Genomic DNA, 60,948 nt, shown 5'->3' on the forward strand with positions numbered 1-60,948 from the left:
AAAAGAGCTGTCTTGAGAGGATAAATTGGACCGGCTGTCGGGCAAGAGTTCTTATCCTTCCGAAGGGCCCTCCTCGTTCATGCCTGTCACCCTCGTGGGATACGGCGCCACATCTTTAAGAAGGCAGCACCTGCCGAGGCGGACGGCACACGTTAGCATCGGCGTCACATGGGCAGCTTGCGAGGAGCGCAGAGGTCCTGGCTTTCCCCCAGAAACTCGGATTCGATGGGTACAGGGTGGGACCACAAGTCTGCAGTTTGAACATCCGCAGGTGGACAGTGCAGAGGGGCCGCTGGTTCCTGCTCAGTGAAATGTGACCCTCATGGTGCTTCTCAAACTTCCGTGAGACTAAGTCACCCAGAGGACTTGTTTGAAGATTCCTGGTTCCATCCCATATGGATTCTGATTTACCAGTAAGACCACCAGATGGTTCTCAACAGGGTAGTTTGGTTTGTAGAACACCCCAGGGCACTTAAAAGTGGACCAGTTTGGGGCCCTACTCCCAGAGATTATAATTCATTTTGGTCACAGTGAGTCAGATTGGTTCCTTGATTGAATTCACCAGGAATTATTGATCCAAACATCAGCAGCTATGTATTTGAATCAATAGCTCTGGTTACAAAAGTTCTGTCAAAATCACAACAATTAGGAAGGCCCAGGAAAGCAGAAGTGGATGCTTTTCGCAGGAGCATAAAATGCAATGGTTCTGGCCAGCGATATGATGAATTCCTAGTTCGCAGAAATAAGATCACCGTGGTACTCACGCTCACGCCTACAACAGGTGCCGTGACTTGGCGCTGAAAGCTATTTCCATTTTAGCACAAAATGTGGAAGATGTCTTCCGGATCCCCATAACCAGGGATTTTCCAACTACTCTGGTCAAAGAGTCTATGTGCGGCAATTTGGTACCCTAAGAGGATGGAAACGGAATCTTCTGGGATAAAATGACTGCAGAGAAAACTCTTCGATGAATACTTAAATCTCCAGGTAGAGGACACATTTACAGGCAAGAGGAGCTTCTGACCTACTTCATTTTTCAGGATCATGACACATTTAACAGGCAGCACCGCAGGGAGGTCTCACTATAAACGCTGTCACTGGCTCGGCATCCTTTGGGACAAGCTTCAGAGCCTCTTAGTTCTAGGGGGCAGGGCGGGTTGAGTGGGTACAAATAGGACAGGAGTCCAAGAGACAGGTAATTCCAAGTTGGAAAGAGCAGCTGAATTTCTATTTTTAGTTTTAGGCAAGTCATCAGCATTAATTTTCATACCAAACAGACTGGATGAAAACTGAGCCCTAATCGAATTTCTAAATGTTTCCTTCTAAATGTTAAATGTAATCAATATCGAGAAAGCACCTTTCCAGCAGGGAGAGAAGCGAAGAGTGAGCTCACCTCTGTGACAAGGGAATTTTGTCTAACAGTAACTCCCCTCAGCTGAAGAGATTAATAAAGGCTTCCGTGAATACCGTGATTAGAGGCTTTGCCCTCAGAATTAAGGCTGAGGAGTATCTACCACATACACGGGGCGGGTAGGGACAGTGTTAAAACAGTGAACGTTCACCATCTCCTTAGTAACTGCTGGGTCATTCTAATTCCTTCCTGTACACACTTAACAAATATCCTTAGACATGCAGATGAAAAAGCCAAGTGTGAATTCATGGAGAACCTTAGTAATATTCGAGAAGTTGAAGAAATTTTCAGAAATGCTTCTGAGTACAAAATAGATGACGGAAACATAAAATCCAGTGAATTCAACTACTCTCCCCTTTTAATGTTTTACAGAATTATCATAGTAATCACAGTAGGAGACAAGATGGCTTTCCTGTTCATATACAAGACTGTGCAAGCTCATTAACGAGGCTTCTAGGTTTTATCCATTTCAGGAGGAGGCAGTACAGGCTTTTAATACAGTTGAGCACAAGAATGCGGTAGACAAGACAGAATAGCAACTCAGCAGAGGTAGATTCTTAAGGCGTGTGGCCCGTGTCCACACTGCCTGCCGTTAACCAGGTAGAGATGACTTCCTCTCTCATGAACTTAACCTTCGCTGAGGGCAGGCCTGAGGGACCCAGCAGCTCCACGGTGACTCGACAGCTCAACCACACCAACCTTGACACTGAGGCGAACTATCTTCCTTTGTCCAAGTGTTCTCAAGAGTAATAAAGCTATTCCTGGTCTTCCTACCTCTGGGGTAATCTACATTTCAAAATATATTAAGTAATTATATATATATATATATAATTATATATATATATTTAGGCAAGGCAAAAATTGGTTGACCTCACAGACTGCAAGAACCTCGTCAGCTTACAATCCCTTATTTTTTACGCCTACAGCACCTGGCCTTCCTAGGTGGTCTCCTATCCAAATACTAACCAGGCCTGACCCTGCTTAGCTTCCGAGATCAGACGGGATCGGGCTTGTTCAGGGTGGCATGGCTGTAGACTATTAAGTAATAATTAATCTGGCAAAGTTCTCAAGCATTTTGGCATTCAAAATACCTCAACTATCTCATCACTGTTAATTGACTTCCTAAAGATTCTTTGAGCCTCAAGAAGACTCCCCTCCCCGCCAAATTATGGCAACTGCATACAGAATAAATTCACTGGACTTAAAAGAACTTTAAAAAGCAAAAAAGAACTTTAAAAAGCAAATATAGATTTGTCCTTGAAGAAAGACAGCAGGAATGAGAAGCAGGGAGAGACAGTCTAGGACACACACACACACAGAAGACGCTAACTCCACATTTGTGTCGCTTCCAAGCGACCCACTGAGAGCCTGGTCCTGCTTTCCCTTTTTATACTCAATCGCATCAGAGAAAAGAACTTTTTAAACGTCACTCATCTAAGACACCTACTTGGCCTTTTCTTGGCCCAAACTGTAATTCCCAGGGCAGGCAATAAACGGTGCCGATCGACATGCACACTCGGCTACAGATTCTGACAGTGAGAACCCGGCCCGGTGCCGTTTGGGCCGGGTTCTGTCCTGTTGCTGACGCTTCAGGAACATGCACATGGGAAGTCCACGTTCAACAAGCGCTTCCGGGACATGAGAGGAAAAAGAGGACCCATGCGTCACATCCATTTTGGATCCCTCACAAAGCCTACTTCTTTTACTACAGTGTTTTAATGATATCTGTGTAAAGAAAAGGTTTTCATGAGGTTTTTTTTTTTAAAAAGAAAAAGCAGAAGAAAGCAGTAGCTGTGACTGAGATTTGACCTAAAGTGGAGAAAATGAAATGTTTACCAGGTTTTAAAAAATGATTTGACAAGGAAGGATCATCTTCAGCCTGTATTTCCATTACTGAACTTTCTCCAGAAGCAGATTGTTAACATAGAATATGAACTGTAAGGTTCATTTCATTCTACAGGATTTGAGTGAACTGAGCCACCATCTCCCCATTTAACATTTGTTATCTTGATAAGTTCCAGGTAATAACCTACTGAATGTTTCCTACAGGTGGTTTTGTACTTTTGTACTAACCTTTCATGTGAACTAGGTACTGGAAGCGAAGCAAGAAATTATTCAAAGAACAACTACTACTCTTTCCTGAAAGAAAATCAAATGACTCCCCACCTCACACCCCACTCCCGCCATGCAGAGAGCTGCCAACTCCTACATTGAGAAGTCAACGCTCACAAGCCCCGTCATGAAATCAGACCAGTGACGGTTAACGCTGAAGTCGTCCTTGCTCCTTGACAGAGGGACACTTTGCTGTCCCTTAAACAGCTGGGCCAGCACAGGGGTCAAGACCCGAGCGCCCACCTCTGCCCGTCTCTGGGGTTCCACTCTCACCACTGGCTCAGGCCCCACAGAGCCCCACATCCTGCCTCCAGTGTAGCCCAACACCCCAAACTCTGCACCTTCCCCTCCACAGGAAAGAGCCCCGTACGATGTCTGCATCCTCTGTCATTTCCAGGGTGATAACATGGAACAGATCTAGCAACCATTGTGGAGGGGAAAAACTCTCATTGACTTCCAAGTTAAATCCATAACAATGAATTTCAACTATTCCAAGTCTTCTATTGACTTAATATTTATTGACTCAAATGCTGAATGAAGTAAATGGATGCCCTCAAGGCCTTAGAAATTGTGTTAGATGGTTTGTCTGTCTTATGATGGGATTTGACTTCTAATACCTAAGCAAGTTCGACAGTTACAACCCATGAAGCTCATGACTCTGTACAAGGATTTCTTGACTTAACATGCAAAAGGACATTTGATAGTACTAGTTTAATTAGGACCTCTCCCTAAAAGGCAGAAACCACATCCCACACTCCTGTGCAACTTATTTCGGTATTTTTAAATAAAGGGGTGAGAAGAGGTGGAGGCATGAAGAAAACTCAGTTTCTTTAGGCACAGTGAGACACAGAGATCTTGGAGAGAGGATGGATGACCACCTCTGCACTCATCATCAAAAATATATTACAATTAAAGGGTTGTAAGTAGTTCTGTTTGGCGTTTCTACACGATCTTTCGTATTTCAGGTGAGAAGTACCACATTAAAGAATTAGGGATCTGCTATTCCTCTGTATGTAACGTATGGTGATTAGAGTCCCTCTCCTACTGCAGGCTCAAAGACGTCACAGTTCCCTTAAAAATGCCCAGGGATGCTGTCATCAACAGGGGACCCAAAGTACGGGACCAGGTTTACTACAGAAGCTAAACCTGATTCGGAAATGTACAAAGTGGGACCGGTGAGCGGTGACCTCGTGCAAGACACGTGCCTGAAGCTCCGGGGAGCCTCCTTGGCCAATTTCTCAGGCACCGAAACCCGTCCTGATTATCAGCATACAATCCAACCAAGATACTCAAACACATACTTTTTCTCAGAAGAGGGAAATAAAGGTACAGAAACCTGCCAAAATACCAAAATATATATTTTTTTCCCATTAAGAATAGTATGGTTAAGATAGCCCATCACTAATAAAAACTGTATCATGAGCAGACACTACAAATTAGTTTTTTTAAAAATGACATTCACTGAATTCCTGGTCTGTGCATTTAATGTGAATCATCATCAAAAATATATTACAATTAAAGGGTTGTAAGTAGTTCTGTTTGGCGTTTCTACACGATCTTTCGTATTTCAGGTGAGAAGTACCACATTAAAGAATTAAGGATCTGCTATTCCTCTGTATGTAACGTATGGTGATTAGAGTCCCTCTCCTACTGCAGGCTCAAAGACGTCCATGGTGAGATGTCTGAGGGACCTAACTCGGAGACTTTTCCTCCCCTCATCAAAGGCAGCCCTGTGTATCAAACTCCACACCTAGAAAGTTCAATAAACTGTAGTATACTTTAATAAATATTTTTCTTTTTTTGTTTTTTGTTTTTTTTTTGCTTTTAAGCTCAGCTTAAATCTTGTCAAGGAAACCATTTCACAAGAGGGTACGTCACAATCTATCAGCAATATTCCTTGTTTATTAGAATCTGAAGATGTTCATATTACATCAAATATAAATATATATTATATTTACATTTCCTTCTTAGCTTTTCGATTTAGGTGAGTGTATTTATAATTAATGCCACTGATGTCACCACCATCATAATCCTCAGTGCAACTCGTGTTTTTCCTTCCATTGGATGCCGATAGGATTCGACGGCATCTTAAAAGAGGTGTCTTGTTCTTTTTTAAAATAAAAGAATGGGTATCCACGAATGGAGATCTAGGCATTTTCTACATTTTGCTTTGTTTTGTAATATTTCAAAATACCTGAAAAATGTGGTCCCTTTTTGCAGTACTATTCTCTACTCGGGGCCAAGAGAAGAACAAAATATGCAACTCAGAAAGGAAAAGAGCCCAAAGAAAAGAGAACCTGCTTGTTAGCTCATTAATCTGTTTAGTAAAGATCTGTTTTAAAATGTCTGAACGCTGTACAATATCATACAAAAACAATCGTCAGCCTTCAAAGCAGCTGGTACATTTCTTAGAGGTCTGTTTGCCCAACTAACAGTCTGCCGCCTTGGTGTTCTTGGCCTTGGTCACTTTCGGTCATCGATAGTTTTAATGAATTCCACTGCTGCCGTGAACTGCATCCACCAATAGGACTCCTCTCCAGACAGACAGCTGGCATAAAAGCTACTGATATACTGAACAGTGGACAGCAAACAGGGTGGATTTGCCTGGGGAAGGAGGGAAAAAAAAAAAGGAGTCAATTACTTGGATGTATAGCTTTGCAAAAGTCACTTAAGTTAACATCTTCAAATGTCTTTCTGTGAAAGGGATACCAGTCTTTTTGAAAATAATCCCCAAATCCCTTTTTGGAACTAGTGTGTAAACACTAGCCACTCTGAGTAGCAACAGTATACTGAAAAGGAAAGTCGGGCTCCAGGCCTGGCTGAACTATCCAGAGCTCTCTGTCTTGCAAGTCACTTAACCCCACTGGTCCTTAAGGATGCTGAACTAATCTCAGTGGACTTACTCAACAGCCCAGATTCTAGAATGTTAGATAAGAAAGTAAATGCTATAGGCAAACTGAGTTATATCTGGTCAGTAAGTGCAGGCAGGATCAGCTGAGAGAATAAAAACTAAAAAAGATAACATGCCCTCTGTTGCAAGAGGGAACATAAACCACCTGCTTTTTCACCTTCTTCCTGCGGAAAGAAAGGACACAGGTGTATTAAGTGGTTAGGCAGCCAAGCCAAGGCCTGTAGCTTAAACTGGCTCTAGATGAAGACTAGATACATCACGTGTGAGAGGGAGAGGAGCGGGGGCCAACAGTGGCGTTATGAAGGCTGATCACACACTGACCCTACGGGCTTCTGACTCAGAGTTCAGGTTGCAGAAATACCGCAAACACTAAGAATTAGTGACGCACGTGTCAAATATACTTTAGACATTAACAGGTGGGCTGAGCTGACTGGATCTTATGAGTGATGCAGTTACTTGGTGGCTTTGTGCACCCAAACCACAAGATTCCCCCCAAAATATTCAAAATTAAGTTTAAATGATAAAAATTTTAATTTGAAAGTCAAAAAAGGACAAGAGATGTCAGTGTTTTTAAAAATAATATGGTATAATTATAAACTAAGAGGCTGGAGGAGAGATGACTGGCAAACTTAGTAGTTTATGACAAGTACTATGAAGAACTCAATGGTGAGAGCACAGTTGTTTAATCACTTGATAATTATACCCTTGGCTCCGAGTAAGAACTTTAGACACTGTTTTGTAAGCTAAAAATGTCTCTCTAGGAAACTGGCCCTCTCACCTTTTCTTTGGAAAACCCTAACTTCTGGACCGAACAACATGTGATATCAGACACTTTCTCTCTGGGTAACACAGAGCCAAGGTCGTTAACATCCCGGGAAGCCCTGCGCCACCCTGCTCAGGATGCTAATAAACTCTTTGCTAATAGCACTGAGGCGCCCACCTTTATCAACACAAATACCAAAACGGGGACAAAGTCGTCTGCTCCTGGGACGGAGTCCTCATTGGCCAGGCTCAGAAGGTTCATGATCGTGGAGCACATTCTGAGGATGCACTGCACTTTGTCCCGGGGGGTCTTGTAAGCACTTATTGTCCTGATTTCCGACTGTGCGGATGGCCATGGGGCCTCCCGAAGGTAAACCTGAGTGAGATCATAGACAGGAAGACAGATCTTAACTCTAACGCAACTACAGGCAACGACCACAGCAACCGACCAACCCCGCTCCCGCCCCATCGGCAGAGGGGGAAGGATGCTGCCTTTTCTTTTCTTGGGTAAAACCAGATCGTGGTTCCTTCCTCTTCCACTAAAGATTAAAGCTTAACTTATAAACTTTTAAGTAATAAGATCTGCACTTCAAAATCATCTAGACTCCATTAATAGAGGAAAGGGCATACAATAACATAGAACCTAGAATTCATAAAATGTCAAACAACTACCTTTCTTAAATAGCTAGAATGGAACTTCTCTACATGTAGTAGCTAATTACAAAAGCATAACTAAGCTACTTTTAAAAAATAATTTAAAAATTATGTGCTTTTGCTGCAGTTCTAGAAAGAATAGGTTCAAAAAATCAAAAACAATTAAAAATTTTATGCTAATCAATATTCCATTAGTGGGGATTTTAATCAAACAACCAGAAAGCTCAGATACCTAAAGTTTTCCTATTGTATTGTAAGAGCTACACGCAGGTAAAAATGCTAGTGTCAACCACCAACACGTAACTTCACGTCACATTCAGACCAAGTCCCGGTCCCTTTCCAACCGGGGGAATTTAAATCCTTGGAGGGATCTTTGAGAACTTCAGGGTGAGACTGAATTCCCTCCAATGCAAACAGTGTCACGTATTTTATTATATGGTTTCCCTGAAACGCTGGTAAAGCTGTCAGGTCACAGGACCACCCACGTGCCACGTAAACCTGTGTTACCTCAGGTATCTGAAGAGCTCTGTGATTTGCAGTCACTACTTTAGACAATCTCTGGATGTGTTCATGAAGAACCCTGAAAACCAAAAACACATATGTAAACATATATTTCAGAAAATTAGGTACCCAAATAGTCATAATTGATTTTTTCAAAACATCTAAAAATGTTTTAGACTTATTTCTATATATAGATGACAACTACAGCTGAGATTCTCTCTTAGCTTAAGTATTTTGTCTAGTCAAAAAAAGTCATATTTAGGATCTGCTCAGAAATGCAGAGTGAGCCGAGGGGATGTGGGGGGAGCCGGAAAGTCCTGTCCCCGACTAGGACAGCACTCCAAGGGAGAAAGGAGAGGACTCCTCAGCCCGGAAACTGCCTGGACGCACTAACTCATAAATAGGGTGACAGGAAGTGGAGGGATCAGAAGTCAGACACCAAAGATCACAGATGCTTAGGTGGAGAGGGACGCTGAAAACGCTCAACCTCTCACTTCGCAGTGAAAATCGCTAGGCTCAAACAGGTGAGGGTTTTGCCCATGGCCAGAGACAGCAGCAGGGTAACCCGGCCTTCCTGGCCTCTGGCGTTCTCTCCAGAACACTGTCAGCTCTCCACTCTCTACAACCCACGGGGACGCCACGCAGGAGCGGGTGCGAACGCCCTGCTGCCCAGTCTGCTCGCTGGAGTAAAAGCAGCTGGACGGCCCCATCCTCACCCCACACTGGGAGCCACAAACGGGCGCTCTGGAGAGAAAACGCACCCCACCTGGCGGACTGGGCGCAGAGGCACTGGGGTGGGCTGAAGGCCTCCGACGCTATGAACAAGTGACAGCGGCAGGTCGGACCGACCCTGACCCATTCACCGGAAAGTGAACTCTCTCAGGTACACATGCAATATCTTAAAATTTCCAGGAAAAAAAAATCTTACAAAAACTATTGATATCCCACCCTGAGATCCTATTCCATGGACCCCTGGAGAGTTGCTGGCACAGTAAGTCGCTATTATGGCTGGGGGACACGGTGACCACCTCGACACATTTGGGGCAGAAACAGGGTTGTAAAGCAATGCTCAGGAAAATGCAGAAGAAGAAAAAGAAAAATGCTAAATTATCCCTAGTCTCACCACCAAAAACAATCACTTGCTATTCCAGATGTTTTTCTCTTCACGATTAATTTTGTTTAGGATTACTTTTGAAAAACAGCTTTATAGAGATATTAGTCACATATCACACCATTTCGACATATAACTTTTGATATTCAAACATACAACTTTTCCTAATAAATAAATGGAGACTAGAAATAACATTCAAAAAATCTGTTACGTGCGCGGTGCTGTGACCCAGTGGTGAACAAAAGCATCGTGCTTCTGCTCTCACAGAGGGAACAACCCAGCGGGGGAGAGGAGCATTCTTCAGATGACCACAAAACCACCCCCCGAGGACGCCTGGCAAGGTCTGGAGATATCTGTGGTTCTCGCAACTGGTGCGGTAGTACTGACTCTCATGTGTCAAGGCCAGGGATGCTGTTAAACCTCCTCCCATGCACACAACAGCCTCCCGCATTAAAGGACCATCTGGCCCCAAATGTCAGTAGGGCCAGGTTGAAAATCAAACAAATGTAAGACTGCAACTGTGGCAGGTGCTCAAGAAAAGTGCACAGGCCTGGAAGCCCTCGAGAAGTTTTCCCAAGAAAGTGACACCTGAGTCAAGATCTGAAGGGTCAGCGAGCAGGAAGAAGGAAGGGAAGAAGAGCTGAGGCGGAGTACACGGCAAGGCGTCCAGAGAGGCCGCAGCATCCTGTGTGCCCTCTGGCCTGATTCCCCACAACCCCAAAAGCAGGGTACATCACCCTTTTCGAAGTTGTAATTCTGATGGGTGAAAATGGTAAGAACATGCACCTCCCTTATGATGAGACAGCAAGTCTCACGTACAGCTCGTCTAAAACACAGGGCCAGCGGACGGATCCCTGCACAGTCCAACACAGGCACTCAACACAGAAGCACTCACTGGTCACGCAGTATGTCCCCATCCTGATTAGGGTAGAAAGCAAGCTTGAAAATCCGATTCATCACGCTTCGCTCAATGGCCAGCTGAGCATCCTGAAGCTGCTCTTCACTCGCGTTCTGCCATATGACGTCCTGGGCCATCGCGCCATAAAGGAACTGCAGGAAATCTTCTACCTGAGCAGTTTTATCATCAGCTGCTGTGAGTTTCTGAAAGTCTCCAATGCAAAATAATAATTTTTAAAACACTCTACCTGAATAAGTTTAAAAAGGAAATTACAAAAATTATGTTAACCACTAGCTATGCAGGTACTATGCCCTTAAAGTTTAAAGTGTTTGGGTATGGTTTATTTTAAGAGCCAAATCATTAAAATTAGGAGAAAGGTAAGAGATATGTAAAAGTTTAAGAGCAAGGGGTTTGGTATAAAAAAAGATATATTTTGTTTTTTAAAATGAAAATAACTGTGTGAATCCAAAACGTTACCAATTTCCCTAATTTTTAAATAAACTACAGATATGCAATCCAATAAAAATAAAATGTATTGTTTGACATCCAGGTTTAATGATGAAAAATCCGTAAAATAACTGGGAATTTAAGAAACTGCTCTTAAACATGTAGCTACTCAAACAAACTAGCAGAACAAGAAGTTCCCAATCTCCCCGACGAGAAGTGCTGGAGAGAGATGCTCGATCTAAAGGTCTTCAGGTACCTTGAATGAACTCCCGGATCTTCTTTTCTTTGCTCTCAAGCAGCAGCCTCACGCACACGGTGGTGAAGTATCGGTTGGCCACCTCCTTGTCCCGCAAAACCCTCTGCAGTAGCCTCTCCAGGTGAGCCTGCGTGGTCTGCAGTCCTTGTCGACAACGGGTGAGATAAGCAATATAGGGGGCCCTTTTCCTGAAAGGAAATATGTTTTTCAGGACATCAGATATGCACTTTCCTGGGAGACTGTACATCCTAATTTTTCTTTAGAAAAAGATGCTTCATAGATTTTGGTTTTATAAACTGACATGTCAGGCTGCAAACAAGTGTCCTGAGGACAAATTATGCTGCCCGCTCAAGAAACAGACGCATTCGGCGTGTCTGTGAAGAACACCAGCTCCTGGGCTGACCGCTCGGCTACCTAAGCTACTCAACATTACTAAGACACATCGCTGGTCTATTATTTTACATCAGGGCACAGTCTCCAGGAGGGCAGGACCGCACGCCTAACAGGAAACAGACTGCTACAGAAAGCAAAAGTAACGAAAGGCAGGTTAACACACCACCAGATCGTTACACGTACCCCCAATTATTTGCTTACTGTCTAAACGTAACAATCATTAGAGCACTCATTCCCTAAGCCTCGAAGTCTCTTCACTTCCTAAGCATCTCAATTACTTTTTTCTCCTGAACTGACAGCAAGGGACTGGCAACAGATGAAGGGCGGCAGTTCCTAGGCCAACTGCTCCCCGCTGGCCCAGGGAACTAGTCTTTCCTATTGCCCCCGGAAAAGGGAAGATCATCTCCTAGTTATCCGGGCCACCGCGCTGCTAAAGCAGGTTCTGTGCGAAGCTGACGTAAACAGCACTTCTCCGCTAGGGGAGCCGCTCGTTTCGAAAGACACTTCCAGGCTGAACGGCCAACACGTTCCTCAGAGAGCTACGTCCAAGCACTCTGTACGCCTGGATTCGTCTCTGAAACAAGGACCGAGAAGAAAGCACCTGCAGCTGGAAACAGGGCTAGGCGCGAGCGGGCCGGTCGTGTCACCTGTAGTCCTCGGCAATAGACGCCAGCAGCTTCCTGCAGGTCCGGTTATCGAAGCGGCACACGCAACGCATCGTTTCCTGAAGTTGAGCCATTAAGTTCTTATCTTGTAAATTAATTGCTTCGGCTATTTGAACTTTTAAGAAGCACACAATTTCATTGTCTAAACAAAAAAATAAGAATTGTTACTGGCGAGGACATCCACGGGCTTACATGAGCTGTACATCATGCCTCAGCCTCTGGGATCAGCAGAACCAGGCTGTACTGCCACGCTCAGCGAGACCACGCTTCAACAAGCCATCGGTCACCAAAACACCCTTCGCTGATCAAATAAATGCATTAAGCTGAACCATATGGAATGCCTATCAAGCTTACAGTTGAAACAGGCGATTTCGTATGGTTCAACCTGTAAATACAGGAAAAAACTCAAGCTACCAGGCAGCAACTCACCTTCCGGGTCTGTGTGGTCTGGTAAGCCGTTCCTTGTTGAATGGGTTAGCACTGGGAAGGCGACAGAGTCCGCGGAGCAAAGGGCAAGCCTCAGTTTCTTTTTTGCATCTCTAAGGAATGAGTGGAAATTCGTTAACTTCTTTTTCCAGATATGGTCACATTTTATGAACATTTACTACATAAATCAATATGCTAGCTCAGGACCCAAATGTTTCAAGGGGTCATAAATAAAGGTAAATTAAAATTTTTTTTCTTATTAAATTTATTGGGGTGACACTGGCTGGTAATTTTTAACTTACTACAACCTCGCTTAAAGGTACAGGCTTTTGGGTTACCCAAGGAGCAAGTTTACAAAAGTATTCTGGGCAAGGAGCACTCTGTAAAGTCCCCAGAATCAGTTGACCTTCTGCCGTGCGCTGAGACCCAGGACAGGTGCCATGAGGAGGGGTGGAAAGACGTACTGTGCCCAAGTCGGGAGGCACCGCAGAAGTCATTGGAACCACCTCGCCCCCTGAACTAGGAACACCTATCACCACGTCTGCTGACAAATGCTGATCCCGCTGCCAGGAAAGCTCACTGCCCGGCCAGAGACCTTTCTTATTGCTCTACTGCTTGAAACTTTTTTGGGTTGAGCCAAAACCTGCTTCTTTTCAACTTCCAACTACTGAAGCGCCTAGCAGCACCCAGGTCAGAGCACCCTACAGTAAGGTGTTGCTCTTCTCCACAGCGCAGCTCTTCATGCTGAGAGATGCCACCAACGTTCTTTACTGTACTGGTGGCCGTGGCCCTTTCCGGTCCCACGGGGCAGGAACCAGAGCTCCTTGACAATGTACAAACTGTCATGCAAAGAAAGAAGCTGAAACGCCTCAGAACACAGGCCAGAGTCAGCTCCTCATGCAGGCTACGCCTGTCCACCTGGGCTGGCTAGCTGGGCCGGCTAGCTGGGCCTTTCCCTATTGGTCTGCTTCCGATAAATGGAGCAACTTACAAATCAAGCCTATCAAATGTAATATTCGCCCGCTTTGCAAAGATGCATAAAATATGTAACGGTAAATAAAAATGTTTATTTTTATGCCCCCCCCCATTTTACTGTAGGAAAAAAATTATAAATTTACAGTCAGAAATTCATCATAATATTTATAATGATATGCTGTTTAGAGTTAGCTTTAAACTAATTGGCGGGGAGTAAATATCAAGCAGCACTGGCCGTGTATTAGTAACCGCTGAATCTGGGTAATGCGCAGGATGACAAACTGAGGGGGCTCGGGTGGGTTACCCGACAACCCCGCAACTGCTCCTACCTCCTCCCCCGACGCTTCTCGTGACGCCTGGGAGCTCTGCGTGGGCAGAGGCGTTGCCGCTTGTTTCATTTTAATTACCCATGCTGTGCCTGTGAGTACATGGGGTTTTCTTTTATCCCTGGATGAAAGCCTTTGCTCTGTGATAGCCACACATGAACAGTCTTCTCAGTAAACAGACACTTCATTAAAATTTATCTCTGTTTTATACATTTATTAAGTGACTCAATGGATCACTTGACTTGAAATGACTGCAATGATGACTAAAAGTCCAAACCCCGAAGTCCTAAATACTATAAAAGAAATACCTGTAAGAGAAAGCGGAATCCTGAGGGTGGGCTGCCTGGCTCGCAGAGTCTGGGAGGTCGTCAGCTGAGATGTTCTGCAGTGTTTCATCTCGAGGAGAATCGTGCGCACTTTCACCGTCACCCATAACCTCTAAACAAAAGCCGACCCCCCAAAAGGATAAGCAGGTTCTTCTGGAATATTCTGGCACTCATAGTTATTCAGAGCCAATCAACAATAAATTAGCATTGGACTTTACAATAAGTTATTTGAAAAAGAAAGAAAACTCCAAATATTTAAATAAGTTATTGAGAGCAATGATAATATATCAAGAGATTACTTTTGCACAGAATGGTTTTACTTCTTATTCCAATCCTAGCTGAAAAGAAAAACGATGAAAGTCTTTATTAATTTAATGAAGATAATACTCTATAAACAGAATCACTGAACCACAGAATTAAAAGGGGCTTCAAAAATCATTTTACATAATACCCTCATTTCGTAAACACGACATCCTGTGCTACCAGAAAAGAGCTTGTGGGAAGCCCCCTTGGCTGCCAGTGGCTGAGGTGGACCATGTGCTCAGGCCTCTTATGACCCGCTGCCCAAGAGCGAGCTGGGGGCAAACGCGCAAATGCAGCCAGGACAGATTTGTGAGTCCCACAGTTGTTTTTATGTTTTAAATTAATCAATTTACATAAGACATACATGTATAAAATCAAAAAGAATAAAAAAGTTCTGATGCATAGTGATTATGTAGGGAAAATATTGTTATTCTTATGAGATCATTTCAAATGCTTCAGGAAAAAAAAGAGAGAAAATGTGGCAAAATGTTAACAGAAGGTATGTCTAGGTAGAGGGAACATGGACCTGAATCGTACTAATCTTTCAACTTTTCTGTTATTTGAAAACTTTTCAAAACGAGAAGTGTGGGAAGTCCACCTCTCCCCAGGCTCCCTACAAGTCCCCCTGAACCAACTCAAGTCATGAGTTTGTCAGAAATTCTTCCAGACTGTGCACACATAAGCATAAATACATGCAGTTTACACAATTTATGCTTTTATATACTTTTGTTTCCTCTTAATTTATCCTGGGAATTGTACCGCATTTCTCTGACAGATATTCAAAAACGGCTACTAAAAGGCTACTTTTATAGATCACCTTTATCACTGTGATACAAAGGTTACTGCTCAAATGTCTACCATGATCATCACCTGTACTTTCATAGTTTGCCATCGCTCCTTCACTGGGGCTGGTGCGTTTAATGGCATTCCTGTATTTGTCCAGAATATCCTCAGCAACCTGGGCTTGTGCACTGAGTCTGGGGCTTGGATCATCTGCAGGAAAAGGAGAGTGAGAGAATTAGTTCCCCTCGGTTTGTACCAACTCTGACGTTAGTACGACACCAGGAGCATAATCCCAAAGGCTGATTAGGAGGTAAGACTTAAAAAGAGCACATATCTCAATGTCAAGAGGCACCATGCAGCTGCCTACTCGGCCCATCGCTAGGTCTGAGCCTTGCCAAAGCAAGGAACTGGGAGGGTTAGCTCCACTTTCCCATCATCGCCACAATTCTGCACGACAGTGTCAAAAATTCAGCGCAGACTAAATGGATGATGAGTTTCTAAAGCGCTTAACACTCAAATCACTGTTATTAGCAATCCATGCTAACAGAATTTCCAACAGTGCACTTTAATATGCAGACTTCACTTATTCAGACATCTCCATGCTGAAGGAAGAAAAAAAGAAAAGTATTCGAACTGAGAATTAAAGCCTTTTAAATAATAATAATAAAAACTTTCCTTCATTCTTCCTTCATGGATCTCTCTGTCTACACATTTGAGAACTTCAGATGTTCATAGTCTGTCTCACTAGATCTCACCATGACAGTGCCGCTGCTGGAACAGGGCAATGATGTCAGGGGCACTCCTAGACACTGTTGGGAGTGCTGGCATTGTACCTGGGGTGCACAGAGAAACAGCTTATCACAATCACAGATGCAGCACTGTTTACTGACAGGACCTCTGTCCTGTCAGCAAAATCAGCACATCGATACGTGTCCCTGGAGTCGAGACAGCAGTCATCAATTAACAGTTACCAAAGCAAGGAACTGCTACAGGTCTATGGGACAAAATTAAGTTCCATAGAGAAATGCAAACTCTTGAGGTGGATCTAGGTCAAGCAGGTAATGACCATAAATAACCACAATCTGGTAGAATCCCATTTTTTAGAAAGTCTAAAAACACATAAAAATCACTAGGTTTTATCTATGTGTGTTAATAGCAGCTAAAACTAATAGCAGCTAACATTTATTGAGCACTTACCACATGCCAGGGAACGTGCTAATAAGCACCTTGTATGAACAATCTCAGTCACCACGACCCTAACAGGGAGGTACCACCGTTGCCCCATTTGTAGAAGAGGAAATCGAGGTGCAGAGAACTTATGTAGTTATTCTCAGAGGCTCTTCTTTTGTTTTCATGAAAAAATATTTAGTATTTGTGTCTCTGTAAAATTGTAGTGGACTGTAGAAAGAATTTCTGAAGTAATTTAATCTTTCTGCTATAACGTCATTTGAATGCACGATCAGAGTCCTAATCTGGTCTTACTCAAAATGGAAACTGATCAAACCTTTATCGTTACAAAATCTTTTTTTTGCAGAGGGAGTACTTCTTGCTATTGGTTTTGAGTGCAGTTGAGGGCTCTGAGAAAGGGACAGTAAAATCTGGTGCAACAAAGTGAAAGCCGTCTGCGGCAATGCCCGATCCCATCTGATCTCTGAAGCTAAGCAGGGTCGGGCCTGGTTAGTACTTGGATGGGAGACCACCTAGGAAGACCAGGTGCTGTAGGTGAAAAAAATAAACAAAAAAACCGCAAAGTGAGAGCTATAATGTTGCTTGTAATTTTTATAATGCCATTCTTAAAAATTTTATCCCAGGGAAATAATAAAAACAAAAGGTGCTAAATATATGAAGCTGTGAGCATTATTTTCATAGTAAAAAACTGGATACAATTTAAATATCCAGAAGCAAGAGAACACTCACACTGCAGTAAAATCATACAACATACTATCTTAGAGCCAATAAAAATTATTTAAAAATCAACTATGTCTAGTAGAAACTGGGAGGTTTTATGAAATAAAATGTGATAAAAGAACAGTCACATGCATACTCTGATTCAATCATGAAAAGCCAGGTACAACTATGGAAAGATTGGGAGAGAACATGAACAAACAATAGGGCGGTGGGATTATAGGCAGACTGTTAAGAAATTTCCGTTCACAGCTTTTTAAAACTGGTTTAATGATAAGTTTCAATGGGTCATTAATTAGGACTGGGTAGACGTGTCTGCACTGGTAGAGAAGTTAAATGGCTTGAATCGAATACAAAGAAAATGAAATACTTTATGAAAAAAACTTATTCTATTCTACCTATCTTCTAGTTTAGGTACTAAGAATCAAAAAACATGCATTGCCCAAAGATAAGTAAAAAATAATTTATAATTTCTCAAAAATTGATCAATTGAGCATTTTCAAAAAGGAAATTTCATCAAGAGTATTTTTTCACTCTGTAAATGTCGGTGGTGTTCTAACACTGGGAACGTGGTAAGGAAACATAATAATCTTGCCACGAGAATGCCTTTCCAACTCCTCCCAATCAGACTCTGGGTTGCTGAAGAACAGGGGTCATGCGTGATATGCCTTAATACCTGTGTCACTTAGCACAGTGCCCGGCATGAGTCAGATGTTCAACAAGTATTGGCTGACTGAACAGGACAGGTTTGACTGATCCCAGCAGGGGACAGTGGTCTGGAAGCACAGCCCCTGCTGCTCAAACCCTTTATCCCAGGAACGTCACACGTCAGATAAGCAGGAATGTACGCCAGGATAAGGAACTATGTCTAAATACAGAGAACTAGACACTAAATAACATGCATTAAAATGGGATTCTACCTGTATTATGCTGACCTCTTTGAGCAGGATGTTCTTTTGAAACTTCCCCCCTTTTTAAATAAAAATCTTCATTTTTAACTTAGTAAGATACTAAATTTAAAACCAAAATAGAATCGAAAAGAGGCGAGGAATTACTTTCCCTCTAGATGCTCTATAGTCACTGGAAACATTACACAGCTACCAAACTCAAGGTTGGGCCATTAACACTGCTTCTCAAACTCCTTCCTGTTAGGTGCTCATTCACAATGTGCCAAAAAGAAGCTGTAAAAATACAAATGCTGAATAAGGTTAAGAACCCAATCCCTATTATATTTTCCTTGGGTCAGATAGCAATGTTAAAATGATTCGAGCTGTAAAAAATTGGTCAAGTTTATAAATTTATGATATTGTTTAAACGAATACCTTATCACAAAAAAGAAAATGATTATGTAAAAACAGAATTTCACTGTGATCCTGAACAATCAAGAACTACAGATGGAAATAAATTTAGAATTCTGTGATCAATATTAGAGAAAACTATCCAATCAATGATTCAAAGGTATGGCATGCAGCACTAAAATCATCACCACACTTTCCTAAAAGGCACTATGAGTCATCATCCCACTAAGATGTCGAGTTGTAGGGTGCGCCTAAAGGCTCAGGAGCAGGGGCCTCATCGTAAACAAGTTATGATCATGAGGATGATGATGGTGGTGGCGGGCTGCGGGCTGAGCACACTGAGGGTCACTGTGGCCAACCGGAAACCACAGGGCTATAAAGAACATACTCCCCACTGTACACACACAGACACACTCTTCTAAAAAGGCAACGCTTATGGCACCCAAGAAAAAGTGTTATGAAATATGTGCTCTGGGAATGAAGGAGCCAGGAAGCCCATGGGTCTACAAACCTGTGAGTGCTGAGAATCTGTCAGGCCCCAGATCATCTTTGTCTTTTTCTTGTTTTTCTTTCTTTCTAAATGGTATAGGAGCTGGAAATTAAATAAAGTCAGTAGTGTGACACATAACATACTGCACTACCCGGAAGACAGCAGGCATTCTGGAGTTAACTGGTGTGCCAACATTTCTAAGTGCAAGGAAGGCGAAAAGTTTAAAAGCTAAGAAATCTCGAGTGTCAACTGATAATCGTTCGTAAAACAGCATTGCAGGTTCTTAAAGCAGCTTTCAGAATCTGCTTGAGGGTCGTCTGCCACAGGAAGAAAGATTTAACAGTACTCTCTTGGGACTACATCAAAGCCACCATTTCTCAGCCTCTGCTCAAAAACGGCACATTCAAAGCTCTGCGCCTCATCCTCTCCTCACCAAGGGGGCTGGAGCGCGCTGGGACAGCAGGGTGCCTCAGCTCCTGGGCGCCACAGCGCCAAGAGGAGGCCTTCGGAAGAAGTCCCTAGTTTTAATCCTATATGATCTCTCCTTTCGGGAAGAGATGCTTTTGTAAACTCATATCTCAGTATCTATTGGTATGGCTCCGGGCTATTCACCAAAAAAAAAAAAAAAAAGGCAAACGATTTTATACAACTGCCTTTCAAAATAAACATTCATCAGTATTCAGTGTATGAACATTCTTGGTGAACATAAACATTAAAAGTTTAAGTTTATTCCAGGAATGTAAAGGATGAATTTCAAATTTTCTATCTAATTACCAATAGCATCCCTTATTTTGCAATAATCATTGGCAATACGTATGTCAAAAGTCCTATAAATGCTTAACATCAGTTGTATATAATACTGAAGCAACCATGACTTGCATGACTTCCATTTATGAAACCACTACCACTTCCTGAAGGAGCAAGAACCGTCATTTCTAAAGCTCTGCCTTAGCATTCACCTGCGTGAAACCATTTTCTATGCCCTCAGAACAGCTAGGAACAAGCCCGGCAAGCCTCAGGAGCTGAGATATTGGCCTCTGAAAGAGATCTGGGGGCTTTGCTTCCTGTTGCCAATACAGTATTTCTAATATTTTATAAAATTACCTTTAGGCATGGCAGAAACAAAACGTTTTCTCCACCAAGGTCTGTTCCTGTCTGATTTCTCATCATCGCTATCTTTGCGTTCTTCAGTCTGTAGAAAAAGTTTGATGCTTTATTTGGAGTTGGGCAGAAGGACAAATTACTATGAAAAGGATTTAAGTTAGTCTGTGAAATACAAAAGCCACTCTGGTTTGTCTTAAAGGTAAAACTGTTAGTGCTGCTTTATGGGCAACTTCTGGAACATGGACACACACCATTTAAACACCAGACTGCACTCTCATTACTGTTAGTAAACTGAACGGTCGGTATGGAGCCCAGTGCAGAGTAGGCATGAGACACATACTTATGGAATGAGCAAGTGCGACCCAAATAAAGTCATGAGGGGTAGGAGATGGTAGCTCTAGTATTAATAAAACCAAGTACATACTGTGTGCCAACACTGAGTGTAAGGATGTATATTACCTCATTTAAACCTCACGGTTGTCTTAGGAGATAAATACTATTATCAAGCCCCTTTAATAGTTGAGAAATATGAGGGTAAAAAAGGTCATCTCATCTTCCCAAAAGTTACGGCCTGTTATGTGGCACAGATGGGACACAAACCTAGACCTGATTAACTTCAAAGTTCATGTTTTGATCACCAATTAGTGGAGTTATCATTATGACCACATGTCAAAGGACAGGGACTGTAATTCTCGTACTAGTCCATCATGTGAACTTGGACAAATCATTTAATTTCTGAATTTCTTCATCCACAAAGCTGGAACTAAAAATATCTTCCCCAAGGGCTTCCGAGCACATGGAGTGCCAGAACTTGAACGGAGAGGTGAGAGTATCTGTGCCAGAGAGGGTTTAGCAGGGGGCAGTGGACTGATCAAATACATACATACAAGAAAGATAATGCAAACGGCTTTCTCGCTGTTGGAGAGGGAGATACAAACATGGACAGGGAGGATGAAATGAACTCTGTTGTTTTTAACTGGAATGGAATACATTGGTGTGAGCTCACGGTTCTCTACATATTAAGAGAAAGGTAATATACGAATACAAATGTAAATGTGTGCAACTGCACTTGTGCACACACATGCGCACACACATACTCATTAGCTCCGTCTACTGAGAGGTCCTGAGAACAGCAACACCCCTACAGCAAAGAATACATCTAGCATCCAGATCTTGGTTTCTAAAAACCATCTTCTACTAAAAGGAACAAGGGCTCCTTGGAGAAATGGCTGATTCCAAGACTAGGGCAAACACAGTACATTATAAGCTTATAACATTTTGTGCCAAAAAGCAAAGATATACTCAAAGAATGACAGCAGTATGTCAAAAGAACCCAGGAACCACCTTGAAGGGGCTCCCACTGGCCAAATCAGGGACAACTGGGCTTTGAAATAAATGACAGTAACAAACCCATTGACTAAAATAGAAAACCAGGCAAAATGAGTAAATAAAAAATTTCATGTAGAATAGGATATTTACTTATTTTCAAAGGACTCCCTCCCCTACAAAATAGTTATTAATTACAAAAGAGAAAAGAGTAACTTTATAGTGGGGAAGCCTGGCAAACAGCACCTTCATCGAATAATCCAAAAGACCACCACAGGCATGGGACAAAATAAAATCGTGTGCCAGCTGATGCAGTGAAAGGAGCATACTGTCACATTAACGATAGTCCTGTCAAAGATGAGAAATCTGAATCTAGTCATGAGAATACATCAAACGAACCCAAAATGAGGAACATCCTAGAATCTGGCCTGTAATTTTCAAGAGTGTGAAGGTCACGAAGTCAAAGAAAAATGGAGGAAATGTTCTAGGCTGAGACTAAAATGACATGACAACTAAATACAAGAAGTGACCGAATGGGATCTTTTCGTTATAAAGATGTTACTGGGACAATTGGGGACGCAGGAACGGGGCGTGAAACTTAGATGGTTGTCCTACGTGTACAAGTACTTGCTTGCAGGAAACTTCAAGTATTCACAGGTGACGGAGCATCAGGTTGGCGGCTTACTCGCATGTGGTTAGGGGAGGTTTTTTGTTTTGTTTTTAATCTACTTCCAACTTCTTTCTAACTCTATGCTTCAAAATAAAAAATTATACTGCGTCGAGGAAAAAAAGAAAAAATAGCTAACCATCTCAGAAGGAAACTGTGAGGTTTAAATGGAATTAGATATAAAATTACTTGGAGAGAGGTAAGAGTGTAATAACAATGTTAAGCTACATTACCACAAAACCAAGTACTACAGAGTTCCTACAGATAGTGGTTCTGGATATGCCGGATTGACAAACCGTCTTCAATCATGGCTACTGTCTATCCTTAACCTTAGATGTCCCTAACCCATGTTACTTTCAGATGCCAAAAGAATCGGGCGGACAGAACACTAAAGCAGATTACACTCAGCAAATTCTTCTACGTGGCCTGTGTGCCATACCTCTCCTCCTCTGGATGAGTCCTTACTGGGGGATGAAGATGAGGAATGAGGTGCAGCCACCAAAGAAGTAGCACCAATGGCTGCGGCTGGAGGGAGTTCTCGCTCCTCGTTCCCTGGACGCCGGTTCCAGCTGGGGTCACTCATAGGTCGCCGGACAGAGGACACTATATCAGAGCTCCTGCTGCGAACTAATCTCTCGGGGTAAGAATGCCTTTGCCTGAACGCCTCCATCTCAGCTGGAGTTAAGACATGGGAACCGAAGTTTGGCAACCTGGCCTCATTTCCCCCTACAGCTCCTTCCAGGATTGGGGGATCTGGCGGTGGATGTGACGGCCTGGCATAGTGGACCTTTGGCCTTACCACGGCGGAAGCCCCTGGTACACAGGAGAAAGGGTTAATTAACAAAGGGTTTTGGTTCCATTCTCCTGCTCATAAGACAGTCAAAAATCTCACTCGATCATTTCACAATAAATACAAATCAACGCTATGTTGTACACCTGAAACTAATATAATGCTATATATCGATTATATCTCAATTTTTAAAAAGTTCATCTGACGAGTTTACCTTCATGTGAAGACAGTGGGTCGAACATGGCAAGCAGCGACTCTGACTGAGAGGGAGGAGAGGTCAGCTGGTGGGCGCCTGCAGCGGACGGGCAAGCACAACACGTGACTCAGTGAGCTCCCCAGCACAATGAGAACGGTCTGGCACTTGAGCACAGTTTTCAAAGTTTTTTGATCAATTAGAACTTGAAGGGCACATCGGGAAAAAGATGATCTAATAAATATCAAATTCTGCTTACTCTAAATTCATTTTGTTTTTTCTACATACATGGATTTTAATTACATTTAAGTGGCCTAACAGCCACATGCCTGTGAATTCTAATGGCCAAACTGTATCATAGTTAATGCAAAGAGCACAGAGCCAGCTGCGTATCGTCAAAAATTTTAGAATGTCACAAATTCCCCGAGCCTCATCTTCATCTATAAAATAGGGGCAACACTATCTACAGAGGGAGTGAAAATAAAAAGTTGTAAAATTTGGAATTCTATTACTACTCTCAGCAGATGACCATTTATAAAATAGCTCATATTAAAATGAATACTACTACATTTTACCATGAAACAAACTCGAATTTTTTAAAGTGCACTATTTAAAGCTAAAGAGTTAGAGAGAACTCCTCTAAGCATCTGTCTAAACGACCAAACCAAGAAACATTAAAGTAGTTAAGTATGCAGAGGCTAACACTTCAAAAACATATAAAAGGCCTCGTTACTCTAAACTTTTTGAGTCTGAGCTATCTTTTTTGAAAATGAATGACAGTATTATTATGCCTTTTGATTTCTTTTTTTCTTTTTATTCTATATCTTACACTTATCTTTTTTTTTTAATTATAGAAATAGTACATATCATTATGAAAGATAGCTTAAAACATCAGTTTTCAAAATTCTGGTCTTAGGATACCTTTACATTCTTCAAAATTACTGACTGATTTATATCTACTGAAATTTACCATATTAGAAATTAGAACTGAAAAGAAATATGTTTATCTATTAATCTATTTAAACATACTCATTAAATGGTCATACAAATAACTCTTTATAATGAAAAATAACTATATTTTCCAAAATAAAAATGAGTGACACTTTTACATTTTTGCAAATTCCTCTAAAGTATGGCCAAACTGAACACAGCTGGATTCTCAGGTCTGCTTCTGTTTTCAATTAGTTGCAATCCGTTGTTCGGGTGGAAGTATATAAAGAAAAATTGGCCCGACACATGTAGCTGGAAAGGGGATGATATTTTAAGAGCCGTTTCAGATAACTGTGGATATTCCCCTTTGATACTATACCAGATCTTGACAAGTAGTTTTTTAAAGGTTTGCTACAATTTAGAATCTGAAATCAAATCAATGAACTTTTTGTACTCTGTTACATTAAAATGAATTGGTCTATCTTACACTTTAAATGGATCTTTTACCGATGCGTGATTTTGTAACATCATGTGCTGATCATCTAGAAAATACTGGTTTAATTAGATATGCAGATCTTGCAAATGTTGGCAAATTTCATCATATCATACAGAAAAATCAAAGTCTTAATGTCACCACCGATCTCACCAAAAAAGTCTCTAAATAGTGGGAAGCTGTCAAGCTCATGGAAGTGGACACAAGTTTTCCAAAATTCTAATTTTTATCTGAAAGCTTGAATTTTTATCACTGGCAACAAACTCTACTTTATCACTTGTTTTCCTTGAAGTGACAGGCTCACTTTGTTGGTCTTTGAGAAATGTCTGCCAAATACCCAAGTGTCAATAGCTGTGTGTGTCTGTCATTCTTTCAAGTAAAAATGGTGTTTCATGAAAAAACAAACAAGAAAAAAATACCTAGTTAAGCTCACAACTCAAAAATGATGTAAGTGCTTTTTCCCGAGATACTTTGTATTTCAGAATGCATTAGAAATGCATTAGAAATACTCCCTATTTCTTCACACAGAATATTAAAAAGATGTGTACTCAAGGGTTGAGATGTAATTAAATAATTTTTACTGCTTCATCAAAGACATTCATAAGTAAAACTTTTTCTTTTTTTTAACTGTGAAAGCATATGACGACTGCGAGCATGGTTTGGTGCCACTGCCCTGTTTCATGCCAAGGCCCCAGTAAACTTACCCACCTCTGCTTGTGCACCATCAGTGCAAATGTCAATACAGGGAAAAGAATAAAAATCTTTTGTTATTATGAAAATAGCTCTGACCTCACACCCTTCCCCACCTCCAAAAGGGTCTTAAGGACCCTCCCTGGTCCATGGAGACTACACTTTGAAAACTGCTGGTTTAGAACAGTGTTTCTCAACTGGGGTGACTGCCCTGACAAGGGCTCATTTGGCAATGTCTGTAGACATTTTGGGCTGTCATAGCTGCAGGGGAGGGAGGGAAGTGGTGGCCCCTGGTAGAGCCTGGGGATGCTGCTACACATCCTACAATGCACAGGAAAGGCCCTCACAACAATGCTCTGGCCCCAAATGTCAGTAGTGCTGAGGATGAGAAACTTTGGTTTAGAACAAGCAAAAGATACATATATATATAAAAAAGAAAGGGTACCTGGTACCCAATATATAAAAACATTACTAGCATTTTGGTATTTCTTTCTTCATTTTTTTTTTTTTTTTTTTAATTAAGTTGCATTTTAGTATTTCTTTCTGGTGTGTTCTCTATGATAGGGTTGCTTTTTTTTTTTTTTTGGTTTGTTTTTGTCTTAACATTTTTACCTTATATATAATAAAATTCTTTAAGTTTTCCAGGTGATATTTATGTTGTAGGTATTTCTCCAAGTTATTTCATGTTCTTTAAAGCTTTCAAAAAGTAGCTGTATAAATTCTAATAAGTAGCTACATAAATTCACTTAGCAATTCTGTTTTTCAATTCTTAGGTTGTTTCTAATTTTCTGCCAATGTTATGAAGAGTATCTGTGTGCATAAAACTTTCTCTATAAATAGAACTGTTCCTTATGATTGATTGCTAGAGTGGAATAACTGGACCAATTCAGTATATGAACTTTTAAGGCCTTAGATATGTATTGCCAAATTATACCCCGAAGTGCTGTAACAATTGATAGTACCATCAGCAATGTGTAAGACTACCAGTTTCACCCACAAATGTGATTGTTTATCTAAACAGTCATTCTCATTTCCCCTTCTTACCATGAGCTACTTCATCCATGTCTGGACTAGTGACAGAATCTTTACCCCCAAAATCAGAGCTGCATTCAGATCGCAAGTCTTCAATTTTATTGGGAATATCCTCAGAGGTTGCACTTATGCCTTAAAAAAAAAAGTGAATAAATAAATAATAAAAACGAACAGCAAGAAGAACAAAATAACCACACAAAAAGTATATGAGGTTTGGGTAAATGTAAATAGTCTCAATTTTTTGTTTGTGTCCCAGTTCCATGCATGTGAGCTGTTAGGTATTATGTCCCTTATTGTATACTACTGCTTAAATACATTTACCTTGATTTGTTCAACATAATCAGAATTATCATGTGATCTCTAAATACAAGTAGCAGAGGCTACCAAGAACAGATACCGAGTTACAGAGGGAACACATACAGACTACCGATTACTTCAGCAGACTCTATAATAGCCTAACATTAAATTCTCATAGATGTAAAGTCCCACAGAGATAATTTTGTTTCCTGGAAATTACTCAGCTCTTAAATAAAACCTATCTCTTTGTTATCAACTTTATATATGAGGAGGCGGGGACACACCTTGAAATCCTTATTCCGTAAAACAAGACAGACATACCCGACACAACACTGAGGCCTGGCGTGCTGGGGCGGGAACTGACCTCCCTGACATCCGTATCATCAGATGTGCTACCCAGTCCAGAACAGCTCTCCAGTTCCTGCAGACGCTCCTCCTGCTTTAAATCTGGGGCCTCTAAAGAGAAGACATGAGGTGTCACCTTAGTGATTCTGTTAGCACACCACCACGGGTTCAGCTTCTGTGAGCCAGATGACAAAAGCTACCAGGGCATGAATGAAATCAGTGTAAATAGATTTCTAAGTCTGGGCTAGTTAGCAAAGTTAGTTAGATCATCAAGTGTTAAAGAAATCAAGGTTGTTTCCATCCCAATACAGTTCATTGTGCAAAGATGAAAATTTTGCTTTCAGATCACTAATCTCATAGAGTGTGCTGTTGGTTAACAAGTAAACTGAACAAGAGAATACAGAGTAAGTAGGCATAAAATCAACCATTTTCTAAAAAATTAACTCCTATGGATGCTTAACAGACAATGAGTTAACCCTAGTGTCTCCTTAAGTAAAAGTTAGCATGACTGAATGTGTTAACATCATACAACACCTATCGGGTCAGGATCACTAAATAATTCTTGAGCCACGCAGATCCGATAGAAGGTAATTCAGACATACAGTTACTTATATTTACATTCTGGTAGTTGACATTTATTTGAAGACAAAGATTTATCTTTACAAGCAGAAAAAAAAAAGCAGCAGTGTAATACATGAGAGAAAGTACTAAACATTTTACATACATTTATAATTTCCTGCACAAAATAATTCTCGGGACTCCAGTCTCACTTTCAGTGCAGTGCACTTCAAGTTCTCCCCAGGAATATATCTAAACATGCTTACCAGGGATCCAAGCACTCAGGGTTAGATTTGTGTTGCTATACCTACTTTGTGATGAATTAGTGGGCGATCCTGGACTCAAAACCCCACACAGAACCCTGATGAGTTACTAAAAGCTGCTTCCAAAATAACTGAACAGTCTGAAATCACCTGCCATCTTAGCCTATTGCCATTCAACACTGCATTTTATTCTTGATGGACAGAAAATGCCCCAAACTAATTTCCATTTGAAATTCTTAGCAATGTGATTATTTCACATTTTTCAAATGTCTATTTGGCAAAATGTCCACAATACAGAAACCAGGATACCTTACATTGAAAACTTCTGTGCAAATCAAAAAGCAAATAATGACAGCATACTAACCTGAGTCACTTGGCAATACCTCTACACTCCAAGCTTCGCTTGTTGTCTCTGATATGGTAGAACCAGTGCAGGGGTCAAGAAGCACTGACCCTGAGCCTGGCAGGCACAGTAAACTGCCTAACATGTTCTCTGCTGCTGCACCTGTATAACCAGTGGGGAGCAAAGGATTAACAGAGATCCTGATGGAAAGAGCAGTGATAATGGAGAAAGGCCAAACACTAAGCTAACAAAATCTCTCTACCCACAAGAAAGAAGCCAAGGTAAGAGTAATTTCAATCAATAACATCACTGAAAATTCAAATTTCCCACTTTGGTCACAATGACACAAGCTCCTTTTCATCAGTTGCCTCATGTTCACCTTGGATTTTCCACAGAGAAAACCCATTGTCAGGTGAAGTCATTTCAGCTAGCTTTCACTTTGATTTTTGGCAAATTTTACGTGTGTCCCTATTGCCTTTCTAAAATTTATAGTCCTACAGGGCTTAAAAATACTCAGAAACATTTAACCACAGAAAGTTATGCTGGCCAAATGTGTTTTATTCTGGTACATCAGCCATGTATTCACAGCAATAAAATTTGCAGGAAAATATACTTCGTCTCTGTAATACTCATTCGACTGCAAAATACAATTTACTGTTCAAATAGAGCTTACTGCCAGGAAAAATACTACTTTAGCATCTGGAACGAAGTAATGCAAAATCAATTAAGAAATCTATTTACACTACTTAAAAAATACAAATAGAAAGGATTCGACATTATTTATTACATACCTGTGTTAAAAATACTCAAAACGCTCCACTACTTCTGATTAAACCTAATAAAGGAGCAATTCTACTCCAATGTATGAAAAAACTTTTGGAAAAAGATTACTGTTAAAAAGTGACATTTTAAAGCTACGTCATGAAATAATTACAAAAGAAAGAATGTCTGGAACTTACCTAAATATAACGGTGGGAGGGGATCATAAAAGTACTGGTAGCGGGTGGGAAAAAGAGATAGAACAACGTGGCCATGTGTACATGTATATTTGTTGAAACTGAATGGTGGGTACATGGAGTTCATTACACTATTACACTTCAATGTGTTTGAATGGTTCCATGATTTAAAATAAAAATGAAGACGGTGGTTACAAGACTACATGAATCTTTCAGAATTCACAGAATATCCTAAGAAGGATGAATTTTAATGTATGTAAATTGTATATCAATACGCTTGATGAAAAAAAAAAATGGATACTTTTTAGAACTAGATTAATCCTTCCAGAAGTAAATTCAATTTTTAGAGAATCTCAGTATCATATTATTCCAAAAGATTTTATGGCTATGATCTGTAAGAATTTTCATCTTAAGGTGTTTAGTCTCAAAAGAACATCATCCTAAACACAGACTACGAACATATATACTATGCCTTGTACATAACACTTGATGAGGAGCTAGTTCAAAAGACTTTTTTTTTTTTTTTTGAGGGGTGGGGTAGGGAGGAGAGTTAAATGTAGACAAGGAAAATGTACCTCTATTTAAGTTAAAAAACAAAATACACAGATGCCTTGTTCCCTACAGTTATCTCAGTTTCCCAGGAAGTGCTAACATACACACCACGTCTGTCAGACTACTGACGCTCCTCCCACAAAGAGGGGGGAGATGTGAATAACCACAGAGCATTCTTCCAGAGACATCAGAGAGTATTTTACCTGCAATTTCTTGCAAGCGATCTTCATCAATGTTAGGGTCAAAATCACTTCCCAAGACATCTGTACTCCAGGTCTCACTCACTGTTTCTGATATATCCCTATCATCGGTCAGTCCCATCATGTCACGAATCTCAAACTTCCTCAGCTTATCATCAAGATTATCTTGTGTTGTAGCTATCAGAAAACAAAATTAAACACTTGAAAAACGGTAGCACAGCTATTATTTCTTAAATTAACGTTAAAAAACTTTGTCTTCAACTTCATGTTACATATTTTATAATTAATACTGAGCATACAGGACCAAAACACTGAGTTATTCCCTTATGGATGTAGTCTTTCCGTCTCTGAACTGATCTCCCCTCATGGATTAACTGGGGCCATAGATGCGATCAGCTGTCTCCCTGTACCCGTAATCTCTGATCAAGAACTGGGACACATTCTGCTCTCTCTGAATTTGCACAGGCCTTGTTGCTTGCTTTGGCTAAAAGGGTGAAGAGGAAATGTGCCAGCTGTGAGGCTAGGCTTTAAGAAATCTTATAGACATCTATTCTCTCTCACCTTTGCTTCTCCCATGAGAACAAGCCTGTCGGAGGATGAGGAACCACATGGCACAAAGCACAGGTCACTCTAGACCAGCCAGCTCCCCAGTGACCAAATGACCCCAGCTAAGATGAGCAGCGCTCCCTACTTGACCACTGGTGACCACAGATGCATGAGTGAGTCTAGTGTAGATCAGAAACACCACCCAGCTGACTCATAGACTTGAGAGCGAAATTAAATGTTTATTGTTTTAAGTCACTAAGTTTTGAGGTGGTTTATTATACAGCCTTGTGGCAATAATTAACTGATAAACCCATACTAAAAAAATTTTTATTTGACCTGGATACGCCCCTCAAATTCTGGAGTTTACTGTCTTCCAATTGACTGATGAAAAGCAGACTGCAATTTAACTCAATTCACTTCTTAACCTAGTGTTCACAAACTACAGAATGTCAACCCCACCTACAATGGAATGATCTAGAGGACTTGTTAAGTGATATTCACAAATTACAGACTGCCAACTAACATCAGAATGATCTAGAGGGCTTGTTAAGGAAGTGATATTCTTCTGACTTTTCTCTTATGCTAATACTATTCTGTGATTTTAGAAAATTTAATCCTAATTGATAACAAGGGCAAACATTAAAATACATAGCATTACTTTTATTCAAGCCACACACACCCCAACTGGCAATGCCCTTTTCCTTTCTAAAATGGACTGAACCAGGATTTCTAGAAACAAAATATGGGAAATGGCTTTTTTTTTAACTTACCGGGTAATTTTTAAGCATACTAAAGTCTAAAATCACTGCCTCAAACCCAGTTGAGGACATTTGCCCTCAACACTCTCTTGAAGGCCTCTAGTGATATTTAAATAAACAAATCCAAAGACCTTTTTCAAATTAATGCACAACAGGGATCCATCTATTTTTCAATCCTTAGCTGGTGCTTCTTCCCTACTTGGTAGTTCTTGAGTAAGTACTACGGTTTCCCACCTCTCTGACTTACTTACACTGTTCCTTCATCTACAATGCCCTATCTCCATTTCTGCCAAGGCAATGCCAGCCAGGCTTTAAGGCTAGTATTTTATTCCAATAAGCTTTTCCCTAACTTTCAACCACTGTCTCTCTTAATAAGAACTGTCAAAGCACTCTTATGACAGTTTAAATCATTTGTGTACCATTCTTGCCCTATTCTAAGTTCCCTGAGCCCTGAGTTTTATCTTTGTATCCCTTAAAATTCTAATATTACGGAATTAAAATATCAAATATTAAAGAATGCAATCATGTAATTTAAGCCTAAACAATTCACTCACCAACTGAACGCATTTTTAAGAAATGAAGAAACTATGAACAAATAAGAGTTTAACAGCCATTATATAATCAACTTAAATTTATTCTCTTCCTGAACAGAGCCAACTTACATGGAGACACACTGTTTATCCTAAAACCATGTAAATTCTTTGCTACTTGAGCAACTGTGCCCAATGTCACTTTACCTTGTTCATGCTCTAACAGCTGCAGAGCTTCGACTCCATTACTCCCGGAAGGTCCTGCCCCGAGTTCTGAAACAGACTCTCCTTCCAGGTCTAGAGAGGATACTGAATTGGAGCGATTTGAAGGACCTGGAGAAATGTTTCCACTGTGAGTGAGCTTTAGAAAAGTAAGGAGCCGCCACGCAACTTTTCATGCCTTGATAAGAGACTAAAGACTGATAAGAGTACTTTCAATGCTGCATTTATTCCTAAACATATACATGACTGTTAAGTCAGCAATTCTGCTTCTAAAAAATTGTCCTAAGGAACAATTCAAAAATTCATCTAAAATTGTTTGTTTCAGGGCTTCTTATGATGTCTGAAATGTATAAGCAATCTACATGTTTAGTCACAGAAGAATGTTTAAATAAATAATGATATGCCCATTGAAAATTAAAGATAGCCATTAAAAACCAAGTTACTTAAGAATGTTAAATTATAAAAGGAAATGTTACTGTTATATTGCTAAACAAAAAAGGTTACAAAACAGCACAAACGTAATCTTGCTATAAATAAACCAAAATGTTAACAGTTATTAATAGAATGGTGAGATCACAGATGATTCATTTTCAGTATTTTCTAGAATGAACATACGTTACTTTATGTAGTTAGAGGAAAGGTTATCATATTTTATGTTTCTGTTAACATGTTAGTAAACTTGAAGTTTTTCATTAAAAGTTTATCCTAGTACAAAGGGTGACAGTCTCACTTCACAATCTTGGCTTTTAATTGTCTTTTTAATTCTTATTTCCATTGTATCTTTCTGCTTCATAAAGTTGTGTGTGAGTGTGTGAATAAAAAAAATACAGAATATTAAAAGCATACACAACATCCTGAAATACTAGTGAGTCCATTTTTTCCCCATTTAGACATGCATTATATCCCTCTAAAGGAGCTCTATAAGCTTTAGTAGATATCAACACTGGAGAAACAAAACTTGGTATTATTTGAGTTTCAATGAACACATATCTTTTCCATTTTATATGACCAAAGGTCTCTTGCAATCTTTTTTTTTTTTTCCTTGTAATCTTAATTTTATTCAAGAAACAATCTTTAGCCAACTGTTCAAGATTAGAGGAAAACTTCATTACTCTCCTCCGTGAGGGGCACAGACAGTATAATTATAATTTATAAGGCTCCTTTAAAGAACACAAAACATTACTTGAACCACACGACTCCTTGAATGAAGTAACCCTTCACCTTCAGATATGCCTTCCAGATTATCACTGCACAGGGAAAAGCGCAAGGTTTTATCAGGTTTACCGTGGAGTTTGTTTTCATCAACAGGGACATCTCCTTGTCCTCCATCCGAAAGCTGCATGTTTAGGACCTAAAAAATAAAATGCCATTGGTGCATCACAACGGAAAGATTACTGACAAAGAGACCAACCACAGCAAATATATGTTTAAGTTCTTTTTTAATCGTAAACTATCATTTTTAACTAAAAACCCACTTCTCTTATTCTGATTGAGCTTTTAAGTGCCTTTAGAAGTACAACCATCAGTGAGAAGAACTGAACCTATGCCTCCCATACTAGTGTCAGAAACTGGAAAGGCAATCAAACATCAAATAAGCAGAGGTTAGGATTACAAGAATCAGAAGGCTTTGGAGTCAGGAAGCCAGTCCTCCTGGTTCTGCCATGTGCCAACTGTGTAATCTTGGATAAGTTACTTAAACTCCCTCAGCCTTGGTTTCTTCACCTCTAAAATGGTGATACCAGTATGTATGCCATGGAGTTGCTGAGGATTAAATAAAAAGACGCACATAAAGCATCTAGCATGGTCAAATGACATACTAAATTTGCAGAACATTTTTACAAAAGTCAATAAACTAAGTTAATGGGAAGAAAAAAAGAAAATGTAAACAAATTATCTTGCAGGTATCAAAATTTAATCAGTCTAGTCTGAACTTACACTTGATCACCATATACACGGCCATAAAAGTCCATACCGGAAGCTGAAGTGTGAATTCACAGCCACCCCTAGCTTAGAGCTGATGGCCGTTTTCGTTTTCTATTTGTTCTATATGTTGATTCCCAAATAACATAATTACTGCTTTACTGGAAGGCACAAGGCATGTTTTAAGGACACCCTGAACTTGAACTCACAGCCACTGAGTTCCTAGGCTATTACTACTGGGATATGAAGAATTTTTATGTGCTTAAATTAAAAAAAAAACAAAACAAAAACACCTCAATGTGCTATTTCTACCCTACAGGTAAATAAGGAAATTAAAGGGTTTTTAATGGCTCTATATATTTATTCATGTTATTTAAAAATAGAATTTCTTCCTATTTGCTTGAAATTAAATTCAAACATAAAAATTTTACATTTTGTATTTTTTAAGATATTAAAAATAATAACTCAGACCTTTAAACTCAGAGTGAACAAAAGGCAAAAAAATCTTCAGGCAAAATCTAAAGGCCTAGAGGGTGGAGAAAATTAACAGAAAACAAAAGATCGTACCATAATGAAGACATTTTCCTGCACAGGAATGCAGGCTACTGAGACCAAGGCTGCCACTGAGCTGGGGACTGGGGGACAGTAAAGGGGAAGGTAATACCACAGATCTCTCTGGTTGACATTCACCAGTTTTTTTCCTCATTAAGCTTTGCTTTGGCTGTTACACGTTTTAGATTACATTCCAGAGTTCCTAAAAGTAGATTCTGACAGTTTTGCCAGCTTATTCATTGTGTGTGTGTGTGTGTGTGTGTGTGTGAGTGAGAAAAGTTTGAGAGTTTGACAGCCCTCTCTCTTAGAAGTGCTGCCACAATTCCAAACACAGCCAACCACCAACATCACCTTAACAACCGCTATAACTGACTGGTCCCTTCTTCCCAGGCAGGACTAGGTTTTCTTGAATAATAAGCAGTCGCTGTTGAATATAAGATGCTGCTGCTTTTTCGGGAGGTCGCAGGAGGTCGCAATCTATGAGAAAAGGCTCCTCCTACCTTTTTTAGAGGCAAGATTTCTCCTTTCCTTTTGTCCTAAGCTCTTCTATTTACAAATATTTTAAAATAGATTCCCATGCCCCCAATCCCATTTCTTAAAAATATTTTACTTTCTTAGTTTTCTTTTCAGTTATCTCTTCCATTTCTTCCTAACGAGCTAAGGAAAAAAATATATTTCTAAAGAATGTTTGGCTCTTTAAAGCAGGAATGTCACTAGTATATGATTAGAAAGAGAAGAAACACAAAACACTTTCTACAGGTTACTGGAAAAGTCTCCTCAACTTCCACACCACAATTTCCCGGCTTCTTGTCTCTTTCACTATAAGGAAAATTCCTTTTGGTGTGGACCTGGTCACCAACCACAGTGCCATAGATATATTAATGTGCAGGGCCTCCAGAACTGCTGACAAGAAATTTAGCATTTGATGGTGAGTCATGGTAGGCCCTCTGAAGATAATCAAAAATATTCATTAAATGTATATTGATTTATAGAAGTGATCATTAATTAGAATGGAATCTAAATTTCTTAATATTATGGCTATAAGTTAAATGTAACAATACAGTCATACCTCATTTTCTGACATCATCCCTGGAGTAAGCTGGGGACCTGTCCCTAAGGAAATGACCAAGACTTCTTCTGGCTGTATCTCCTGAATGGTTTCTTGAGATGATCCTTCATGGTCCATATGTAGGTCCATTAGCACATTGGTGCGACTTCTACTCCGAGTCGCTAATAAAAAAATTTCAAATAAGACAATTTATAAGAAAAGATAAAGAAAGTAGCTCACTAAATACAAACATATATTTTCTATTAATGTAGAACATTTGCGCATGCATACACAAAAAAGTGGTGAGAATATGAATAAGAAAAAAAACTCTGTATCTTCCCAGTTACTCTACTGATGATTAATATAGTTTCTCCTTCAAAACTGATATGCACAAACAATGATCAATGTTCACCTGACAGGGAATGACACACAGATGATCACATCTATAGAACAGCAAATATGTCCCAATCAATTTAAGACTTCAGATGACAGAAAAAGCATTACTCTATTTCTTATCTTTTCAGGATACCTGCAACTATTTCACCTATAAAAAACTGCCAAGGGTCTCCCATACTAATAACTGAATTTACAAGCATTAGAAAATTTCATATAGAAATCTGATAGCCATATAAAGTAACATACATTAATTAGGCAAACGTTGGCAAAACCAGAAAGTTTGTCTTTCCTAAAATGTATTAACTTCTTCCCAAAGATGGAGGAGAGATTTCCCTATGTTGAATACAAGTTTCCCTTCTGCTTGCTGGAAACATTCTAAATTAATATAAGATTAATTATTTGGGGGTGTTTTTCCCCCCTACCTAATACTTTTGTCTCAAATAATCCAGCCTACAGATCTTACAAGAACATCTGAAAGATCTAGATAGTTGGTGACAACTTAGGAGTTTTGGTCTTCTGTGATGTTTCAATTTTCTTTCAGAGGTCAGTGAAATTCAATACAATCTGAATACTACTAGAAATTTTATTACAGGGCAAAATAATCAAAAGTACAGACCTAAAGCAAAAATACTCTATCGTAACAAGTGTTCAACTTCACTTTAAGTGAAAACTGATCTAAAGACAGAAATATAAAGAATCATCTCCTCTCCACAATGCTACAGATCTGTTCATTAATAACTCTTACTTTCAAAATTCAGAGCACATGTCAACTTCCAAAAGTCAGGTTCACTCACATCTTTTTTGTTGACCTTCACTATCTTCTACTGAATTGTGAACTTAAATTCAGCTTCAGGAAAACTACGTGAATCTTAACAAACTTTATAATTCATAAAAATGCAAGTAATCAAAATTCATGTAGCAATGTACACAAAGCAAAAGCAACATGCACATGGAGCACACTTTTATAAACTGTTTCTTAAATAAAACTTGTATAAAAAGAGGAAGAACAGCCTATTACCCACCAAATGGGGTTACTAGAGCTATATGAGCAGTAAGATTGGTGGCTGAGGACTCCCAGGCAGTGATGGCTGCTAACTGTTGTCCTGGGTTGCGAAAGCATTAAACAGAAAGAAAATCAACCCTCTGAATAATGGACACATTTTTAAAAATATGAAATCAATTCAATTACCAGGTCACATAGACTATACAAAATAATACTGGGAAAACATTTGAAATTTACTTTCCATTATCCCCATATTTAATGACACTTCTGGATGACAAGAAATGAAAAAACTAATGTATAGGAGTGAATAATGAAAACATTTTTATCTCTAATCTACCAAATCATTTATTTCTTCATGTTAAAAAAAAAAAGTGCAAATAGCATATATTAAAAATCACTGAATGTCAAACTTCATTTTTTTCCTATTTTTAATTCTGAAAATTGACATTTGGGATGGTGAAAGCTAAAGATTTAAAGCAGGTGCCAACCTTTTTGGCACCAGGGACCAGTGCTCTTATGAGAATCTAACGCCTGATGATCTGAGGTGGAGCTGAGGCGGTGATGCTACCGTGGGGGAGCGGCTGCAGACACAGATGAAGCTTCGCTCACTCTCCTGCCGCTCACCTCCTGTTGTGCAGCCCAGTTCCTAAAAGGTCACGGACCGGTACCAGTCCCTGGCTCCGGAGTTGGGGATCCCTTACTTAAAGATTATATTGCATTCTTGTTGATGATACTATTTCACATTCTGTTAAATATAAGGTAGACTAATTTTAAGAAACTGATGGTTTTTAACAAATCAGCTCATGGATGTTTAAAAATAAAATCTCATTCTTCAAAATGTAAAAAATATAACTGGTCATTTTCACTAATTATTATTAAAGTCCTCATTATTACTAAAAAAAATTGGCACTAACCTACTCTGCTCCCTTGGCCTAAACACTCTTTTCCTGTTTTATTTACTTTGTGTAACTCTCATTCATCCTTCAAGAGAAAGTGCAGGCTTCACCTGCTCCAGGATCACCACCAAGCTAAGTTAGATGTCCTGATAATCCTCTACGCTTACGTCCATCAAACACTTAGTACACCGAAGGGTCCTGGTCTCTTCCTGTTCTCTTAGGATGTGTCCTTACTCGAAGCAGCCGGCTTCGAGTAAGGACACATCCTAAGGTCTTTGTATACCTAGTGTCTAACATAGTGCCCCGCCTGCAGGGTAGTGATTATAATGCCCACCTGTTTTGCCTAGATTTTTTGCATGGATTAAATGAAACATTTATAAAGTGATTACCCAGTGTCTGGAACACAGTATATTCTCAATTAATTTTTTGGTATATATCTATAGATAATAGATGTTTATTAAGTGAATAAAGCTTAATTAAGCCTAATTCTTAATGAATAAATAAGATACATTAAAAATTTTGTTTTACTTTATAAAATAACAAAGATATCTCAGCTCAGTTTATAAAAGACTATTAGTAACAATAATGGAAAAATAGTAACCGTATTTTCAACATTACTGACAGAAACTTCTAAAATATTATTATATTCTTTAGAACTTTGTAGAAAGGAGAGGGCTAAGTAATTCAAATAATGACTACTTATAACAAATGACACTTTTAAAGTTTCCCAAAAAAAGACATTAAAATATAAACAAAGTATACTGCAGGTAGCATGATTTCAATTGATTATGAAAATCGTGGTCTAGATAAAGCTAAAGCCTACTGCTAAACCTTAACTAATCTGGTGCAACTGTAAAAAACTGAATTACTATCACAAAATGTGAAGAGAAAGACGTTTCCAAATTATTTAAAGCTACATTTCAAAAACACCGAGCAATAACAAAGGCTAATAAAGAACATTAAATTTAAGGGAAAGCCCCATAAGAGAAGTCTCTACCTATAGGTAAGCGATTCTTTTTATTTGCTGGCGTGGTTGCTGGAGACAGCTGCGGGGTATTGTACGGAGTCATTTCCAAACTGCTGCTTTTCCCTGGCTTTGCCTGGGGCAGGTTTGCCAAGAGATTGTCAAGAGCCATTCTATCTTCTCTCAGCTGATCTCCAGACATCACACTCTTCATGAAATTCACCTGGCAAAAGTAAATGGACATTAGCTAGTGAAATCAATTTTTCAAACACAATATATATTCCTCACGCATTGTACTCATCTATGATTCTGTGCATGCTCAGACAAATGACTCCCGAGAAAATCCTATTAAAGAATCAAGCCATTACCAGAGTGATAAGCTGACTGTAGGTTATATAAACCACGGTTCTGCTCAGCCCTTCCAGAAGATTAACGGAGGACAGTGGCGGGGTCTCCACTGCACGGCCCCCAATCACAACATCGAGGAAAGCAGCAACACAGCTCTGTTAAAACAGAAAAAGATCACAGTGAAGTACTTCTTCTCCTTTAAAATAAGAGAAAAAAATTTCTGATTAAGGTAGACAAGCATGCAAAGCTTTTCTTCTTGGAAATTTTATTAAACCCAACATTTAAAAAAAAATTAAACTCTTTATGAACTGATACAGAATAATCTTCAAGATATTCGGGTCATGAAATAAACATACTGCACAACAGTGCACGCTATCCTACCCTTTGTGAAAAGGGAGGATTGGGATAATTCGGAAAACATATGTAGGAATTTGCTTGTATACACATGGACCTCTTGAAGCACACACAAAAGACTGATAACATCAAGAAATTTGGCGGAGGGGGAAAAATAGGCCAGAGATCAGAGATGGAAGGGAAATTTCACTGTAAAGCCTATGAATTTTGAACTAGATCGAAGATAGCCTACTCAAATATGATTAAAATTTTATTTAATTAAACTAATTGAACAATACCATAAAATATTAACTTATAAAATACACTTAAAATTATACATTTATTGCCAATTTGATTTAGTGACAATTTTTTAAAAGTAAACTTTTAAAAATAAAATAATCTTAACAGCTCTTTGGTTCTCATTACGATGGCCTCTCGACACTTCTGTAAGTGAGAATTAGTCATTTTTAGTGACAATGTTGCTGACCCAACATTGTATGCTCTCTAGCTAAACCAAGGGTAATTGAAAAGCACATTTAATTTATACACCACCTACGGACAAGATTTTACAAAGACAATAGTTACGTTCGCTACTATGAACAGTATTCCACGTGACAAAGCATTCATTCTTACTTTGTCAAATTTTCCAAGGCTGCTCTTCGTCCGGGGGTCTCCCTCCTCAGAGCCAGTCATTGCTAACTGCTGCAAAAGGCGGCCGACCTGCAACCCAAAGCAGTGGGGAGACACAGGCTGTAACTTACAAAGTCCCCTGTGAAAGTACTTCCCCCTTTCCCCTCTAAAATCTCTTTCACAATAATATTCACACCGCCTGACCAGACAGACAAAGCAGGGACCCCAATGTGTATCTTGCCAACATCAGGTTTTACTGTAGTTAGAGTTATAAAAAACAAGTAGAAAATTTTGCTTTTTATTCAACATATGATATCAACATTAGGAAATAAAAATACACCTTTGTTTCTGATGTTGTACTTTTCATGTGCTTAGAAATGTTAAAATTAATTTGTAAAAGCTGACTCAAACTATTTCAAGTTAATGCTATGTACTTTTCCCTATATAGTTCACAAAGTACTCATAGTAGAATCCCTCGAACCCCACCCCCTGCCCTAGACTGAAAAGCAAACAATTCCTATAAAATGTATGCTGTTTGAAAAGTAAATATTAATTCACAGAACGAGTTCCTTACTGACAAAAGCGAACTGTTAATCCACTCTCTTTAAAGCTACTTAGCTGAAAGTTAACATCATATAGCATCATCTTCTTAATATCTAGGACAATACATCCTTTTTATCATTTTGAAAATATGTGATTCAATTTCTGTTAGAATGACAAAAATAAAAACTACAGCTACATTATCATAAGAAAAATTTAGTATTTCACAGATGATAAAAAAATTTTTCAGAGATTTCTATATAGTTAATTGCTAAGTACCCTAGTTTGATAGAACTGATCATGAAAAAAAAAAAGCTTATGATTAAAAAAAATCATCCAAAGATATATCCTATTCCAAATAAACTCAGTCTCTTCTTAACAATTTTCCTGAGACATATGATTAAAAGATTCTCTTAAGAAATAACATGATTTCAGTAGTTCAGATAATTAGAAAAAAAAAAAAGTGTTAATAAAACTCCCCAAATCCTCTTTCTAAAACCCTTGGGTCTCCAAGAATTTCATATTTCAAGATTTGGAGATTTTAAAAAGGTTGGTTAGCGCACGTGTGTAAGATGCCCAGTATGTAGGGCAGCATCCTACAATCAAACATGTGAACATTTCTGCAGCAAACATGAGTATTCATTAGTGCTAAATGGAATAATGAACAATTATAAATAGCCACATGATTATTCAGACTAGGTTTTGCTACCAAATAAAGTACAAAGACTCTTTAGTTTTCAATCATTCCAGATTTTGAAATCATGGGAAGGGGACGGTGGGCTTGTTCTGGAAAATCTAATCGACTATACATTGGGAGGTGTGAGGACTCCATTTAAAAACTAACATAAAATGTTTTATGACAACAATATTTTAAAGTCTCAATATGGCTGCTTTAATGCCTTAGGCAGCAAATAGTTAAGACAGTCTAAGGAAAAGGAATGACTGGTAAGAATCTATGAATATTGTCATCGGATTTTCTGATCCCACCCCTATTGCCAAATCAACTGATTTCAGACCAAATGCCACGATAACGACAGCAAAGCATACCTGCATCAGATTGAATCTTGCCACCTCATTAATAGGAGCGTCAGAAATTATTCCATACTGTTCTGGATTGACAACTGCAGGACAAATGAAGCAAGCCAACAGGAGGTCGGTACACATTGCCCTGACTTCCCCCACTTCCAGTCTATCTACACAGGACAGGGTCTTGTACATCTGTGACACAATCCACCTCAAACTATGTGGAAAGCAATAGGTGTTCTGTTTGAGATAACCAATAAATTTGTTCACCAAAGCCACTAGTTTGGCCTCATTGGAATCTACCATCTCTTGAACCTTTTGCCTGAATCTATCTGAGCCTTTCTCTCCAAAGAGTTTTTCCTGCTGAGATGGGGAGAACCTCTCGATCAGCTTATTTGGATCTGTTTCCAGATGATCTTCATCTTCCACAAGCAGTTGCATGATTGGCTCATGTAAAGTAGCTGTGAGGAAAAGTTTGGCAGAAAACAATCCTTCAGAAAAAAGTTTAAATAAGATGCTGAAGGCACAAGTTCCTCTCCTCAAAAGTCGCCTAGGGTTGTCATTTTCTTTAAGTTCAAATTCAATCAAGTATCGCAAGACCTGAAGGAGGTAGCTTTCATCTTCTTGCATAATGCAGTTGCCATAGAGAGAGGTAAAAACTGTGTAAATAACACTTTGTGTATTCTCCTGATTAAGTTTCTCTCCAGCAACCAGAGAGGAGGCAATAAGACGAGGATTTTCCCTTAATCGACTCAAGAATTCTCCATAAGCAGTCTCCTGAAATCCCAATTGCTTATATCCATCGACAAATTGCGTATCTTCCAAAATCTTGGCATGCTGGCAACATTCAGCAGGGGAAGCTTCAGCACTACAAAATGAACAAACAAGCAACATAACAAACTTAGCACTACTTAACCCATATACCATACTGTAACATCAACCGTGACCTGACCATAGTCCCAGCAGTGAGATGACTAAATTGCTAAAATCTTTTAGCACCTGAATGTGCAAAGAAAGAAAAAAAACGAAAAGTACAAACAAGGAGAAATTTCTCACATTAAATCCGTATTAAGAAGTAACCATTATTGTGATTTCTAGCATCAAACATTAGTCCTGCCTCTTCTTGAACTTCACATAAATGGAATCATACAACATGTACTCTGCTGCGTCTGGCTCCTTTTCTCAACATTATACTTCAGCACTACTATTATTCTTACAGTTAAAAATTGCTTCTTGGAACAACAGACCAATGAGGTATGAACACAGTGAAAAATGAGGCTTCTAAAACTGAAAAGTAGATATACAACAGCAAAACACAGAAATGTATATATTAAATTATATTAGGAGAAAAATAGAACGCAAGAAAATGTACTCTCTACTACAACAATAAAAGGTATATGTATGAAGATAGAAAATGGATTGGTGTGGTACAAAATATCAGTGCTTAAGTTATAATTCTCTGTAACAGTGCTTAAGTGATTTAATAAACAAAATAAGCAAAGACTCACCTTAATGTTAATTTAAACTATCTTAAATCAGGCACTACGTTGGAAACAGATCCATTTAAAGTTAGCACAGTATCACGGTGGTTTATAAATTTAAGACCTCAAAATCTTTTCTTTACCTGGTTATGATAAGCCGATCCAAATTAATTCTCTGTTGCTTAGCAATCCATGCTGTCCGATACAACTTTTCAGCTGTCTTAAGTACATCTGCATTGAGCCTCTGAATGAGCTGTTTCTCAGAGTTTACATATAAGCGTTCCTGCTTGAGGTGATGGGCCAGAGTATGAATATCTAGCTTCACCATCTTCAAATGTGGAAATGGTACAAAGGCTGATCACTAAGAGAAAAAGACAAATTTAAAAATTTTATGTTACTGAAATTGTTTTCCAAAATCAAAAAGGATAGAACACATTACGAATTCTGCTATATTTAGCAGCATGGTTAACTCTAATTTTAAAGTAATCTATATTTTTTTATTACAGAAGCATCACATTCAGTATAGAAAAATTGGTAAATACAGATGAGCAAAAAAAAAAAAAAAGAAAGGCTCCTAGTAAGGCTACTCAGAGATACCCACTGCAAAAAACCTTGTGTTTACTCTTCGAGTCCAGTGTCTGTTAACACTGGAGAGTCCTTGACTGCTCTCTTTGACATTACAGCCACTCAGCATATTCCATTGACTCTATCTTCAAAATACACCTCAAATCTGACTACTTCTCACCACATCTATCATCACCTCTCACCTGAAGGTCTCTGACTACCTCTTCCTAACTGAATTCCCTGCTTCCTTTCTTATACTACTAGGGTCTGTCTTCTACATTAGGTGTCAGCAACCCCTGGGCCGCTGACAGGTACCAGTCTGTGGCCTGTTAGGAACCAGGCCACACAGCAGGAGGTGAGTCGTGGGTAAGCGAGTGAAGCTTCATCTGTATTTGCAGCCGCTCCCCAGCACCAGCATCACCGCCTCAGCTCCAGCTCAGATCATCAGGCATTAGATTCTCATAGGAGCACAAAACGGTTGGGGACCACTGCTCTACAAGGCATGCCAAAACAGTTAGGGACCACTGGTGCCAAAACAGTTGGGGACCACTGCTCTACAAGGCATGCAGTATCCTTTAAACTTCAGTCAGGTCCCTGTCAGCCCCTACTAGAAATTGTCCAAAGCCTCTGCATTTGCCAACCCCTCTGTCTGGAAGGCTATTCTTCCAGATTTCTTCACAAGGCTAGCTCCTTGACTTCATTCAGGTCTCTCTGCTCAAATGTTTACTTAGGAAGGCCTTTTCAGGTAACCGTAAAATAGAAAATATCACTTTCTATCCGTTCTTCCGACTTTTTTTTTAAAGCACTTGCCCCTATCCGGCATCTTATTACATATATCTACTTGCATGTTCATCGCATCAAGATTGTGACTCCCCCATGAAAGGTAAGGGCCACCAGGGCCAGGGCTTATCTGTTTTGTTCACTCATAGCTGTAATTTCAGGGCTGAAGAGAGGGCCTGGTTCACAACAGGAGCTGAATAAATATTTAGCAAAGGAATGAATGAATCAATTCTTATTTATCTAGTAGCTAAGCAAACTGATTAAAATAGCACACATATTTTAAAGCATTATTATTTAAGCTATACCCTTGAACCTAGAATGCCTGCCAGACCACAAATATTTTATATTAACAATAGAAGTGCCTGTGGCCCAGATAACAAAATACATTGTTAGATCCAGTCATTAAGTTAGAAAAATACTTCTCATTAAGAATTAAACATGATTGTAAACTTGAAAGCTATGACAATAGAACTTTAATGTTCTCACCATAACACAAGAAAATGATAATTATGTGAGGCGAAGGATGTGTTAATTAATCTTACTGTGCTAAATGTTTTGCAATATATTTGTGTATCAAATCACATAATACGCCTTAAATATATGCCATATTTCAATTATATCTCAATAGACATGAAAAAAAACTTGTCCCAGCCAATCAGATTCATAAGTTACCTTAATGGATCTATTTAAAATTGATAAAATACAATTTGCAGTGAATTCAGATTCTAAAAGGAAAGACGACCTAGAAAGTCAATAAAAACATGTTGTGTGTGTGAGTGTGTGTGTGTGTGTAAATAATTCTGGTGCTAACACACAAAAAAAGAAACATTATAGTAGCAGCTGAAAGTATATTTAATGCTACCTTATTTAAAGAAATTGATTTAATTTTTAATTAAGTTTAATTTTAGAAAATATTAAACTTTCTTTTATTTTAATGAACCACTGATGACTAGGAAAATTTCAGATGTTAACATTTAATCTGAGTTTAATTGCTTTCAAAAAGTACTTTCTTGTACCTTAAAATTTCCTAGAAAACTAGACAAAACTGTTATTCCAAACCTCCTTCATGGTTAAGGCCCTCATACTTTTCTCTCAAAAGATATAAGTACGTCTACTTTACCAAGATGATTTACTCTTAGTCACAAAAACATCTGTGTACATTCAAAAAAAAAATCATGCCATGCACATATATATATATATATACACACACATACAATTTTATTAACTCAGTCTATAGAAAATGCATGTATGATTTTATAGACTTTTATGTGGAAACTCTAAAATCCTCTAGGGGGCTCTAAGTCCATATACTAAGAACAAAATTACTGAACAAATGGATGTAATTATGAGAAGTATTATAGTAAATGAAAATGGACTGAAATGGACTCTTAAAAGATCTGTAAGCTTCATTAATTAGTTCTGTTACCTTGGGTACATAATACATATTCTCTGACCCTCAGTTTTTTTTTTTTTTCATCTACAAAATGTGGACATGGTATATACACTTATTTTGTGCCTGGTACAAACAATATATTAGGTACTAGGGATACGAAAAAGAATAAAACCTAGTGTGTGCCCTCAAGGGCTTTTTCACCGAGGAGAATGAGGCAGACATGCAAGCAAATGACAGCCCATAAGAGTTATGAGTGATATGCTATCGCTAAGACTACAATGTAGAGCAGGGGCAAGAAAGAATGACTGATGAGTTAGATGCTTGTACCTAGTCTTAAAAAAAAAAAAAAATAATAAGTATTTGCCACATAAAGAAGATGGTAGGTGGAGGTAGAATTCCAGAGAGAGGGGCAGAATTCCAGAGAAAAGAAGCCGACCAGCAAAAGCACAGAGGTGTGTGACACAGTATATTTAGAGAAAGAGGCATGGCTTGCTACGCTTTGGGGCACATGTGTTTGTGTGTGTTAAGAGTGAGGTGGGGTAGGGGAGGAAGCGTAAAATGAGAGATAAGGCTACAGAGACAGAAGGTACACAGAAGTCAGAGTTAAGAAACTTGGACTTTATACTGTGGGTGATAGGAAAAGGGTTTTAAACGGGGAATGAACATGACTAAATTTGTATCTGAGAATATAAACTCTGGCAGTAAGGAAAAGGATGAGGAGGTGGGCATGGAACTAGATGAGAGATTAAGAAATTGTTGATGGGCAAGAAATGTAGTAGCAATGGGAAGAAGAGGGCAAATTTGAGAGATGTTAGGAGGCAGAAAATAAGAGATTTCTTGCCACCTACATATAGGGAAGGTGAGGCAGAAGTTTCCAGCTCTGGGGACAAGGGTGGGAGTGCTGTTCTCCGCCACTTTATGAACTGAAAATTGTGCCTGGTATGGTACCGAGAACTTTACACACTTAATCTTCCTAATATCTCGCTGAGATAGGTACTTTGCAGCTAAGGAAACTGAGGTCAGGGATAGCAAATAACTTGCACAGGGCCACGCAGGGGAAAGGTAACAGAGCTAGCACACTATTATTATTATTATTATTATTATTATTATTATTATTATTATTAATTATTACTCTACAGGAATGATTCAGAAATCCCGTGGTTGCACAGGATAGTATCTTATTTTTAAGAGGTGTACACTCAAGTATGCAGCAAGTGTTAGGATGTCTGCAACTTACTTGTACATGGTACGGAAAAAAATCAAAAGGGATTTAAAAATGCAGCAAAATGTAAACAACTGGGCACTGTGGGTGATACTATATGGTGATCGTTGTACTGTGCTTCAACGGTTTCTCTTTGTTAGAAATGTTTCATAATAAAAAGGTAGGAAAAAGTATTTTAAAAATTATCAAATTGTGCCCTTTTCACCACTTTAATACACTTAATTCGACAACTAGATTATTAAGTTTTGCTGGTATCTAGCCAGGTCCCCTAATCTCAAGGAGCTGACAGTCTAATTACAACCAAAATACTGTTCAAGATAGAATGCAGTAAAAGTTTCCAATCACACAGCAAAATATGAACCAAATTATGCAATTTAGAAAAGAAAATTTTCAAGTAAATGTAGTTTCACTTAAAAAAATTAACCCCTGAAAGTAATGCTCCACCTAATCTGAACGAGAACTCACCTTCTAAACCCTTCAACAGTCCCAAATGTCTTCGAAAGACATTTTTGTATAGGGATTTTAAATAAACCTAGAACACTAGACAAACTTGATAAGAAATTTTTTCTTTAATCATCTTCAAGAATTATAAGCTGTATTGCTTTCCTTCTTAGAATAAGATGGCCAGAATGCTAACAAATGACAGGTAGTGGCTTACTCTCCAAAACGATGCTTTAAAAAAATCATGGAATAAATGTATAATTCTCTTACTACCACACATGGGAAAGTCTCAGCTAACTACTGGGTAAAATGCAAGAGATTTAAAATATGAATTAACTCTGACCTATATTTTTGCCCACAGTTCACCTAAATTAAATTCATATTCTGAATACTATTTTATATAACATGTAGCGCATGTCCGAGTATAATGATATTATATATCTGTCTCTTCCATTAGATGGTAAACACTGAGGGAAAGCGCTCACTGGACTCGGCATCCTGGCATAACCGATGGCAGGTAGAAGCTCAAACATGTTAACAGAACTTAATTCAGGTACCACCATTTTGAAAATAATAATAATAATAATAATACCAAACACACACAAATAATAACAGCTAACAAATTACTACTTAAAAACAACAGCAGGAGTCAAATGGAAGCCCAGAGAATTCACATATTTGGTAAGAAGATCCTCATTCCTCCCTTTCCTCAACCTTTTCAGCCAACTCCATCAAAATCTATCCTGGACCACCAGGTTTTAATTTAGCCTGCCTTGCTTTTCTGTCCATGTCAATCACAACAAGAATTTTTTCCAGAAACTTGCAAGCATTTTCCAAGTTAGATAATTTCTTTTTGGAGCGGCCAAAAATCAGACTTTGACAATCTATATTAAGTTCAGTTCCACTTGTCACATTTCTACAAAATAAAATCAATTACACCCATGCACGCTAAATCAGATTTTAAGCTTATCAGTTCATGTTATGAAGACATCATTGAGAGCCCAGTGGGGAGATTTTAGCTGGAGGAGTGAAGCACACTGGGTTTCTGCATCCTTCGCAGTGGTGTAGAGTAGGGCCCGGCAAACTCCAGCCTGAGGGCCAAGTTCAACCGGCTGCCTTTTTGTGTAAAGTTTTACTGGAACGGAGTCATGCCTACTTGTTTTTATAGCATCTATGACTGCTTTCATGCTGCAGTGGCAGAACTAAATAGTTACCACAGTCCATATGGCCCACAAAGCCTAAAATATTTACTCTCTGGCCCTTTTCAGAAAAGGTCTGCCAACTCCTGATAAGCAATCATACCTACTCGAATGCAGAGCACGAAGAGGAAGCACAGCCTGATAAAGTGAAATGTGTGAATTAGAAAAGGCAGGAGAAGTTCCATATATGTTCCATACACATATAAAAAAATGTTAGCAACGATGCCTGAACAAACGTTGTGACTCAAGAGGAGGACTCTGAAGTAGGAAAAAATTATTTGAAATGTTTTATGGAATGAGAATCATGTTTCATGTGTTCTCTCTTGAAAATTCCTAATTAAAGCCATTCTGAGTTAATATGTATCTAATAGTGCTAAACTCCAAGTAGCAGCTAGACTTCAAGAAAACAAACTAATCATCTCTTTATTCATCTAATAAATTCAGGAATAACTTTGTAAGAAACTCGATAAGACCACTTACTACTTTCTTATTTTATACAGAGTAACTACTTCAAGCAAGTCAGCGGTAAGGCCACCAAAACTATGGTCTGAAGAGCTGGCATTTAAGACTGGGCTCTGACGCCTACTGGCAATGTCATCTGTTACACAGTCATTTCACCTAAGTTTCCGTTCCCTCATCTTCAAAACTGGAATAATGTCCTTATCTATTTCACTCACTACAGTGTACGGTTCGTGCGAGGTGACTGTAAAGTGGAAGTGACTGCAGAGTGTAGGACCTCAGTATTTTTGTCAGTTAAAAGGCAGGGTAATTGGGGAGCACAGCATAGGGAATGCGGTCAGCATTAATGTAATGGTGAGGTGGAGAGCCAGAGGAGAGAAAGAGCAACTGGGGGGATCGTTTTATAAACTATATAAGTGTCTACCCAATATACTGTATACTTGAAACTAATAACAAAATAAAATTTTAAAAGGTAGGGTAATTTTTATCATTTCGCTAGGACGCAATGACACAGACTCCATGTTCATCACATGACTGACTTATCAAAATGAACCTTACCATGAAAATAAATGGGACATATCAAAGTCATAACTAAAAAGATAACACAGACTGCTTACTAACATTATGGAGCCTACACTTGTAAAAGCCTTATTAAAAGTGAAATAAAGGCCAACTATCTGCAATCTAAGATCATTTTCAGTAACAAAATATGCCATATAGAGGTATGGCTTTGAAATTTGAGCATAAAGCATGCTTTGCAAATAAATTAATGAGTCTAATTTAAGATGATCCAATTAAAAATAACACAAATAATGACATACCATTGCCACATTACTAAAGGTAATGTATCCTGACTGGGACCTGGAACAAAAAAAGGACCTCAGGTAAAAACTACGGAAATCTGAATAAAGGGTGAACTTTAGTTAATAACGTTATATCAAATATTGGTTCACTCATTTTACAAATACACCATTCAAATGTAAGATGTTAATTACAGGGCAACTTGGTGCTGGCTACATGGGAACTCCCTGTACTATTGTCTCGATTTTTCTGTTAATCTTAAACTGTTCTAAAAAAGTCTATTTAAATTTTTAAAACTACACAAATAATATACTTCTAAATGCAAGCATCCAGTATAGCAAGCGTTATTCAATAAGAAGAAAGTATACAGACTTGAGAAAACATTTGAACACTAACTTATCACAACCTCCAACAACCACCATCTAGAAAAAGGATTCCCAACTATCATATGATGTAACATCTGGTAATACACTGTAATTTTTAAACGATCAGACTAAAAATATTTTTTTTTCAGTTCACTGTCGTCAGAAATGAAATACAGAAACTTCATAATAACATGAAATTTCCATGGGTACATCACATTTTGCACTAATTCCTGATCAACTGAAGCAAGGCAAATATAGTCCCTAGCCCAAACTGTTTAAGAAAAGTCAGTTTTTATATTAATTTCCACTTAATAACAAACTTTTTAAAAAAGCCATAATAAATAGTAACGGTTGAACCTGAGTTTTAATTGACTGGTGGAAGTAAAATATATGGGTGCTTAGGAAATAAAAAGAACAATAACGACCACACGCTACAGGCTCATCGTACTGTTGGTGCCAACTAGGTGCTTTACATGGATATTCTCGTTTAATCTGTGTAACACTCCTAAAGCTAAGTATTCTTATGCACATTTCCAAGAAGAGGAAACTGAGAAAATTAAATAATTTGCCCAGGCTCAAATTAATAAGTGACAAAACTGGGACTAGAATTTATCTGGGTGTACCTGGCTCACCAGCTTTAATTTATGGTCAAGGTCACTTCTTCTAATCATCCACTCTTTCAACAACTACTAATATGTAAGTTGGTATCTGGACAACTCCTTCCTTCTCTGAAAGTTCCAAACTGCCTGACAAAGTCAGGTTAGTTAGTCTTCAGGACTAAACAATTAACCTAAATTCCCTTAAATCCCATGAAAGAAAGGATATATGAAAGTTTAGAAAAAGCTATTAGGGATTAACCCCATACATCCTTCTTTTCCCATCTCCTACATCATCTCTCAACGTTTCTCCAGTTCCCCCAAATCACATGTTGCTCCCATACTATATCCTAAAGTCTTCAACACTTGCAGATGCTGTTATACAGGACTATTTTCAAGTGAACTCAGATTCATCCTTTCAGGCCCCGCCTCCAAATCTCTTCCCTCTGCGAAGCTCTGGGGAACTGCTACCGCCAACAGAGTGTGTCCCTTCCTCCCCTATGACACTAAATCACCAAGAGGGAAAGTTACTCCATTTTCGAGTCTCTTTTAGTCTTGTTTACATCATGGAGAAGATCTAAGCAAGGTGCCAGTTTGTCTTGACACTTCCCTAACACTTGGCTAATCTCTCCTTTTAATTAAAGGATAGCAAGCATCAAACTCAGCACCTTCTGCAAACAGCAGCTAGCCAGGTTTTATAACATTGCTCTTTTTGTTTTTGTTTTTTAACTTTCTACACAGGTAAGAGATATTGGTCTTTCATTATGATAATAACATAAAGCTTCTTTAAAAATATTTTTAAAGTGTGTCCATAAAAAAACATTAAATAAATAATAGTACAAGTGGCATGCAGATTTAGGAAAAATCATGATCTTACTCAAAGATTAATTAAGTATATGAAACATATTTATATACTGATGACCACACCTTGACAGAACTGTCAGTAATTGTTTTGTTCATTATACAGGTACTTTTCCTCATAGTATTTCTGTAATATTCATATTAATGTGATAGGGCAAAAAAGGACATGACTGCCATTTTTAAATGACTACTACAATGTTAGCTCTTGGATTTTATCAATCAAATAATTTTGAGGATTTATATTCCCCATCACTTTTCAAAGATCTAACCAATCCATACAAGAAATGGGTGTCCCCTGCAAGGATTTTTTGTAAATATAAATAATCATGTTGCTTTACTAGGATTTATCTGCATGTGTTTTCCCTTACAAGACTTAGCTCCTTCAGCACAGAAACGGTTTCTTACTCACTTTATAATGTTTTGTTAAGTCACATGATCTAAAAATTGTCAGGTATTAAAAATAATGAGCTCATCTCTTTCCAAAAAATGAGCAGACAAGCACAGTCAGCTTTATCGAACACATTTCCTGCAACAAATGCTTAAAGACCTACGATGTGCTAGGTACTGATGAACAAGACAGGTAAGGTTGCTCCTGAGGGCCCTCAATATAGGATGCATGACATTCTAATGATAATTTCGAGTGGTTTCCACAGACCAGATTTCTATACACCTTCTATTTAGAATCCTTTGCCACTCCTTTCACTGGCCAGTTACATCCCACTTAGGTACCGGGCCCCAACGCAATCCAAGGAGGCTTTACTGGCTATTCTCCTGACTCAGATTCTTTTTCATTTGGGCTCATCTCCATCATAGCATTTTACACTGCAACAAATTTTCTAACAAATTTTCAAGTTCCCTGAGGTAGGAATGAAGTCCTCTTGGTACACCCCTTACTTAGCAGAAGGACTGGCATTTAGCAGGTGTTGAATAAATGTCTGAATTTATAAATAATTAATAAGTGACTGAATGATTAAGAGCAATGCTCCAGTTAGGAATCAGCCAGGCTGCTGCTAACTCAGTTCCAAATGATTAAGAATAGTAACTAAACTTAAGTTGAAAATATCTACAAACTTTCCAATGAGCATGTTTGAAATGATTATTAATGGACCAAAAAGATATTTCCTCAGGACTACGAAATGCATTATCAATGAGGACAAAAACGGAAACAAGTTATACTTTAATATCTTTTGTTGCTATATTTGAAACAAGAGTAAAACACTGTAGAAGAAAGAATGACTTAGTACCAATTATTCCTGGCACAAGTACAGGGAATTGAAAGGCACACTACTTTGAAGACACAATATAAAGCCGGATAGTACTCAGAATTCAAATTAACATTATATAGGCTTCCTGTTATGACACCAAAATTCCAGACCCTACCAAAAGTAAATAAAATCCAAACAGATGTGGATTCTACCCCAATATTCTACTAATTTTCCAGAGCGAAAGACACAGACTAACCACAAAAATAATGAATCTGTGCATAACAAAGGGCTTGTGGGTTAAGCCAGATTGTATTACACAACTCAACTGAAAGAATATCAAAACATCTGAACAGTTAATATGCATTACTTATAAATACAAATGTGTCCTCACCATTCCAGTTTAAAAACCTCGACTTTTAAAAATAGTATTTGAAATCATTACTAATGGGATTGGCAATATTAAAAAAGAGTAAGTTGAAAGACGTTAATTTAAGCAAGTTATGGTACTCCCCTACACTGGAATACTACATGATTATTAAGAAGGAGGTGAAGGTCCATGGAAAGATGTCCATCATGTATCATTAAGTGAAAAAAAGCAAACTGTAGAAAAGTACGCATGGTAAGACCCAGTACAGAGGTTAAAACACACACCCTGGAGCAGGACTACCTAGGTCCAAAACTCAGTGTTACCCACTTACTAGCTAGGCAACCATGGGCTGGTTACTTCTCCATGCCTCAGTTTCCTCTCATTTGCAAATGGATGTAAATAGAACCAATTTCTTAAGGTACGTTCATAGGATTATGAGGGTTTATGGGTTAATATATGTTAAGCACTTTGCAAGCACAGTGTTAACTATAATTTGGGGGTAAAAAAGAAGAAATGCAAACATATAGTACAGGTATGTATATGTGGGGAAGAAAAGCTTTCTCTTTTTTTTTGGCATTTTTTTTTTTTAACCAAGAACATTTATTACTTTAGTAATTAAAAAGAAAAACATAAAATCTGGGCACTAAAATCTTTTCTGCTAAAAAATCTGGTAGTCCAATTACTTTAAACACTCAGGACTAGATGAATTCTATGAATAATAATATGTCTAAGTGTGAAAAATTTCAAGGGCAACCTAAAGAACACAGTATGTAATTTCTAGACACAGTTCTACAATAATAAGCTACACAGCAATAAACGGAAGTGCATTGGCATTAAAATATATCCTTTTATTTCCCAGAGGCAATAAATGATACAAACGTCCGCACAGTCCAGGAATGGGTATCAGGAACTTTCACAATTGAATAAGCCTCCATTAATTTTATTCATTTGAAATTAAATACCACTAAGTCTCATTTCCTCCTATTAAATAATCTCTAATGAAAACTCACCAAGACATAAAAATCTGGAGATCAAGACAAACCAATTAACTAAAGAAAAACCTAAAACCCTCAGAACACTCTGTGAACTTTTGAAAGGAAGAGTTCACCACCCACATGTTTTGAGGAAGCTCTGGTCTCTGGATAAACTTAGCTTCTTCCATAAACGCAGTGGGTGTACAAAACAACAAAATGGGGGAGCAGAAAGAGAACTTTGAGCTTCAGCTGCATTTTTGCTGAGCTGTAATACTGGTAAAGCCTGTTTCAAAACCCAAGAGTCCACCCCAGAAGCTCATAAACAGCAAGCTGTCACGTCTGCTTCATCACATTTATGAGAATGGTATTTCATATAGTTATAAGTATTTATCATCAGATTTCAAACAATATTACTATCATTGACTGTGTTAACCGAAAAGGAACTTCCTGAACCACACACAAAAAATTATCTAGTTAGTTAAAACAGTTTTTCAAAAAGAAATCAACCATGCCTCCATAGAATAAGAGAATTCATAGTTTTAAATAGGTCACATAATGCCTAGAAAAAGAACTTGATAAATGTTGGCTATTATCATTACTATTATATGACATTTTGAAATAATGGAACAGAAACTTAATCATAGAGAGGCTTAATAAGTCACTTTCCATCAGAATCCAAAACCCATCACAACCTTGAATAGTTAGATGTTAAAAGGCACTCTGTTTTAAAGGAATCAAAGATTCCTTGGGTTCTAAAGTAGGTGGAAAAATAAGAAAATTTTGCAAAACTAATTCATCTATTCTTTCCCAAGCTTTTCCAGTACAGAAACCAGTATCTGTAAACACTTTGCAATTCTGCCTTAAATGCTATGACTTTTAGATCTAATATATTTTTGTCAAGTAGTCAGGATTTATAAATAATGGAAGCAAAATCAAGGTATGGGTCACAGTCCTATATCAACAGTGAAAGGAGACAGTTCAAAGTGGGTTGAAAATATATTAATTTAGCTTAAGTCCTAAAAACTTTAAAAGTACAGTTCCATAAAAGTAAGATTGCTTGGGAAGATAATTTGACTCTGATCCTGAAGAAAAGAAAACAGGCTAATATCCCTTGACTAACTTTTTTGTCTTTTAAAATTTCTAATAGAAAAACCACTGTTTAATTCTTTCCAAGACTCACAGAAAGTAAACTGAAAAATTAGTAAGAAAAAAAAAAGGAAGAACTGAACACGTCTGATGACATGCTCTTTCCCCACTCGTCTGCAGCGTGGGTGTACTGGCATCACATGGAAGCAAGACCCAGCAAGCACCTTTTGGACAGACATCTTAGATTAATGAGCAGACATCTTGCCTGTTTTCACAGTTGCAACAGCATGCTTAAAGCCTTACATTTAAAAAATGGTTTACAAAAAAGGTGTACACATTGAATTTTCATCTCCAAACTTGTAACGTAAAAAAGAAGACATAGAAACCCCTAGAAAGTCTGTAAGATTTTTTTAAACATTTGCTTAACCATTCATTTATAAATATTAAATAAGAGAATATGCAGCATCAAGAAAAAGTCATCATTTCTTCTACGGAGTTCAAAACCGGGTTTTGGCTTAGGAACAATGAACTATCCTTCTGAAAATGTTTTTACAAAATCATAATATATACTAAAACATTCTGAAAAATCAGAAAACATACATATGCATAAAGAAGAAATTTTAACTACCTATAATTTTTTAATAACCAGAAATCAAATAGCTCGGTGCCCAAAGCTTCCTCTAAAATGTATACATGACACAAGAATTAGTGATTTTAGTTCCTTCACAAATGAAAATATCTTGATTAGGATTACTTAAAAAGTTAAAGCTGCAAATAACTCTATGCAAACACAAGTTTAGGCAGCTTATTCGAGTTAAAAAAAAAAAATACATGGCTGAAATTCTTGCCTAAGAAAAAATTAACTCAAGAGAAGAAAATATGTGTGGTGAAAAAACAGAAAGTTAAAAGGAAAAAACTGAATTAACCATTTGAGAAATTTTTCAAGTACTGCTCTTTACAAGCAAGTAAGAAGGATCCCACCTATATTGGGCTTTAACCATAAAAAAAAAAAAAATCATACTTTACCTTGGAGAATTCTAGTGTAATGTGTAACCAACTCTCCCCAATACACTCACTCCTAATAAACAAACAAACAAACAAAGTGAAATGTCTTACCATTGAGATATATCAACTTTCCCTCTTCAATTTTCTACAACTATTACAGATAATTTTTACAAATAAACTAATTTAAACTGAAGTGCATCACCTTCAAAGAACGGCAACTGCTGTATTGTGAACTGAACCCCAAAAAGTTAATACATATTGTTGCAATTTCCAGAATGCCATTCTCGGAGAGCATCACCTTGTGAGGTGCTGTGTGCCATCACTGGAAAGCAGCTCACGAACTGACAGTGCAGCCAACTGGGAGAAGTGGGCTGCGATGGTAGCCAAGAAGGCACCAAAGAGAAGGGCTTGTTTTAAATTCAGGAATGTGGTATCAAGGTGGAAAAAAGTGAAAGTTGACTGAGAGCTGGACACCAAAAGATAACTAGCAATTATTCAGTTAAAGCCATGTTGCTGATGCTTTTTATATTGTATTATTAGATTTAATCCTAAGTGATAGGTATTTATCACCTCCATTTTATGAATGTGAAAACAAGTTTAGAAAAGTCAAATAACTTACTGCCTAATCATTCAGCTATTATGCTACAAAGAAGGAATTCAAAACTAGATTTCTTTGCTCTCTGGTGCTTCTCCAGTATACTGACTTCAGATTCCCTGTGAGCAATTTCACTGGCAGGGGGAGAGGGGCCGCAGAGTAGAGAAAGAAAAGAAAAGGGAGGGGGAGAAGTGGAAGAAAAGACTTAGGTGATCTATTTAATTTACCAATCTGTCACTGTCATTGTTCACATTGTTCTCTTCACCTGGAGCCCTTCTCCAACACCCCTAGTCAATTGCATCTATGATTTAAGGTCCAGGTCAAATGTCATCTCCTCCACACAGCCAACTATCCCCTAATCGCCCGCTCTCCTACTCAGATGTGTCTCCAACCTAAACTTTCTTGACCCTTTATACAGGCACATCTATTAACAATTCATGACTTCGAGAAAGTTTCAAAAAATTATCACTCCACAGATTACTTTACTTATCAATTACAAATCAAAAAAGGGTGTCTGCCTTTATAATATAAATCTAGTAGATATTACCTTATTCAATTATCGAATTTACATCAATAATGAAACTGATATCTCATGCCTTTGATAAGAGACCTAAAGTCACCTAGGTAGTAGTCCAGGAAACAATGCTTAATGCAAATCTAATTGTGAAGAAACATTCAATCCAAATTGAGGGGCAACTTATAAAACCTGATCTGGATGTTTACTGTCATGAGAGACCTCCCAAAAAGAGGCTGAAAAATGATTCTAGATTCAGGTAGGCAACTACATACAAGATCCTTAATTGAATCGTGGGTCAAAAACAAAAACAACTGAGGACATCTGGTTGTGTAGTATTTAATAATATTACATTCATGTTAAATTTCTTGAGGGTGACAACTGAATTGCAGATATGTAGAAGAAAGTCCCTGTTCTTGGGAAATACATCCTACGATATCTGGGGGAAAGGTGTCCTGATGGTATCTATACCTAACTTGCATATGGTTCAGCAAAATATAGGTCTACATCTGTTCTTAAAGCAAACATGCCAAATGTTAACAATTGTCAAATCTAGGTGAAGAGTGTATGAGTGTTTATTATGCTACTCTTTCAACTCTTCCATAGGCTTACAATTTTTCAAAGAGTTGGAAAACAATATTTAAAAGTTATGCATTAAAATTAGAAAATTGGGAGAAGTGTAAAGAATGATTCAGCACTTGTATTCTGTCTCCCAGAACTGTTAACACTGTCATAGTTGCTTCTAGTCTTTAAATAAAAATGACAGATATCATCATTCCCTTTGTCAGCACCTCTCATTATTCTTACTGCCTTCTAGAAGTTGTGAAATTATCGAGTAGGCATGCCCATTTTCAACTTTACTGAATACGGCACATACTGTCCCTCAACACAGCAATATCAATTTAAACTCTACCAGCAGTTTCTACGTTACCATTTTCAAACACATCTTCACGAATATTTGATAGTCAGATGTTAAAATTTTTTATCAATCTCATGTGAACAATTCAGAGTCACTTATACCAACACAGGATCACACAGTAAAAGAGCCTTAGTAAAGTAAGAACTTCACTCTAGGTAGATGATATTATAAATAAAATAAAGGGAAAGGGGACAAAGAATGACAAAAAAGGCAGTGTAAGGACACAGATGTACCAGGCAAAACTCATCCAAGGCAGTAATTTGTAATATAATGTGTTCAAGTCAACATAAACTATTTCAGCTACAACATTTGTTTCAAAAAATATTCTTCGCCTTTCCATACTGCCCCCTTCATTTTTTCCAGAAAAAGTTTACTGCAGTGGTTTTCCATTATTGCTATTATTTTAGCTGGGGGGAAAAAATCTCACATAAGACATTGACAGTGATTTACAAACAGGTGCAAATTTCAAGTCACACATAGTCTGGAAAAAAAATGTTACAAATGATTTATCAGTAAAAAGTCTGATGCCAAAATGAAGTTGAACTACAAAAAATTTTAATGAAATTTCAGGAAAATGACTTAACAACTCTTCAACTCTATAATTTGCATGTTTACTTTCTATCATATATAAAAAGATGGTAATAGCCATAGGAAACTATATTTGAAAAGAGATCCTGTGTTTTTTCACTTAAGGGTAGAAAATTCTTTAAAAGCCACACTACCTACATGATTTAAAGAAAACCAGCACACACCATAATTTCCTATCACAGGCTTACACAAGAGCTGGGAGGGCTTCAATCACTTGGAACTAGGAAGTGCCTTAATATGAAAACTTTAAAGCTAAAGCATTCGCTTTCCTTTCTTCCTCAGATTATTTTGTTGATTTCCCAGTACCATGAATGAAATATCTATCTGTGTGGTCTATTCTGTCTTTCAAAACTATTACTCTGATCTCAGCCAAATCTTCTTTTACTTCCTGATTAAAAAATTCTCTCTTTCATATACACTTACATCCTATCTGCTTGTCTTCTTTCTCATCTAATGATTCAACTGTTCTTCCAGGCAGACTTACAGATTCCAAAAAACTTATTTCTGCTTCAGCAGTTCTTAATCTTTTTTGTGCTGTGGATCTCTTTGGTAGTCTGGTGAAGCCTATGGACCCCTTCTCAGATTGCTTTTAAATGGATAATTAAATACATGAGATTACAAAAAAAAAAAACAATTATACCGAACTATTAGCAAAACAATTTTTAAAACCCTGATATAGTAATGTACATGCAGTTTTAACACATTAAATAACAAAAGCTAACAGTGGGCCTAACAATATCATAAATTTGAAAAAAAATTATTGGCATAAGGGATATTTTGAGACATTTGCAACAACTGTAAACATGATACAATAATATCTGTAAGTTTTATTTGTGACAAAATCACAAGCATTGCTATTCTACTGTGGTTTGTTGCCTACATTCATAATTGAAGGAAATAATAAATTAGTTATCAAATAGTAAAAATAAAAATGTGTTTATCCCGATTATAGTTTGAGGACCCCCTCCCCAATTCTATCCTAAGTTAAAAACCCTTTCTATTCAAAGCCTTGCTCAAACTGATTTTTGTCCAAATCTCAAAATAAAAGCACTGAGTCCTTCTTTGACCTACCTCTTATCTGAACAAATCTTCATGCCTCCTTGTTTTACACAGATTTATACACAGCACCCTGTTTATTTCTACGGTTTGCCTGGACAGCACCCATTTAAATTTTGCCAGTCAATAATAAAAGGTAAGATTGAAGAAAAGGAAATCGAAGAAAACAACAGTCCCTCACTTCCAGACCTCCAACAGCAAGTGGAAAGATACCAAGTATAGTGTGTGTCTGTGGGAGGTGGGCTGACCCCCAGACCTGTGAGTCCAGCTTGTCAAGAGTCCCCAAAGCACGACATCTTCACCAGCGGCACTCAAGACATTTCCACCTCCTTCTCGCCTCCTATACTCCGTTCCCTACCTGCCTCGCCTCTGGCTCACAGCCGAAGCTGCCCGGCGGTCCTGCGGTCCCTCCTCCTCCCATCCCCCATGCGTCCCACCCTCTGGACCGCCCCAGGCCGCCCCAGCCCCTGCGCGCCGCCACACCTCTCCCCTCGGCCTAACCGTGACTCCCTCCACAACCACTTCCCCCGACACTGGAGGGAAGGGCCCAGGGGTCAGCTGGACCCGGCGGCCCCGCCGGCCATCAGGCGCAGGCTGCGGCCCTAGGCCGGAGCAGCGCGGTCGCCAGACGAGGAGCCGTGCGCCCGGCGCGGGTTAACGGGGTACGCGCACTCACCACGACGATCATACCGAAGAGAGAACCGAGATCTCCGCCCGACCGTCACTCGGCCTCGGAGCCGTCGCCCTCGCCGCGAACTGCCACCACCACCGCTACCGCCGCCACTCGCTAGCTGGCTTCCCTGCGTCCTGCGGTGGCGCTGCCGCCACGCCACCGCGCGTGCGCGGCGCCGCGGGGGCCCCTGGGACTGGTAGTTCGGCCCCGCGGGCCTGGGGGCTTCACACGCCATGGCGGGCTAGGTCAGCAATACCACCAAGCGCCTTCCGGAAAACTGTGCTTCGCCACACACTGGCCCTCGCTTCCGCGTAATGTACTGCTCCATGTGAAAAACCCGCCTGAGCAAATACTCGTGTAAAGTAAAACAATTCAGAGCGTGTATGTTTTTGATAACTGTCAC

General features: G+C 38.7%; 1 protein-coding gene and 1 pseudogene across 8 annotated transcripts; both read right to left on the reverse strand.

The window, feature by feature from the left end:
• Window positions 1-2,328: 2,328 nt before the first annotated feature.
• LOC118600937 lies at window positions 2,329-2,447 on the reverse strand (annotated as a pseudogene).
• A 2,542-nt stretch (window positions 2,448-4,989) lies between these two features.
• GAPVD1 (GTPase activating protein and VPS9 domains 1) lies at window positions 4,990-60,702 on the reverse strand. 8 transcript variants are annotated; one of them, XM_036238740.1, is made up of 27 exons: window positions 56,222-56,273; window positions 43,026-43,243; window positions 41,426-42,269; window positions 39,842-39,928; window positions 38,896-39,030; window positions 38,561-38,750; window positions 36,687-36,767; window positions 35,290-35,450; window positions 32,970-33,099; window positions 31,734-31,859; window positions 29,696-29,869; window positions 28,006-28,146; window positions 26,797-26,931; window positions 26,191-26,310; window positions 23,055-23,132; window positions 22,490-22,863; window positions 20,058-20,145; window positions 18,975-19,055; window positions 15,348-15,470; window positions 14,157-14,286; window positions 12,551-12,660; window positions 12,104-12,263; window positions 11,064-11,251; window positions 10,358-10,571; window positions 8,358-8,430; window positions 7,375-7,572; window positions 4,990-6,127 (listed from the first exon to the last, which is right to left on the reverse strand). In XM_036238740.1, exons 2-27 carry the CDS (start codon window positions 43,208-43,210, stop codon window positions 5,987-5,989), a joined length of 4,467 nt encoding a protein of 1,488 aa, XP_036094633.1. In that variant the 5' UTR covers window positions 43,211-43,243; window positions 56,222-56,273; the 3' UTR covers window positions 4,990-5,986. The 8 variants fall into 8 exon arrangements, with proteins under 8 accessions (XP_036094633.1, XP_015992868.2, XP_036094630.1 ...); XM_036238737.1 differs by lacking the exon at window positions 36,687-36,767 and adding an exon at window positions 60,549-60,671 and having other exon boundaries at window positions 5,394-6,127; XM_016137382.2 differs by lacking the exons at window positions 36,687-36,767; window positions 56,222-56,273 and adding an exon at window positions 60,549-60,702.
• Between the last annotated feature and the right edge of the window lie 246 nt (window positions 60,703-60,948).

The sequence above is a fragment of the Rousettus aegyptiacus genome, unplaced genomic scaffold, assembly GCF_014176215.1.
Source record: "Rousettus aegyptiacus isolate mRouAeg1 unplaced genomic scaffold, mRouAeg1.p scaffold_m13_p_3, whole genome shotgun sequence".
In the NCBI taxonomy this organism is placed as follows: domain Eukaryota; kingdom Metazoa; phylum Chordata; class Mammalia; order Chiroptera; family Pteropodidae; genus Rousettus; species Rousettus aegyptiacus.

Excerpts from the sequence above, each read along its gene's own strand:
- GAPVD1 (XM_036238740.1), bottom strand. The coding sequence starts at position 43,210 with ATGGTGAAGCTAGATATTCATACTCTGGCCCATCACCTCAAGCAGGAA. Across the intron at positions 22,864-23,054 it reads CCCACTGTCTTCACATGAAG|GGGCTTCCGCCGTGGTAAGG; the intron begins GTAAACTCGTCA and ends CCTGTGTACCAG. Across the intron at positions 7,573-8,357 it reads GAGCTCTTCAGATACCTGAG|GTTTACCTTCGGGAGGCCCC; the intron begins GTAACACAGGTT and ends GATCTCACTCAG.